Raw genomic sequence first — 63059 nt, 5'->3', positions numbered from 1 at the left:
CCGCGATTTGAGGGCCATAAGCAGAGAACATGCCATAATATTGATCCCATAAGGATACTTGCCACATATCTATCATAAAGATTCATCAAAAGCCAAAAAAAGTATAAGCACTGATCATGAAGATTATGATAAGATCAACTAAAAAAAGTAATAAACATAAATATTACCAGAGCCGGCTGACCAAACCCGAGCTCTAGATTACCTCCAAACTCCTGTGCAGCAGATTGCAAAGTGCATGTAGCTTGTAACTGCACTGGTTTTTGGCCGTTACATGAACTCTTGGAGTCACCTAAATCACTTTACAGATTGATCAAAACTTTCTACAAGATTTACGGTCTAATTTATAAACAAACCTCTTTAAAATGTAAAAGAGACTGGAATAATAATATATCTAGAAGTTGTTCCTAAACACAATTTCATCATCATGTACATATGATTACCATGAAAGATATTAAAACGAGTCATATCACCGTTTGCCACTGCAGTGGCACAAGGCGAGAGTTTAGGAGCTATATGCACAAGCTGTTCGCCACAGTTTGTCATTGATGAGTTCTTCAATAGGCCCATGGGTTCTTCAAAACCCGGCTGAGTCACAAGTCCGCTCCACCAAGGACCCGTCCCGGGTGAAAGTGAACCCACAGGATTCGAAGCAATTCCATCATCATGCATTTTGTAATACACAGAATTCATTGTCAAATTGAAGTTTCTATAAACTGACTCAATTCCTGCATATTCAAATTCGCATGAAAAAACATTAGATTTAGGGATGTTAAACGGGTCGTGTTTGTGGGTTGGCGGGTCCAACCCGACACGAACCCGAAAAATTGACAAGAACCTGAACCCAAAAATCGGTGCAAGACATGTGAACCTAACCACGACCCGCATATTTGTGGGTTGACCCGAACACTGACCCGAAACGTTTTTATTTTTTATTGCTTTCATATACCAATACTTTTAAAGTTATACTTTTACAACTAAAATACAAATTTATATATAAAAATTGCATTTTTAATGAAAATATCATATGTCAATTTCCTTTTTAATTTTAATAAAACTTAGGCATAAGGTATCCAGCCAATTTATATTATTACATACAGTACATTTTATGAAAACTAAATACTAAATAAACAATTTAAACAGGTCAACCCGCGAACCCACCAGGTTGATTCTAACCCAACCTGTTTAGCTAAACTCCAGAAACTGACCCGAACCCATTTATACCAAACCCAAACACATGAATTTTGTGTTAGGTTTGTGTCGTGCCAGATTTTCACACCCCTAATAAGATTCTGGCACAATTCATGATACTCATAAATTAATCCAATTACACCCAATTTCTTTCATTATGATTAAATCCACAAAGAGGGTTTTTTTGGTTGGGAGAACCCATTACATAATAACAAGAACCCACCCAGTTGGATTGAAGCAAAACATGCATGTATAGGTAGCAAGCAGATTCTAAGATGAAGAATGAAGAAAACATGCATGAAAGTCAAAGGTGAATATTCTGTTGGAGAGAGAGAGTACCTGTTTAATGTTTGAAGTTAATCAAAATCAAAGTGAGAAGGAGAAACAGAATCCCTAAATTCCAGGTGCCATGTTTAATGAAACAAAACAAATAATAATAATAATAATAATAATAATAATAAGATTAATATGAAAGAGAGATGAGAGACAAAGACTGGTGAAGGGAGGGAAGGAGGGAGGAAGGAAGTGAAATGAATGGGTGAAATATGTAAATAGACAACAAGAGTTGATGTAAGTGGCCACTGACATGGACTTTATCTATTCACTCTACACTATCATCATTAACCAATATCATCTTGCATGTTCTATTATTATATGTTTTTGGAATACTATTTTTGTCTTGTGGTTTCTTGTTTGTAAGGCCATGTGTAGGGGAGGGGCTATAATTGTGGACGAATTGTGACACGTGGCGCGTCGGTCAGCATGGAGTAGAAATTTGTTTTTGGGGTGTAATGGTGTAAGGGCTACAAGTTGGGCTCACAGTGTCTTTTTTTATTATTATTTTTTTTATAATTAAACTAATTAAATAAAAACCAATTTATTAAAATAATTAAATAAAAATGCATTAAAATTAAAATGAAATACAAAAAAAATACATAACTAACAAAAATACATAACTAAAAATATAAAAAAACATATAGCTCGGTTGGCGTACATGTTTAGGTTCGGGTCGGGAAATTGAAACGGATAGCTCGGTTGGTTTAGGTTCATCGGGTCCATTGTAAGTTCACGTTCGGTTGGTTTTGCGAACCATGGTATTGACCGAAAGGAGAGAATGGGTGATTCGGTTGGTTCGGGTTGTTTCTAGGATTCATTTTGCATATATATATATACACACACACAACATATATACATATACATATATATACACACACACAACACATATACATATATATCACACACACAACACATCTACATATACATATACATATATATACAATAGTAATATAATAATAATATATAATATAATAATAATAAACATCTTCTTCCAGGCGACAAGTTCATCCCGCCCCCGCCCCCGCCCCTTTTCGCCCACTTATCGCCGGGGGGCGGTGTCCGTGCCCCTTCGCGCCCAAAATTCACCCAAATCGACGCCCACTACACATAACCTAACTGATTTCTTAATTTATGGTTACAAAAATTAAAAAATCTAAGGAAATTATATCTGTGATAACTATTAACAATTTGTGGCATATGGATAAAAGAGACGACGGGTTCAGTGGTGAAGCTTTGTGTGTTTGGTTGTTAGGGTGGGGGCTAAAACTTTTTAAACGAACACAAGTAAATTAGTAAATTACGTACGCTACATATAGGGTTTGTTAGCCTATCAATCAGGTGCATCCTTAGGCATTTCATAAAAAAGAGGTGTCACCCTTTGACTTAAATGTCAAACTAATATTCTATATTTCTACATGTTGTTTTAAACAACAATTGCATTTAATAATAATAAAAAGAAATTGAGAAGTCAACTATGGCCCATAGAAATTATTCGGGTATAATGATCCACATTTGTGTAGTATTAAGCTATTATACCAGAAAAATTAGTTTTTTTTACAGCGAATTTCATTAAAAAGCTAGCAAGGTGTTAGAAACCGAACAACGAAACAAACTTACATATTAAAATTACACCAATCAGTCCAAGCCAAATTTTTAAACGATGAAGAACGATTTTTAATCCAAAGGAAACCAAAGATTTTATGTCCTCCACCGTTTTAGAAAATATAGCCGGCTTGTTTTGAAAGATGACTTCGTTGCGGGTCTTCCATATGCTCCAACAGGCCGTGAGGATGATCCCGTATAACGCCTTGTTTTTCTTGTTCACCAAATTGGTAGATTCATGAATAGTGAGCAAATCTCGGACCGAGAAGACGAAGATCGGAGGAATATTACACCAATTGCTAACAAATTGCCAAACTAAAGTAGCAAAATAACATGAGGTGAAAAGATGCTCTCTCATTTCCTCATATTCTTCACAAAGACAGCAGGTTTTCAGGCCCACGTCTACATTTCGATTTGAAAGGGCCACCCGAGTTGAGAGTCTATCCATTTTCGCTTTCCAAGCATGTATATTGACCTTGATAGGGACCCAATTATTCCATTTCATAATAAATGGGATAGAAGAATTGGAGGATTTGAATAAAAGTTGTTTCATGGCAGCCACCGTGAAGGAACCCGCTGAACCGTTTTGCCAAACCCAAGTATCTGGAGTAAGCTTAGGAGAGACAGATTGAAGCATATTTAAGCAAATCGAAAGATCATTCAACTCTTTTTGATTCAAACTTGGCCGCTTCCACCTCCATTTCCAAACTGTGTTTCCTTCAACCATCTCGAAACGAGACTGCACTAGACACGCTTTATGTTTTTCGATCAAAAACAGGTTGGGAAAGGCTTCTCTTAAGGGGACTTGCGCAACCCAAGGATCGATCCAAAATCTGATTTTATCTCCCGAGCCTAAAACACCTTTGATGAGATTGGCTAAGTTGAGGTTGGAAAAAGCAAGTTGGTTTTCCATTTTAGCAATAGCTTTCCAAGTTCCGGGAAGATTATTTGAATGAGGGAGAATAGGCAAGATCTATTAGAAGAATGTAACGACATCACCACCTTCTCCATAGAGTAAGCGGTTCGGTCTTAAATCTCCACCACCACTTAGTTAGAAGGGCTATATTAGCATCTCTAAGTGGGGTTAGACCCAAACCTCCTTCCTCTTTGGGGGAAGTAACCCGGTTCCAACTAACCCAACAAATTTTTTTATTTATCTTCATTCCCTCCCCAAAAGAAATTTCTTCTTTTCGCTTCTAATTGATCAATAATCTTACACGGAGCTTTGAAAAGGGAAAAGAAATATGTGGGAATGGTTTCCATTACCGATTTGAGAAGCGTCAATCTACCTCCAACCGATAAAATAGAAGCTTTCCAAAGAGAAAGGCGCTTATCAAAAGAATTTTGAACCGAGTTCCAATTGGCAATTTGATTCATATTCGCACCGATGGGGAGACCGAGATAAGAACAGGGAATAATACCAAGGTTGCAACCAATCAAATTTGAATAAGCCGATATCTCATCCGAGTTCACCTTTATACCCAACAGATTAGATTTGGAATAATGAAATTCTGGAGGCCGGAGACTAAATGAAAACATCTTAGCAATCGGGACAGGTTAAGCACATTATTCTTCGACCATTCCTCCACGAGAATGGCGTCATCGGCATATAGAAGATGAGAGACAGTGGGGCATTAAACGGGAGGGAAACACCGCGAAAAATATTCAAATCATTAGCTTGTTGAACATACACGAGAAGGCTTCCATCCCGATGATGAAGAGAAAAGGCGAGAGCGGGTCGCCTTGTCTAACACCTCTCTGAAACTGGAATTCAAAAGAAGGAGACCCGTTAACGAGAATCGAGGATCGGGTCGACGCTAGAATACTTCTAATCCAGCCTCACCATTTAGGTGGAAAATTCATCTGCTCGTGAATGGAATCAAGGAATGTCCAGTTGATGTGATCGAAGGCTTTTTCGAAATCTATTTTGAATATCAACAGTTTTGACTTCTTTTTTGTCCACGAAATGAGTTCGTTAATAATAAGTGGGCCATCAATTATATTCCTCCCCTTTAAGAAGCCTGATTGAGTGTCTGATATAACTGAGATAATAACAGATTTTAGCCTATTTGCGAGAACTGCAGAGATGACTTCGCTGATGCATCAAATTAGATTAATAGGTCTGAAATCTTTGAAACCGATCGGATCGTTAATTTTGGGAAAAAGCGAGATAAACGAGGAGCTGCATCCCTTAGAAATAGTTCCTGATTCATAAAAATAATGTAGTAAATTTATGAAATCAGGCCCTAGTAAACTCCAAAACCTTTTAATGAACCGAAAGTTAAAACCGTCAGGACCCGGGGCGCGATCGTCACCACAATCCCAAACCGCTTTTTTTATTTCATCAGCCGAAACCACAATCCCAAACCGCTTTTTTATTTCATCTTAGAAAAATTAGTTATAAATATAGAAAATATCATAATTTGACAAGTAATTACTATTACTGTGTCTTACTTCTGTTTTTCTAAGAATAAGCTTCTATAATTAATGTGTCTTAAGCTTCCATCTATGTCTTCTTAGTAAGAACCTTAATGACGACATAAATCAATCCAACATAATGACTTAGTTAGAAAGATGCTAATTGTTTTAGACTTTTATCTTGTTGTGTAGAATGTAATGGTTTTTGCCTTGTAGAAAGCAACTGCTACAAGATAATCAAAGAAGTCAAAGCCATCGGGTTCTGTCATTCCAGAAACAAAAAGGGCATGCGGTTCTTATGGGTTAAAAATAGAGCAAAGACTCAGGACTTAGATTGACACAATTGGTGTAATTTTAATTTCTAATAATTTTTTGTGTTATAAGCTCTACTCGTCGGTTTAGATACATTTTTTTTGTCATCATGAACTATAAAAGCGTTTACTAATTTATTTCTTTTTATTGTCGTTACTGTAACTAACATAATTGATATCGGCCGAATTCGCGTCATTGCTCCGCCACAACATGACGGGTTTTGTCACCAGTTGATTAAATCATTGATAAAAATGATTAAAATCATAACATGGTTGATGATTTGATGGTCAAACCCTCAAACACATTAAAAATTGATAATAAATTGGTATAAAACATTTAGAGTGAGTTAAAAAATTGATTAATCCCTCATTAAGAGAGCACAATAATTGATGGCTTAAACATATAAAATTTATACACACGTAATTAGAGTAAAACCACTTTTTATTTCAATCTTTTACATTTAGCTTTTAATGTAACTAATTATATACTCTTATCGTTTAAATGAACAAATTAGCCTCTCAAATCTATCCATTAATCATTATGTATTTCTCTAGTACTCAACAATTGGAAATACTATAAACATCGCAACTAAGGTTTCGAGAGATTCGGTGAATTTCCAACCTATTAATTTATCGATTAATAAGAGTATCCGAAGTAGTCGTTTCCTATAATTTGACTCTTCAAATAGTGAATATTCTATTAACGGTAATATTCAATGTAGCCATATTCTTGTTATACGACCCTTTAAATTGTAACCGGTAGAGTATAAAACATATGATAACTTTTATTAACTCTTAAGGCATCAATGGAGATATTTTACATTTTACATGTACCAACATGTATTATCAGTGTAACCACACAACTTAATTACCTTTGCCCATAATCAGAGTTTTGAGTTGAACATCTTTTTGTTACTTAACAACGGAGTTTACACATGTCATAAGAATGATAGGTAAGCCCAAAAATCATTGCTTGTGGAGATTCGAATATAACCAAATTATTGTCCACATTAAAATGGCAAAAAAAGAGCTCCAACTTTGTAGCTACCTTTCCTATTGAAGTTTTTCAATAAATTTCGATTTAATATCATATAGCTAAGAGAAACCATTACTTCATATAAAAAAATAATTTTAAAAGAAAACATCAAATATTAACACATATAAAGTACCTATGCTAGTTGTGACTTGTGTAGGGCTGTGCAACGGTTCATAACCGCGAGAACCGAACCGGAACCGAAAATGAGTGAAAAATAGAACCGGAATCGGAACCTATTATAGTAAACCGGTTCGGTTCCAGAACCGCTAAAGCCGGTTCTCGCTAATCGGTTATGGCTAGAACCGGTTCGATCATTTATTTATCAAATGAGTTATGCAAACTTTGCAAGTTGCAAAACAAGTTTATACAATTGTGTATATTCTTTCACGGTAAAACTAATTTAGATTACAACATTAACACCGGTTATACTTTTTATTAAAACCTAAGTGTTGAAGTTAAATAAATCATTAGCAACGATAGATTAATGGAAGATCATGTCATTTTATATTAAATTACCTTGATAGCTTAAATCAAAATTGATCATGATTGCGAGTTCTTGAACGTAAAGAAAGAAGATTTGAATTAAAAAATGATTGAATGGATGCCGGTTAATAAGTTACTCTATAAAAAATGGGGATTGGTAAATTTATTTAAAACGTTTTGAATATTCCGGTTCTTCGGTTCCAAGTCTAGAACCGCCGGTTTTACCCGGAACCGAACCGGGAACCGTATAATGCAAATTCTTAGAACCGAGAACCGAACCGATACACACATTAGCGATTCTGAGGCACCGGTTCGGTTCCGGTTCCTCGGTTCTGACGGTTCCGAACCGTTTTTTGCTCATCCCTAGACTTGTGATCACGTATTACATAATTATTTTAGCTTTGTCATAAGTGGTATTTAAATTTTCACCATTTAAATAAACAAAAACTTAACCAATACCTTAATATCATTAGGCCAAATGTCCTTACATTACATTTATAATACTTGAAGATCGTAAGTAAGGATTACTAGAAGATAGATGCCTTTAGCCTTTAGCAGAAAAGCAAAAGCCAAAATCCACATAAAGCAACAACATGGTCCACTTATAACCTTTTATCTCAATAATCCGATTTTTAATTGAGATATATATATTCATGATATACACAACAAATTTAAATTCATATTTTATATATATACACACACTTATACACACACATGTATCCATATATAAGGGGTGTTTGGGTGAGCTTTTAATTTTGCTTATTTGTTTGTTGAAAAGCAAAAGACACTTTTAAAAAGCTTAATTTTGAAGCTTTTGGATGAGCTTTACCAAACATTTTTTGTTTTTCAACAAAAAAATAACAAATAGGCAAGTTTTAAAAGCTTACCCAAACACCCCCATAGTAGGTGGACCCACGCACGAGCGTTGAGATGTTAAAATTTGTAAGTTTTGGTTTCAACGACTTGTGCATTAGTATTCACCTCGCGGTATGAATAAAATTTGAATCGACAACTCAATTTTGAAAAAAGTCACAACGAAATGTTGATAAAAAAGCACCTTACAACCGTAAATTAGGATTATATAAAACATTATATTTTAAAAATTATAGAAAGAAATAATTGTAAGAAAATCAAAACCATGAAGCAATTTTGACGACTTGTACATATGTGTTTTGATTACTTGTACAATATTACGCACAACTTTGTTTTAAATAAAATTTACATTGATAAATAGATAAAAATTAACACGCGTTAGTGACATATTCGAAATTTTATAAAACATCATATTCTATAAGTTATAAGCCAAACAAAATAAAAATACAAAAAAATTGTGAGTGAGGCCATATGTCAAATCTCAAAAGGTCGTTGGGTAAACAAATAAAAGTAAACATAAATGTAAAAGCATAGGGTATAACCAGGTTAAATAAAGATAAGTGTAGTTAAACTCACTGATTTAAAAACCGATATTTCATATATATTGAATCGAAATGTACCGGAAGGTTCAACCAGGTTAAATAATTTACCTTGTAATTTCATATATATATATACATATACAATTTTAACTCAAAAAATATTCCAAGAGTAAATTAGTAAACATCAAACTTGAACCAAATATCACACATGAACAATGGTTCTGAACCGTTGCAAAGCCCTAACTGTAATGTCACTTTAAAATCTTCAAAGGTATACTTTAAACTTTCTTTTTTTTAAGATTGAGTTGTTTATGAATCATAAACGATTCATGAGTAGAAGTAGAAGGATGAGACTAAAAGTATGAACTTTTAGGTCATTTTACGTATGTTTATGTTCATGAAAAACCTAACTGGAACGTTAATCACGTCACTTACTTTTGAAAGAGTTTAAAGTTAGAGTTACTTGTAAGTTGCTAAAGGCGTTGATCTGGACTGTCATTATATTGAAAAAAAAATGAAAAGGTTTTATCCTTTCTAAAGATGAAAAATATTTGTTAATGTAATTAGTTATTTAAAATAATAACTATCCAAAAAGAGGTTGTGGCGCAGCTTGTTGCCCGCTTACCTGCTACTTCATTGTAAATCGTTTGGGTGTTTCTATTAAACTAAATAATAATAATAATAATAATATGATTGAAGGGATAAATAACGATTGATTTTCCATTTATCAAAAAGTAATATATGTTGGTACGGAAATATCTATCTCAAAGTCAAAGATGTTTTATTAGCAACACACCCAATGCATGAAAGGATCAGATAATCATGAAGTTAATAGTATTGTTTAAAATCCTATCTGTTTAATTACTTTTTAAAGCGATTTAGTGTTACTTTTTATATAGAGAAAAAATACATATTTAAAATGGTGTAAGAATATTGGGTGGAGAAATTGGGACGACCACTCACTAATCACTATATGTTGTGCTATTATGCAATTAAAATCAGCAATTAATATAAATATTTTATTGAAAAGATATATAAATCGTGTATCACGTAATTCTCTCAGGTTAAAAATAATTTTAATAATATGCACATATGATGCTTGTTTTCAAACATTTTCCAGGAGTAATTAAATTACAAAGCTTTTCATGTGGTAAGTTAATGATTATAGTTTTTTCTAATAACTATATTTCATTTACTATGTTGACAATTTATGATTTTAAGTCCTATTACGGTTTGGTCCTTACTCCTTAATATAGATGTTGCACGTAAGCGAATTTAGCCAATAAATGTTTGTATGTATCAAGGATGGCAATCGAATCTAAACCGACATATATAGCCAACAACAGAAACATTTGGGATGATTATTCATGTATAGGATTAGTTCTGAAAATTCCCAGAAGTATGTGAGGGGATGATATTAGGTGATATCTAGCCTAATACCCGAAGCATTCGTAACGATTTACCTGAAACACTTGCTACTTTACTGAACCAAAACTGTTAACATTCTCTTTTTCTGTTTCTATTTCTTTGGGTAATACAAAAATCTATCAATTTACTAACTTTTACCTTTTATAATTCTAACTTCATTGGATTATAAAATTATATAAAAGTTAAGATAGTAAAATATGTATTTGAAAATTTCATTGGGTAGCTTTTAACAAAATAGAAAGGATATCCGATACATGTATTAGCCTAGCTAGTACGAGACAAGATTTTACAATCGGTTATAGAAAAAAGAGTACTAACCGAAGTACTAACATTGTACAACCTGACTTATTGTCAACACCAACATGTTGGAGTCTGATGGACCGGTGTAGCTAACCGACCACAATACACATTTCAAGAGCTGAGGTTTTCCTTCATTGGTCAAAACCTTCCAAAATCTAATCGTTTCATCAGCCCAACTACTAGTAATTCATGTCTCAAACAACCATTTTTACTTTTGATGAGCCAATCCCCTATAGCTCTTCTAGTTCTACAACCGACATCACTTCACCTTCAACCATAAAGCCTCGATGACTCGAGCACTTTAGCTCCTCTACCACCAACACAATCTAACTAAATTAGAGTTTATTAGACCCTGAATGTATTCGGCAATTAGAAGGTATAATATGAGCTTTGCTATTATTTTTGTTTTATTGGATTGTGAATAAACTTTCTATAAATTAGCTATATGATTTTTAATAAATTAATATGTTAAATTCTAAAGTTTTTAAATTATGCTTTGATTTTGAATGTTTGTTTGGTTGAATAAGATTTTACAAAATAAGAAATTTAAGAGAACGTTGTTGATTATTGTCGATGAAGATAAAGAAATATGGTAGAATCAATAATGATTATAGTACCTATGTTAGTTAAGATTTTATGATAATGAAACGAATATCATAATGTGTAAAGAAAGCTCAAAAGTAAACAGAAACCTTACGACAAATGAAACGCGGTGTTGATGTGGACGAACATAAACATTTGTTTTCTAACATGAATGCGTAATTCTTAGACAAAATATTATACTTCTTATTTTACCTTTCTACAAGTAAAATACTTAAAATAATTTTATACAATAGTAATCAAGTTTATCAAATGTCTTATTAAAGTCACTTGAGGTTGTTTTCCCTTTAAAGTAACTCAAAGTTCATTAAGTTATTCCGATATTGGAAATTTTGTTATCTAGGGAATAACCTGTATCAGCTCGCTTGGGTGAAAGGAAAGAATAGTATTAGGGTTGACAAATGGTTCTTGTTACAATTCTTTTGGGAAAGCGCTATGTAGAAGAGGAAGGAATAAGATTAGGGTTGACAACCCGATAGTATAACCAAAACCTAAAACATCTAGGTACGAGTATACAGTCTGGTAATCGGATATGAGACCGTGTATGAGATTATTTGTTTGCCAATAACTTATTTTAATTTACTCGATTATATATCCGACATGATTTTCTTTCTTTCTTTCTTTATTTATTTATTTTAAGTATACATGGCATATAATATACCCCAATCATATTCCTAGTTCATACCAACCCGGTTAATTTTAAATATATATGGTATATAATGCACTCGATTTATTCCAAGCATGTACAGTATATAATATACCCAAAACCGACGAGTATGCCTGATACTAGACGGGTAATTACACAATTATACCCAACGTGTTTTGGCTTGAGCATAGAACAAGCATTTTTAATTCGGTATGGAGTTGGGATTGCCTAAACCTGACTCATTGTCATTCCTAAATTTAGAACACACGCGACTACGCGATACTAAGGACGTTTCAAACATTCGAGTTGTTCACGTCAATTGCTATAGTACCATAGTGTGCTTTTGGGGTTTTGTTGTTGTTTACGTGGCAATAGGAGAACGAAACGGTTCCATAAACATAGAGATAAACATCTGAAACCGGAATCCATCTACCATCGTCGAATTTCTGATGTCAGATGCTACGAATTTATGTGTAAATTATGATAAACAAAGAAGTATCATTAACTTTTGATTTCTTAAAAAGTCTCACAATCAAAATTAAAAACCAACATGAAATTATTACAATATACGAAAAAAATGGAATGATATACCTTGGCTAGTCACTAGTGGGGAGAGCAAGTGGATTAGTTCTTAATTACTTTGGGTTAATTATTGTGATTATAATTTATTAGCAATAACATGAGCATGGGTGGGTATAACTTAACACACAATGCCGACTAGATACATAATAACCATCACAAGGGTAGATTGGTAATTTCCTACCACATGAATTTAGTATCAAACAATGATTTGTAAACGTTATTAGGGTTAAACACGTAGCATTTTTCATTTATTAACTATATTGTGTGGATGGATCGAGACAAATTCGTTGATTTACATATCCAAATCCGACTCAATATTTAGTCTTGAGTGTGAGTGAGATCCGTCTATTGAGCTTCATTCGAATTACAAGCTATCTTATATAAGATCCAAAACCCCATTTTAAGATGCTCCCTTCAATTTCTTTCCTCTTTTAATATATGTACCGCATATCTATAGTGTACTAACTTCATCATCAGATGATGGTCTTCGAGACTACATCTCTATACCCCTTGTAAATCCAGGTTGCACCTACATCTTACACATGGAAATGCTAAATTCGATTCACGTAACTCCAAAGCCTGGCACTGAAACAATCTTTGTAGCAAATATATTACAGTAATCATATCTTAAATTATTATTGTATTTATCTTAGATACCTCACTCTAATTAATACATCGATTAACAATATTTGGTTTGATACACCGCTTAAAAATAAACTTTATTTATTTTATTAAAAACTGTTGCATTTTGAAGCCATGCTATAATCTATATCATAATTATCAATATAGATTTTGTTTAGATTAAAAATTTATTTTTAAATTATTTATTAGATTGTGTCTTTTAAGAGTTGTTGATAAGTTATAACAACATATGTGGGACTTAAAAACCTAGTTGAAACAAGAAACAATATCTTATTTTTGCCAATTAGACCTCTAATTGTGTCCAAAGGTAGAATCAAAGGTTATTGAAATAAGGCAAACTATTTGATAGTGTTTTAAGGTTGTTTTAGGCAAACCATTTGATAGTGTTTTAAGGTTGTTTTAGGCAAACCATTTGATAGTGTTTTAAGGTTGTTTTAAACAAACCATTTGATAGTGTTTTAAGGTTCTTGATTTAAAGCAAACAATTTGATAGTGTTTTAAAGTTGTTTTAAGGTTTTGTTAGGTTGATAAAGTTACTCAAAAAGTTAATAATGTGATCTCTGAATTCGATCTATATAGATTGAGTGGAGACCTAGTTTTCATGTGCAACACCAGTATGTAGACTAAAAAAATCATAATACGTTGACACTTGGCAAATCTTAAATAATAACTCTTTAAATAAAAGGAAAAAAAAGAAAAAGAAAAAGAAAAAGAAAGAAAGAAGAGTGAACTACGATTTTTTGTCATTGTGGTTTGTTTAAATATGCGGTTTTTGTACAATAAATTCAAATTTGCGATTTTCATCATTGTGGTTTCATTTCACTTGCAATCAAACCCAATTCATTAATTCCATTAAGCATAGTCGTTAAACCCATCAGTGTGCCCTTCACATGAGGGGTAGTTTTGTCCTTTTTGTTTCTTCCAAAATACACCCCAACCTCTCACGTGAGGGGGCTTATGAATTAGGACTATGGTTTATCTGGAGAGAAAAAGGACAAAATTGACCCTCACGTGAGGGACACATTGATAGGTTTAACGACCAGACTTAATGTAATTAGTGAATTCGGGTTTAATTGCAAGACAAATGAAACCACAGAGACAAAAATTGCAATTTGAAACTATTGGACTAAAACCACATATTTGAACAAACCACAATGACGAAAACTGCAGTTTACTCAAGAAACAAAAATTAAATATATTCGGTAGACAAAGACAGGACTTAACGCCCCGGGTCAGTTTACGTTCGGTGCGACGCTCCGATTTAGTTCGCGTCTATTCGACGCTTTTGCTTTGGTTCAACACTCCGGGTTAGTTCGCATTCGGTTCAGGGCTCCACGACAAAGTGCCTTTGGTTCGATGATCCAGGTCAGTTCGGTTCGACGCTCCGGGTTAGTTCAAGTCCGGTTCGACACTTTCATTTCGTTCAACTCTCTGGGTCAGTTCGCATTCAGTTCAACTCTCTGCGTCAGAGTGCGTCCTGATCGAAGATTCGGGTCATTTTGCTTTGACACTCCGGGTCAGTTCGCGTTCAGTTTAACGTTCCAGATGAGTTCGCGTTCAACATTCCGGGTCAGTTCACGTTCGGTTCAACGCTACGGGTCAATTCACTTTGGTTCGAAAATATGTGTCAGTTCACGTTCGGTTCGACGCTCCTGTTCAGTTCGCGTTCGGTTCGAATGTTGATCCACATGCGACCCATACCGTTGACGCGAGCACGACTGGACCGTTGATCCTGGACGTCTTCCTGAACGCGACACAGAATGTAGACCCGGACCGTAGACCCGGTAGGCCGACTCGAACGTTGACCCGAACGCGACTCGGGTTCTTGACCTGAACGTGGGGGGGTTGGCCGGAGATGCGGTGGTATTCGTGGTGATAGATTAAAATTCATTTGTCAAACGAACACATCAAGAATATAATTGGATTCCAATTTCAATTCCTATTGAAATGTTCATATTTCAAATCCAATTCTTTACAATTCCAAATCCTATGCAATTCTAATTCTATTCAATTATGTGAAACAAACATGACAAAAGTCAAAATAGACCAATAGTTTAACACCTTCGTAGCAGAAAATAGGTTCCAATCTTCTTTTTATTTAGGCATCTCCTATGTACATTCTACCCCAAAAACTCGATTACCACCATCCAACTTGATACACGACCCAAATATGAAGACAAATAAAACAACAATTATACTTGTCAATTGAGTTATCATGACCCAACAAGACATGATATTTTACCACACAAACGCATTAAAAACTCATTAGCGTGCTGGTTTGGGCGTGAAAAAAAGAGGTTGAGCATAAAGCACTCCCGGCTCAGCATAGGGTACTCCGTTGGGCATTCGGTACTTCCAAACCAACATACCTTAATTTTGGATGAATTCTAATACATATACAACAATTACTCATGTTACATACTCAATAAATACATAATGCGACAAAAAACCTCAAATTCAACAAATGGGTCACACAACAACTTTGAATCGTTCGTTAAACATTATAACAAGAATATACCACTAGAAAAAGTTTAGTTTCTAATCAACTCCATGATCCTTTTCCTTCCTCTTTACTTATCCGCATATCCAATTAGGACTTCACATTTAATACGCATATGTAGGGCTGTAAAGAAAGCAAATGTTTAGTGAACTGGTCGCGAGTTGTATGGCGGAGAGTTCATTTACGCTCGTTTAATAAACGAACACGAATAAAACATACGTCACATTCGTTCAATTGTGTTCATGAGCGTTAGGTAATTTGTTCGTATATGTTTAGTTATTTATTTGAACAAACAAACGTATATGTTCATTTAAACAAGACATCCTAGTCCTCACATCATTTATTTGCCGATCCCCCCTCTCCTTCCACACCTAGATATTATATGATTATTACCCTTATATGTTTGTTTGTGTTCGTTTATAAAAGTAACGAACAAACACGAACAAAATCATTTTTTTAATGAATGAATACGGACACAAAGTTTCGTTTTGTTATGTGTTTGTGAGTCGTTTGCTTGTTCGATACAAGCTTAATGGAACATATATGAACAATCGTTTGGTTATGTGTTCGTGAATCATTCGTTTTGTTTAGTGACGTGTTACATTCGTGTAACCCTTTGGACCAAACCTATAAGTTCTCATACTTAAGGACCCGATCTATAATACTTTTATATCATAAGGACATTCCGTGTAATCTATTCTAAATTATAAAAAAGTAGCGAAGCTACTAATCTTCATTAATACCACATAAAGTTCAAGGGCCAGCTGAAATGCCTGGTCTCTCGAGAGACTCATTATCTGTTAAAAAATTCTATATATTTTATATAATTTTGTTTTAAAAAGCCTACAATTTGGTTGATATCAAGTTACAACACCCAAAATAACACAAAAAAATAAATTCGTCAACACCAAATACAAAAAACTAACACAAATTTTGAAAAGGAAAAAAAACGTGGGAAAAAAAATAAATCATTATCAACATTATTATCTATAGTATAATTAACATTATTAATCTTGCATAATTAACCCATGATTAATCTATAGTATAATTAGCAATCAGGTTGTCATGACACCAGCCTACGATTATTTATCTGTAGTATAATTAGCATTATCAATCTTGCATAATTAACACAGTTTATTCAATTTACTAATAAGAAAGTGCCATATAATTGATTTTAACAAGTTATTATACGTTATATGATTCCGTAACAAAGAGAGTATTTATTTGTTATACATGTGTTAGTTATTTATAATAGGTTTATAGCCTTTGTGAAAAACCATACTTCTTATTTGCACTATATAGCTTTTGAAATCGATTCTATAATACATGTATAATAGAAAAAATTTCGAAGTTCAAACTTTGGACCTCATATGACCAAAAACATCAACCATTATATTTTACAATTCAATCCAGACTAGAGTCGCAACAAACGGGTCTGCATACCTGTCCCTTTGGTGGGTTTGAGAAAGGCCCAAATCTGAGGTTTTTATTCCAAACTTTGGACTCAAATGACCAAAAACATCAACCATTATAACATGCGGTGAATAATGACATAATGTTGCCCATTGCCCCCCCCCCCCCCCCACACCCACACCCACACCCACATCAAAACACCCCAAGACGCTCTGAAAGGTGGGGGGTGTGCCGGCGCATTGGAGGCGTTTTGGGTGGGGAAAGCGCCCCAGTACGAATGGTCTAATTCATTTTGTTTCTTATTTCTAGATACGAGATTACATTTATACACCTATAAAAGTAATTTTTTTCACAATTTCCTTATAAATACATGTCTCTAAATAACGAAACAACAATTTTATAGTTTTAACACACATTTGACCACTTAATAGCATATTAGGGTAAAACTATCTATTCGTGTGAAACTGTTACGCATAAGTAAAATTACTAGTAATTTGGTTTACTTCATTTCTATAATGTAAGTTTTTTGGGTCGAGATCGATTTTATAACCTTCTGCTACAAATTATTGATGTACTAATCATCTCTTATCCTTTGTACTGTGATTCCTAACAAAGTCATGATGGATTTAATTAGGTAAAGCTCGATTTTACTCACCTTTCTTGGTTACCTTCTATGAAAATGATTACTTATCATACCACACTTTTGATGGATGCTCTTAACTTTCTAAGATAACGTACACATGAATTCACATGCATCATTGGCATCAAAAGTTACATCTTACATCATATTTCAACTTATACTTTATAAAAGCTTAAAACAATATGGCCTTTCTAATAACTTTTATACTTTTGTAAGCTTTTAGTGCACTTTTAGCAACTCTTACACGCGTAATGTATCCTAATTGAATTCATAGCAGGATTCGAACCTCAACTAAATGTAAGCTTGTATAACACGGGCGAATATCATTATATATCACTAAGCTAAATATAAACGTTACCTTTAATAGCGTCAGGGACGTAGGATGAGATGTGAATGCTCGGTTGAATATTCAAAAACTCCAAAGTTATAATACTCATACCCAAATAATAAACACAATAACCAATCCTCAGTAAATACAATCATAACAAAGAAAACAATATACCACTGGTAACGTCGAACAAACAAAATGTGATGCGAATGCAAATCCGAATCCAAATCCTACGCTGGGGGAGGTGGCGCTAACGCCGCAGGCGTAGGATTATTGTTACCACTCCCACCACCGCCACCGCCACCACCGCTTCCATTATCCCAAGGCCGAAGCGAAAGAACTATAATAAGAATCACAACCAACAACAAACTAATCCCAAAACACGCCCACTTCCTCGTATTCTTCTGATGCTTCCTAGCCACCTGCAGCTGCGTAGTCCCACGGTTCACAAACGAGCTCGCCCGGTTCACCTGGTTCTCAATATCATCCAGCTGCTCACCCTGACTCTCAACCAACACAGCCATATCCATAAACACCTGATGCAGCTCCTTTAAATTCCGTTCAATCTCCTTAACCGCATCGTGCCGTTCCTGAATCTCGAGTATCGTATCCATCACTTGTCCTCTTCCTTGCTCCTGAATCGCCTTTTGCAAAAACGTCTCGCTTTGACCGGTCGAAATCAACTTATCCACCGTTGACTCGTCCGGATTCTCACCGGTCACGGTGAAGTACCGCCGTTGAACCGTCTCACGGTACTCCGACGCCATTCTGTTACGTAAATCGTTAAACGAGTTCATCGAATCGGATAGCTTCTTACGTAAGCCGTTAACGACAGACGTACGTGTCCGATCTGACGAACTGCCAGGTCCGCAGCCAGGTAAGCTCCGGTTCGCTGCGTTTGACCGGTCTAGGGCTTCTAGTTTGACTTTAACGAACTTAGCTTTTTTTAACGAGAGTGCGACGTCGTTATCCATTTTAGATCTTAAGTCCTTGACGGACTTGGCGTTGTGGAGAGTTTTGCTGTGGTCGTGTGATGATTGGAGTTGGTTGTGTAATGTTTCGAGTGCTCTTAGCTCGTCCTTGATAGCTTCCACGTCTTCGAAGAATTTGTCGAGGTTGACGCCGCCGGTGGACGGTGGATTGCCGGTCATCTCGATGCTATTGTTGTGGTGGTGACGTGGCGGTGGTGAGTTCTCCTCGCTGCGGAAGCGAGAGAATGAGCCGGAGAATAGATCGTTCATGTTGTGAAATATTATTATTATTATTTTTTTTGTTCGGATTTGAGTAGGAAAATAGTTACGGATTATTATGGAGATGAGGTAGGTGTATAGATAGAGGAATTGGAGGAAATGATCAAGTTGAAGAAAAAGTCAACGAGGTTGATGGTGGACCAAACACAGAAGCTTTCTTGACCGCGTAAAAGGAGAGAGAGAGATGAGCTGAAACGGCAAAGAGACTGCCATTCTAGACCTACGCGTCTATTCGGTTGTAAGAATCTACTATTATTTTTATATTTTAACTTTTGATCATCAAAAGATATTTTTAAAACGGAATGTCAGTTTTTTATACTATTTTTTAACACTTTGGACTATAGGTTTAAAATTTAAAATCGGATTGGGTTAAAACCGGTTTGATTTTGTTAACAAAAGTCAAACCCGGTTTATGATCGGTTCCGGTTTGGGTTGAAGCCAGTTTCTTACCATGTTACGATCGGTTTTTGTTCGAGTTTTATCTGGTTTCGGTTCAGTTAACCGGCCTGGAACCGGCTTTGATGGAGAAAATTACAAAGCGAATCGGTTCCAAAACCAGTTTCTATATAATCAATTTCAAATCGGATCGGTTTTTTCGGTCGGTTCGGTTAACCGGTTATTTGCCCACCTCTACTTTGGACCTTACTTACCCAAGAACATCGTTAAAGAGGAAGCCTATCACTGTGAAAAAACATTCTTGAGTCAGGATTCGAGCTTAAGACGTTAATATCTCAAGGTTTAACCATCATCCTTATATCATTGAACCAAAAGGACAACTGCATTAACTTTTTGTGTATATTACGTAAATTTTAAATTAATTTTATATAATTGATTTAGATTGAGTTAATAAATGATAATAATTGTATGTAGATAAGAGAAATAAATTTCTTTTTTTATGAACCACAGTTAGAGGTGCACAAATCGGTTTTTTTAAAAAAACCGGTTCGGTTAATAACCGGACCGGTTTTTCTTGGCCTGGAAAAAAACCGGTTTTTAAATAACCGGACCGGTTTATTAACCGGTTTTTTTGGTGCAAAACTCGGACCGGTCTAACCGGTTAGGACCGGTTTAGAAACCGGTTAGAACCGGTTAATAACCGGTTTTTTTAATTAACCGGTTTTTTTTTTAAAATAACCGGTTAATAACCGGTTTTTTTCATAATAACCGGTTTTAAAATTAACCGGTTTTTTCCATAACCGGTTTTTTCTCTAGAACTTGTAACCGATATACGAACCGGCGGTTACTAAACCGGTCAAACCGGTTTTTAAATAACCGGTTTTTGTAAAAACCGGTTTTCGGTTTAAACCGTTGAACCGGTTCACCAACCGGTTTTTTTGCCCATCTCTAACCACAGTCTTATCTACCCATAATAATACGATGTTAATGTGATATACAGGATTCGAACCCTATATAAGGGAATGCTCTTTGGCAGTTTAAGAGAATTGAATATTCTCTAATCTTTTAAGGGTTAGAAATATCTCCACTGAAGTGGGCAAGAGACCGTTAAATGTTCTCTACTATAAGTTATTGTTATCGGCATGACGGGTCTTTTTATCAAGCTTTTAACAACTGATAACATGTAATAGCCGAAGGCTAAAGCTATTAGGTGTAAGACGATGATGTTCTAGATGCGAGATATGGTCTCTGTTACGATCTTCCACATTTAGTTCTTAGCAAGTTACCATTTAGGTCCGCCATATATGAAGTTATGAACCTCTAGATGCAAGACATGGTCTCTTTTAAGATCTTCCGCATTTAGTTCTTAGCAAATTACCATTTAGGTCTGCCATATATGAACCTCATGCTATCGACGCTTCCATTGGTTGTCATGCTGGGTCATTAAACGTTGTCGCCTCAGCCAGCCCCACCTTGGGCATCCATGGTCGTTTTAATGTCTTCTTTGGCTGTTATTGGATGCATTGCTGTTGTGTATTGGTCACTGACTGGGCCACTGGACCCTGGGTTATCTCACTCTCACTCTTAAATAGAAAATGAACTATAGCTGCCCATAAGAACAATTGGCTGCTATATATCTTAATAAGTATTTTTTTAAAACTGTTTAAAGCAAAATAAATGAAATTTAAGGGAAAACTTACTTGCACAAATTCCCATTTAAAAAGAACTCTATCTGTAATTCCAATCCAGACCTATAACTTACCAAAATATTCCAAACTTCATAATATAATATATACACAAAACGATAACAATGAGGTACAATAACAATCAAAACACATCCACAACATCAATGATAATCACTATGCTTAAACTTCCAAAACGGCGAATTTCTCACCGGCAAGGAAGAATCACAACACACCTCCAACCGCTCCATAAACCGCTTCTCACTAGACCGCAACATTGCAGGCAATGGCAAACATACCCCTTTTTCAACACACCGAAGGTGCCTCCGTTTAATCCGATCCTCAAGACTAAACGAAAAATATTGTGGAAACTCGACCAACTCCTTCAAATCCCGCCCCATTTCCACCACGAAGTAGTTAAACTTCGGTTCTAGATTGTTTTTTATACTGTAACAGAACAAAGACGGGAACCGTCTGAAAATCAGGATTGTGTCGTCATACGATATTCCTATGTTGTCGTTAAAGTATTCGATTCGTGGGATGAGTTTGTCTTCAACCGAGCAAGATAAGAGGTGTGCGTGTTTGTTAATTTCTGAAATACCAATAGTGCCCTGGAGAAAGTATAGGGTGGGACGAAGGCGGGTTTTGACGTCAGAGGTGAGGAGGCGTGGGCGGCGGTGGATGACGTGGCGGAGTTGGTGCGTGCTAACATGACACTCACGATGGAGGAATGTGACAGTGGCAATGATGGATGAGAGTGGGAGGGTAAGGATTTCCGGGGTTAGGTTGATAAGGCGGTTGAGGGCGGGCGGGGAAAGGTTGATGGTGGTGGAGAGGAAGGCGATGGTGGATTTAATGTGGGGTAGAGGGGTGGTGATGAGGGGTGGATGGGTGGTGAGGAGGGGGACGAGGTCGATACCGAAGGAGTCGAGGTAGAGGAGCTTTTCTTGCAGGTCGATGGTAGCAGTTGTGGCGGATATGGGCGGTGGTGGTGAGGGTTTTTGGGAGATTAAGGTGGTTTTGGTGGGTGGAGGGTTGTATGCAAATCCTTTGGTCTTGAACTCTTCCACCTGTAATAAAAACGGGTCAATATTTCATCATTTGTGTGATATATATATATATATAGAGGGGAAAGTTAACGTACACATTAAATTAACGTGCTAACTGTGCGAATCAAGTAGTGTAATTATATATACAAATAGTGTAATTATTATGTAATTACATCGTAGTGTAATTACACTATGTTGTATATATAATTACACTATTTGATTGTCACAGTTAGCACGTTAATTTCATTTGTATTTGATCTGAACCCTATATTATATGTATACCTAAATAAATGAACTATCATGTTTTACATTATGATTTTGAGCTGGTGATAATATGCAGAATGCTCTGCTCAAAATTGGACAAAATGTCCAGAAACTGGGGACGAATTAACGCATAATAACTATTCTAACATCTAATCAATTAATCTAACTTAATAGGTGAGAACTGTCAAAGCAAAATTAGGGTTTCATATGCATACGGATTATGTAAAATTAGAGCTAAAAAGCTAATAGAATCATAATTTAGTAACTTCCAGCACGCAATTTCTAATTCAGAACATAATCAATTCGTTTTTATAATTAGGGCAAAATTGAGGTAAATTAATAAAATAATTGGTGAAAACTAACCTTATTGAGGTGAACTGCGGGTCTATTGGGCGGTAGAGTTGGGGTTGAGGCGGCGGACGGTCGTTTGGCCCTGGTGGCTTGTTTTGGGAGGGCGGCGGAGGAGGAAGAAGAAGAACAGTAGCGTATGATAGTAATGGGGATGATGTTGTATGGTTTGGAAGAAGTTGAATCGAATAAGTGGCTAATAAGAGATAAAGATGACGGTACCTCCATTAGCTTCTTACTCGAGCTGTTAGCCAGAAACATCATCAAGAGGTCTAGAACTGAAAAGGGTAAATTTGTAATTTTAGTATTACTTCTACTCAATTGCATAAATGATCCCTTAGAAATTTATTTTTAATATTGACTCGATAAAAGATAGTATATAATAATTTCTTCACGTACTATATTCATTATTCATGAATTACATCCATGAAATCATATCGTATGACCATGATTCGTTAATATACATCCAATTAATCATCGGTTCACCGGAAAAACATATTTCGATAGTTAATCAATTATTTTTTTTGTTGTTCTTACGAAATACGTTTTATGAGTGTATATGGATATTTGAGCGAATTTATGTAATCTGATCTGAATTTGAGTGTATTGGATTTTAACATTTAGTTTTGCGAAATGGTTTGAGCGTGGTTCGCGTATCTATTTTACGCTAAGCGATTACTGTACGATAACTTTACCCTTCATTTAATACCCTAATTTCATCTAAACAAATCCAGACTTCTCTTGTGGGGTGGTGACAATTGTAGAGTAAATGGGCCGTGGTGGCGGTGGGACACACTTGTGGTGGAATGTGGCAGTGCCGTAGTGGTAGCGGTGGGAGTGCTAACTCATTTGGACCTTTTTTAAGTTAACGACCTTTCTAGTAGTTCTACATTTTGACCAATTGGATAACTTGTTATGATCCAAATTAACTTGTTAACTAATTTGAGGTAACAACTAATATACAATTTATTTTGTCAAAGTCAACCTATTTTTTGAATAATGGGTCATGATTGTTGCTTAGGCTATGCGTAATGAGTTCAAGCTCCTTGCTTTACTTCACCCACCAAGGGAGTGGAACACCGCCCCACTAGGGCGTGATTGGCGTTTTGTGTAATTTTGTGAAAGTTACCGCAAACATTGGACTTGTTTGTATGTTGAATTAGTTTTATCACCTAATAATATCCACCTCACTATACTTAAAAAAAATAACTTTATTGAGATCATTACCACTTTAGTGAATATAACACTCTAGGCTATGTGACGGTGACATGACAACATTCTTAACACTTTAAATAACAATGCATGAAAAAAGACAGTTCATTATTTTTGTTTAAATTTGTTCACCGAAGTCAGTTTTGTAGTTAAGGTGGAGACCTTCCAATTAATGAGGATTCACTAAGATAAAAATAATACTTTCTTGTTTGATTTCATCAAGTATCTCACCAAATTGTGTATACCCGTGGCATGCGCGAATAAATTTTGTGTATCCACCATATTTTAATGTATCAAAAATATCTTGAAATATATAAATCTAACTAAATTGTTTGAAAATGACAGATACATGAAAAGTTAAGTGCAAAAGAAATTCAGTGTGTAAACATAAAAATGTTAATTTTTAAGATACAAACTACTTTTTCTTCTAATGGTTATAACTTAAGGCACCCCAAACTACCTAAACTACCCAAATCAACCAATCAATCATCGAGCGACACCTCATTGCAAATTAAAAGTATCCAAATGGACCCGAAAGTAAGGGGTGGTGCTTCCGATTTACCCAAACCCAATTTCCAACCCTTATCATTCGGCTTCTTCGTTGGGTTCACGGACTCAATTTTGCAACACAGTTCTCTACTCAATGTGTATGTGGCGGTGTTTCAGACGTTCCCGATTGCTCTACCTGAAGGTACTTCTAAAATTTATTAACGGTTATATCTTAGAAAATATATTTTTAAACTAATGAAAACTTTCAGGGAAATCAAATTTAATTCAATGATTCTGTATGGGTGGTTTAATATTAGTCGATTCTCTAGCCACCGAGTATGCAGCCAAAAACAGTTGAAAGTGAATATTTATTTTTATAATGTAGATGCCCTCAAGTTTGTGTATTTTATTATAGAAGGAGCCATTTGAAAATATATATTATTATGAGAGGAATAAGACTTTATATTCTTGTAGTTAGTTGTGGGTTAATAAGAGAATTTTTGTTTTTTTTTTCAATTCAAGTATATCTTGTTCCATTATTTGGATGGATTTAAATACCATGATAGGATATATGAAAGGTTTGTTATGAATTAAGTTAATTCAACATTTAGTACTAGGGTATGCCCTAGTTTTCCTTAAATGTATAGAGTTTGCGGAGGAAGTGTCAAATATTTCACAATTTTTTTAATACATAACACTTTGTATAAAATAGCAAAGAAATAGAAAGACAAGCCAACATAACTTATCAAAGTCTAGAACAAACTAAGACTATGATTAGCGATTACAGACTTTGTCGTAAATATTTAAGCACATTGGATCAATACCTTACTAGTAAACCTCAAAGACCTCTACTCATCTCTTTCGTATAGACACTTATTTAAGAACACTTGTTATAGCCATGCGATATTATTTCAAAGGCATGTGTGTAGAACTTTATCAGTAAACATGTGTCGGAGCCTTTTTAAATGGGTCCTTGTCATTTGGTTATCAAATTCTCTTTGAATTGTCGTGGTAGTTAACAATGAATAGTCCTAAAGCTTGAAAGTGAATATAATTTGTGGGATTTCATTTAATTCATCTTCATAAGAATCTACATTTTAAACTGTTTTGATGTTTTTAAAACATTTTTCAAATTTCACAAACACAACAATTTTATGTTCCTCGCGTTAGCTTAGTCAACTTATTATTTCCCAATGATGATTGTCCTTCATTGAACTACATAAAACTTGTTTCAAGTAAACTTGGTAAGTTGCTTGAGTAAACCTACAAAAGTGAGCTTTTACAAACTTAACAATTTATATGCTCACACAATTAAATCAACTAAGAATGATGTTTTCAGGAAAGTTGACTAGCTATTTCCCTTATTTGACAATGAGATGGCGTTATAACCTTTTTCGGTTTGGAACAAAACATCGATGCTAGCTTATTTACAAAGTAATCTAAATGTAAATTCTACATCATGAAATCAATTAAAGTTGTTTTCTTGGATAGAACACATCTATTTGCTCCGAGATTGTGGTTTATTCCCCCTGTTTGATAATAGCATAACATGCTTCTCCAACATATACCTTACAAAATATATATATTTATACAAGAGAAAAAAAATATATCAACTTAATACCATAGCAAGTTAGCGAACCTAAAATAATCTACGAGTATTGTTGATGCAAGCAAAGCACAGGCCTAATTACAACGAAACTCTTGCCTGAAAGAAAGTAAGCAAAAGTATTTGACCAGGTACTACACCAATGTTTAAGAAACTAACTTGTGCAACATCATTTACCGACAACGAATGCAGCTTAGGAGGAACATACATTTATCTATGGTCATTTTGCTAGCAACAAGCAGATTTTAATTTAAAAAAAAAAATGAAAAAAGAAATACAAATAAACTATGAATCATCATCCCATTGTTCTTATTAACTTGTGAACAAAAATTAATCTCCATTTTCCATCAATCTCCCCTATTGTTCTATAATCACATTTGTAACAACAAAATTTACAACTTAACCCCTACACGAAATCCCGCTTAATTTCACAAAACAAAAAACCTCATTCCTCACGCAATATGGTCAAATAAAACGGACGCCCGTAACACACCCCTTCTTTCTCCCAAGAGTCATCCGAGTCCAAAAAATTCCAATTTAACGTATAGTTAGAAAGATCATACGTACCGGGAGCAAAAGTCGTTACCAAAAGAGAGATTTCAGTGCTGGCATTCGGTTCAAGTTTGACCCGGGTTGTACTTGAGCCGGACCAAATGAAAGGCGGGACCGACTCCAGTGTAACGGGTTTTCTGGTACCGGTTGTTTCGTCCGTAACAGGTGGAGTTGACATATCGTGCCAACCGAGTTTGTTCCCTGATGGGGAACCGCCAGGTGGCGAGTCAAATGTGTTGATACGAACCGAAGCAACAAAACATGAAGAGTTATGAATTGTCATTTTGAGCTTCGTTTCACAGAAGGAGTTGGAGAAGTTATCGTGGTTGACCCGTGGCCCGTCCAGTAACCACCATATTGGTCTTTTTGTTGAAACACTGCAAAACGGGATAGTTAGGTATAACAATTTCGTATCATTTATGTTTTATCTTTGGTTTACATAGTAAAAACACGTGGGTCAACAGATTAAATGTCACACAAAGCCCATTTTTAATGCATACGGCGTTTCCTAAACTGTTTAAAGGTTAAATTAGGGTGACCATCAGTCGGTATTGGATTAAATCTGAACCAAACGGAAAACCGAAAAATTCGGTTTTGGGTTTTTGAAAACCACTTTTTTAGTTTTACCATCTGGACATGCATTTTTTAGGCCAAAAAAATTGTCAAAAATAATGAATTTGGGCCGAAATCTTTTTGTTAGGTAATAATAACTAATTGATTATTATACATTTGGGCTAAATTGAAAACACTAATAATAATATTCTTATAAATAACTTAAAATTCAAAATAAAAAAGGAAAATCCATAAATTCAGTTCGGTTCGATTTTAATTAACCAAAACAGGATTTCGGTTATTACAAAAAAAAAAAAACCAAACCTGGTTTTTGTTTGGGTTCCGTTATTTAGGTTCAGTTTTTTGGTTATGGAATGGTTGTTTCCGAATTATCTTAACGAAAGCTTTCTTTTTGGCCCTCGTGTGAGGGTAGGCCTTGGGCTTTTTGAGCCTTGGGCTTTAGAAAAAATAAGCAATGTGGTAGATATAAGTAGACTTGCCTGCAATGGCATGCATGGTGAGAAAAGATTTGTGGAGGGGTAGGAACGTCAGAAGGGACCTTTTCACTTTCCTCCATTCGGGATATCAACATGAAGTCAACCGTGCTTTGACTTTCCTGGCCAAAGGTGAAAAGGGTATTTCCATCAGATGATAATAAGAACCAAGCAAAAACTTAATTCCCTTTTGTAACATATTAATATTGTAAAATATTATAATTCAACCTGATGTGATGACTTCTGATGCAACCGTTCATAATGATGAAAATTAGCAAGTGGTGCGCGTTGTGTATCAAAAAGTGCTTCACTGCGGCCACTACCCAACCAAACATCGGTTTCGGTTTCTGTTGTCTTCACATTCTGCATTGAGTAATAATATTTATTAGTCATAGAAAATAATTAGGAAATAGATATTTAGCTTCTTGTGGGACCCACCTTGAGTTTAAGAAAGCAGGAAAGAGCTTGACCAGGTACTAAGTTTCCCGTAGGGAAAATGTGATCAATCGACTCAATTAAAGATATTTGCCACTCTTTCCCAACAGATGACAGTTGGTGAAGTTTAAAATTTCTCAAACTTGTTCGGTTAATAACATCCATTCGCACAACATATTCTTGTAACTTAGAAGAACACGGATTGATGTAAAATGACACATCTAATGATGGTAACACCTGTAAACCATTTTGTTTTTCAAATACATATAAATACACATATTAATTTTTCAAAAATATTTCTTAAATATATTTACCTCTAACATATGATGTGTACGTAAAGTGCGATATCGCATGGCAGTAGATTGGTCATCAATTTCATAATATATTGTGAGGTACAATGACATGGTGCCAGGTGTCGCAGCTCGAAACCAAAGTGGCAAAACAAAGGGGGCTTCCTTATGGATTATTGTGTCCTGCAAACGAAGGGAGAATAAAATAAGTGGTTATCATTAAAACTATATTATGTGAAAATCAACAGTTGACTTTTGCTGACATTGGGGAAATGGAATACGGTTTCTGATTGTCTAGTGGCGTCAAGATCTGCATCTTTATGTGCACGAGATTCTTTCTTTTCCAGACAAGATGGAAAATCCACATCTGTTACTTCAGGACTTCCTATGTTTAAAAACCTAGGATGACTAATCTTCATCTTTAAATTCTGTTGAGAAGCATAAACCATTGAAAAATTATAATGGTAAGATTAACATATAAACCGGGTAAACATGGTTGCTAATATTCAAGCATACCTTCACAGAAATCTCTGATGTGTTTTTCAGTTCAAGTGATAAACGGTGTAAATTTCCAGCATAAACAGTACTAGGCAGGTTACTAATAACACCCTCAAGTCTGGGTAGGCTCTGAAAGAAAACACATAATTAGAAAAAAGTTACAAATGATTTAAGAAAAGAAAATTACAAAAAAAAAACTATCAAAGGACTGAACCTTGATAACCACAAACTCGAGTTTATTGGTGTTCTGCTTAGCTTTCCTTTGTTGTTTAGAAATTCGTTTCGTTATCAAGTCAGATTCGAACGTGTAAAAGCCGGCCATTGAATCAGACAGTTTCCAACACACACCAGTTACTCTCAGAAGGCCTTCTTTTCTAGGAATAACACTTAACTGAGCCTGAAATCAAAATAGCAAATATTACAAAATACATATAAGCTATCAACCATATATAACCAAAGGATTGAACAAAATGTCAACTGTTGTTGCATGCATAATCTATAAACAATAAATAAGTGACCATTGACCAATGAATTTAAAATAACAGACTGTAAAACTCTCAACTCACCACTGTCGTTGCACCACCTTCCAACGTCATGTCAACTTCAGATAATGTAAAAAGAGATGTGTCATCAATTTTTGAAGTGTTTGCATCTGACCAATGAAACAATTTTTGAAGAGTGTGCATTATAGCAAGGGATAAAAAAGATCATTCTATAGTGTGGGTCAAAACAATCCGGGCCAAGTTGGGTTGAGCTGCAAACACTTTATCTCCATATAACTTTTCAATAAAATTACAAACACATTAAATATTATTAAAAAAACAGTGTCAATATGACAATATCTAAACCTTGTATACAAAATCAGAAGATTGTATGCTTAAAAAGGGACTTTTGTTGACTTTCAACCTGTTTGACCCATTTGACCCACTCCCAGTTTAGTCAAAACTTTTTTGGTTTTATAACATACCAGGCGGTGCCTCATTTTCCGAATACTCGCACATTAGGGTGACTTTATAAATGGGAATAGATAATTGAAGAGGGTTTCTGAATGAAATTTCCACCTTAAGTGCCTCTGCAAATAAAAGTAAAATAAATGTTAGAAAACGTTGCATTTTGTTCAGATTCAAAACAGAGATTATTACCAGTGGCTTATTTCAATGGATTATATATGAATCATTATTTATTGTATATTAGACGAGATTTTTTAACCATATTTTACAACAGCTAAGTGCAGTCCACCATCATACCTCCTGCCACACAGACATTTGATTGTTTAAGCTTAGCTGGTAGAAGCTTTGACTGTACATCCAACCATGTAGTCTTGGCATTAGATAAAGATGGAACCATCTCTTCTTCCAAAGACTGCCAAACACTTTCTTTAACGCTGACCTGGCATGAACAACAGCAGAACATAAACAACTCCACTCAAATCCAAAAAAAAAAACAAATATACAAACTAAACTGCCAAACACTTTCTTTGATGTATATTGACTATTGACTATAGTTTTATATTCCATGAAACAAACAAGCTATTGGTTTTGATGAAATTTGAGTATAATTTAATTCCAAAAAAACCATTATTTTAATCATTATGCTTTGATCTTTATCAATGTATTTCTTAAAATAACTTCCATTTTGTTATTTCTTATATACTACCAAACAGTACAATACTTCAAATTACTTCAATAATAATTTATCAAATGGGAACCTTAAAAAACTTGTGCAATCAAATTTGATGCCTTTTAGAACTTCTATTTAGAACCAAGTACCAAATTTTCATTAGTCATTATAACTATCTCATCAGCAAGTTGAATAACATGCATTAACACGGCTCTTTAAGTTATGCAAAAAAAAAAGTTATTTTTTCAAGTACGACAATGTTTCTGCAAGGGCAACGGTTATTCCAAAAATATCTCTATATTATATCCTTAATAATTATATAAATTATGCAATTCATTCATCCACAAACAGATAAACAAAATACCATATTGAAATGATAACATGGTTATGTAAGGTATATATAGAGTGTGATTTCACTTACAGCAGCAGGTGATCCATAAGTTCGATGATCTTCAGAAACAATACTAAGGGAAGATATATTGACAATCGGCAACTGAAGTCGGGAAATATTGTATGTTTTTCCTGTTTTCTACATCAAATATAACAATAAAACAAAAAAAATATTAAGCTGTGGATAAACTGCTAAATGGTAAAAACTAAGAACACAAATCAATCAACAATGCTAACCTGTAAAATCAGGAAAAAATCCTTCATAAATAACTCCTGCATTGCCATCGATTGATGGCTACAAGCCAAAATTTCCAACATATGTTTCATGGCCACATCAAACCTTCCAAGAAAAGCATACCACCTGTAAAGGTGTTATTAAAAACTTTAGCTTATTTTACCTAAATTTTAATAAGCACATCGTAATACATCTTTGCAGATCCTTTAGAACTCACTTTCCTATCTGGAAATGAACATGATCATGAATATGGCTCCATGTTGTTCCTTTGAACACAGACAGCGCATTTCTGTATGCACGAATCGCATGTTTTATCTGATTTAAGAAGGTGTTTGTTAGAAAAAACGAAGAATGAAACTTATGCTTATGTGGTCTTACCAAGTGTGCTACGCATAATAAAAACATTATACAGTATATGAAAATAAACTATTAACTAAGAATTGTAATTCATTGAAATAAATTACCTGATCACACTTCTTGTACAGGTCACCAGAAAGAATGAGATGAAATCCATACTTCCTTAACATGGATGGTTTGGCTAGAAGGTAGCAGTAAGATGCTTGCTCAAGCATTACAGCTGTATGAAGCGGTTCCTGAACAAAAATGCCCCTTTTACTGTAAAAAATACCACGTATATAACATGTATCCATAAAAGAGAAGTGACCATTACCTCACCAGAGATACGAAAGTAAACACCAGCAGCATCTTTATACTGACCACTAGTCTTCAACATTTCAACCCACCAAAGACCACAACGAGTGGCATTTCCCTTGCCTGATGTCCCAATTCTCTGAATAAGAGTACACTTTGTAAATATTTAATAAATGCATCTAAATAAGTGATGCAACAACAAATTAACAAAATATGTTTGTAAAGAAGTCATAGACGCACTAAATACGTGCTAAACGCATTTTCCATGCAATACTCGGCATCTTTTTTTGACTGATTCAACATGAAGTATGTCAATCCCATCATTTCCTGCAAGAAACGAAGGATTAAGGCATGCAAACAACTGTAGTCTAATGTTAATGCATGAACGTTTGCTTAACAGTTACCTGTACACCAGCATATCGTTTCCATGCTTTGTCAAGCTTGTAATCAGTAGATAACAGGCGGTAATTTGATAAAGCGAGTTCATAATCTCGTAACATGAATGCATAATCACCCAAAACCCTTATTTGAGATTCAATGGAATTAAAAGTGTACCTTCAAACATCATTAGAAAAGGTATATTAGAACAGGAGTTTTAGACTGTTTAAGGAAAAAGGTAGAACACACGCCAAACATACATGCCAACACTTTGAACCTCTGGAGTATCCTCTTTCCCTTTTCTCCACCATAAATTTTTTATTTGGTTTCTAAAACCTTTTCTTGTTGCAGAGACCTATAACAACAGCATACAAAGTAAGATGATCTGATATTCAAAGTTAAGAATGAAACTAATTGTGTGTAGAAATACATATAACCTGCTGATTTAAAACACGAATTCTTTGCTCCATGTTAGGAATTATATCTTTGGATGATAGATCACGAACAAAAACCTTCAACTGGTGCAGTTGATATGAAGTTAGAGAGAGTTCATATAACAATTAAAAATAGTAATAAACCATAAACGAAACAGGTAGTATTTAAAAATAAAAAAACCTCATCCATATCCTCGTTGTTAAGTAGACAACCAAGATGTTGACCAGGTAAAGTATTTGACACCTGCCAAAGAACGCAACACATTCATAATCCCTAATAATTCCAAACTCATCTATGAGAACATGTAAACAAATTGCATGATTAGAAATGCTCTTACATAAGGATCCCATGGATTTGGTTTATGGTCAACTAATTGACCTTGGGAGGAGTTAATGCAAAGTAAACGGCACTCGTTTGACCCAAATGTATTTCTCATTTCCGCCAATATCTTAGTTGCTCTGAATCACATGCAATTTAAAAAAAAACAGCAAATCTTATGATTTGATAGATGCATTAGTAAACATGCAACCCAATACTGGCATTAGAGACTGAGGATACCTCTCTGGGGATCCATCTTGGTTATCATGGACCAAAATATAATATTTTGGAATCTTTGGATCCATTGCACCATCATTAAAAAGTGGGGGCAACTGGTTTGTGTTAAAAAGATCCCTGAACTTGCTGATAGGGTCCTCATCATTTGATGAAACAACCAAAAGGCCTGTGCATTCATTATAAGTTAAGCCATATTAAGTATAAACTAAGCTCAAAATTGCATTCTTAAAACTTACCTGCAACAGGATGATCAAAAGCTTCATGATCTGAGAAGGATACACTGCGTACAAGCTCTTTATTGAAATATTGAAACCATGTTGGTACAAACTCAGGTTCAGAAGCTGCAAAGATAAGTAAATAAATAATTCAACAAAAAATAACAAGTACAACCTCTTAACTAAAGTTGTTCAACGTGACAATCTAGTTTAGTTCCTTGCATTTTAGCATTAATAAGCATTTTTTTGCCTTTTAGCAAATTTTCCTTCTTGTATGTAACAACAATTACCAACTCTAAAAGATTTCCTGTTTCTTACATATTATAAACAAGTTCATAAGACTAATTTTAATATGCAACAACTGAACAGAAGAATCACTTTTGAAAAAAAAATAGGAGCTCAGTACAATTTCACATGGTTTAATTAGAACAGTGAAAGAACTTACAGGTGGACATAGTTTCAATAGGTGATGGATCTAAGTACAAATCAGAATCTTCATTGTTTCCTGCATCAGCAATAACCTGTTCTAACCGCTCCTTTGTAACCTACTTGAATTAAAAAAAAATCTAAGGGAGGGCTGTTTGAAGGTTAACCAAATAAGCTACAAATGCGATGCATTTAAATATCAACATTTGCAAACATACAAAGGATATATCTTTCAAACCATTATGCATTAATTTAGCTTTCTGCAGCTCCATGTGAGCGTGCGCATATATGTTAAAAGAACTAGATCGGTGTGGTATTACTATTTTGAAGTTTTCAAGAGTTGGTGTATTTGGTTGTGGATCCTAGCTCTTTAAATTATAGCATGTTGTACCACTATTAAACCTAAAGTTGAGGTTACAATGCTTTGACTTATTTCCCCAACCACAGCCATAGGAAATATAATGATTTATATCTAGTCTAGAGGTGTAAAACTGTATATATGATGACACCAACATTCTATGAGTTTTGAGCCACTTATTGATCTCCCTTGATTTCATCACTGGTTTACCAAAATCCAAAGGGTATGAGGTGGTTCTAGCATTGATAAAGAAAGTGACACTGATCCCTTAATGGACCAATCAACAGGCCTAAAAAAATGAAATGTATACACTGTAAAGAGATATTAAGAATGTGAGGAAGTTATTATGATTCAGGATAGAGAAGGAATAATATATGTAAATATGTGTAACCTTTACATATAACCTTACAAACTTCTTCAGTCCATTAAAAATGAAAGTTGGTCAGTATAATTTCTCCATACTGAAGACATCATAATTTTGTTAACCTTTTGGATTGTTTCTCTTAACTGTGATATTTACTATCAACATTGGATGCACTGTGCACTGTGACTTCATAATTATGGATTGTAAACCTTGTGTTCTAATTTGTGATATTCGCTATCAACATTGGCTGCCTTGTGCATGGGAACTAGCCACTAAAACCTAAGCATATACTCAGTAATCATAAGATGATCTAACAATCGTAATCGATAGAATTAAACCTCTTTTCTTGGCATGTAAGAGCATTGCTCCTAGAATATGATATTATGATGCAACGTTGCAGCATAATACAATACTATTAATATAATCTACCAAAGTCCCTGAGGTTGATGAAGAGTGAGCAAACATGCATGTTAGGTCATTTCATAGCTTTTGTGACTAACAAAAATATCATTCATTAACAATATTAAATAAATTTGATGGAAAAATAAGCTACACCAATGCAAACTTGATAGGTACCATTAATTACTATTTAACAATATTAAATTTGAAGAAACAATAAGCTGCGCATACTTTCCAAGTAGCTATGGGTGTTAGATGGAAGCTTATTTAGACATCACCAAACAAGATTTTACACTTGTTTGATTAGTAGAAGCCGCTTTCAGTTGTCTTGGTAAAATCGTAGTGTAAAAATAATGGTCTGAATCAGAACTAGACTGATTATTTTTATACTATATACTATCATTAGGAACGATATCTACAAACTTCGATTTAAAAAAAAGTACTGTAAATAGGATAGCATTTTTTTAAGACGGATTAGGAGTATTAGCATAATCACATTTCTCATGGTACTACGATGTTTCCTTTGCAGGTTTAATATCAGACAACTAATGATTATTCATGCTTAACTCATCTAAAATATACGTCACTCTAGAAGAGCATTGTAATTTGTAAGTTTGTACCACGGGGTAGGTGAATATTCTGAAAATGCAAACAGATAAATTTATACCTCGATGTTTTGTTGTCGAATATCGGATGCATAGAACATTCGTAACTTGAACTTCTGGAGCCTGTAGGGTTGATCACTCGCTGTACGAACAGGGACTGCAGAAATAAAAAGTATACACTTAGGACACATTATCACCTAGGAGTTGGATCAAATACAAATGAAATTAACATGCTAATTGTGAGAATCAACTAATAAAGTAGAGTAATTATATATACAAGTAGAGTAATGATGTAAATACGTTATAGAGTAATTACGTAATTACTCTACTTTATTCTCACGTTTAGCACGTTAATTTCATTTGTACGTTAACTTTCCCCCTATCACTTAACCTGTTTAATAACAGCTCCTCACAATCACTTGTAAAAACCTAATAAACTAAATTTGTGTAAGTGTGTAACAATAATCACATCAAAACGGATATTCAAGTGAAGTATTAAGATCAATTGAGCTACCTAATTTTAACCTAAGTCCTTAGTTAAGTGGCAAACCCTAGAATTCAACAGAAATGACAGGAAACAATGGATCATTGACGCTCTATGTAACATATCACACTTGATACACAACAAACAATAGATTGAAATTAAAGTGTGAGTGAATGTTATTACCGTCGATATTGTTGAATGCGCAGAACGGAGTGAGCATTTGGACGAAGGAGAGTCCGTTTTTGAGGCAACGTTGTTCGACTAGAGGCGTAGGGAGAACCATGACCACCGGCGTGATCTCGTCCAGTAGCATTTTTTTGAGGGAATAAGACGCCGGATCCGCCATGGAACGAGTCAACTCAGTTACCAGATTCCGGCTGGTGGATAGTGTGATTTTAGTCGTTGAGATTGAGATCGATCGATTGTGGCCAGAGCTCTTTGGCAACGGTGCAGTGCTTCCGCTGTTAGCTAACGATTACATCTCATGGCCCAATTCAATTGTTTTAGCCCATTCACATTTTGTATCACTTATTTCCAAAAGCCCAAACCGGTTCCTTTCTCTTTTTTAACGGTCAACAAACATAGAACGTTTATGTATTTCATACGGGGTGACCCAGTGGCTTAAAAACCACCGTCAGCTATCTCCAGTTCCGGTAAAAACTCACCCACCCGAAGGACCACTATTGGTAAAACCCGGATACCCTCATAATCGAATTGGATATTACAAATACCCCAGTCTTCCTTCATTGAGCGACCAACGCCCCCCCCCCCTTCCAAAGTGTTGTAAGTGAGAATTGAACTTGGGTCTCCACTAAGAACTCAAACACCCAAACCAGTTCCTAACCATGAGTTTCAATATGTTACTATTTTTTTTGTTAACGGCCAACGAATCCTTTAAATGAGTTACTGGCTAAATTCACCACATCGAGATACATTCATTTTTCGATCCGGGGAAACCCTCACCTAAAGCCAACACCCGTGAACACTTGTCAGAAAACACGACAGTACGGTGAGATAGAACTCGTTCAAGTTTTTATTGTACCGGAACGGTTTTGATTTCATTTAGATTAAGTGATTAGGATTTGCGCACCTTTATGTCCAACTATCCAATAGGGGTTAAAATAGGGTGCTTGAGGGACTGAAATAATCGAACCGTATATTGGAATAAGCGATGTAACCGAACTCAATAAATTTAATTGTTTGGTTTTATGTTTTTAATAAAACGTTTTTCCTGAACCAAATTTTGAAGGAAAAAAAAGAACCGAATAGGTTGGAATTGAACCAAATCGAAAAACAGATTTTAAGTCATTAACAAGAAATTGATAAATGGTGTAGCCTAAAAAAAATAAATCCAATCGTGTAATATCAACTAACTATTGATTAACATAAATATACTAGCTTTTAGCCCGCGTGTCACGCGGGCTTATTTAAGTTTTTGTTTTTAATCATTTTGCAATTCTGTCTTCACGGTTCACCGAATGTTCGGTTCTTTGAATGAATAGAAAAACATCTATCTATCTATTTTAAAAACTATAAAACTTAATAGTTATACGTGTTAAACGAACTTGAACTTAAACAGAAGAACAAATTTTAAATCAAACGAACTAAAAATTTAGTTAATGTTTGCTCACTTATTAAATAAACATAAACAAACTTTCTGCTGAAAGGTTCACCAAACATTCTATTCTTTTGCCGGCCATTAGTTCAAAATCTGAATAAAAAAACAATTTCTAAAAACTCATCGTGTTCGTTCATTTATTTAAATGAACAAAATATTTGTTCGTTCATTTATCAAATTAGTATTGATAGTATTGGTAATTTCAGTTGAAACAGTTTAAGTCCGGATACTATCATGCTATCAATAAAGGTTTGATCACGACCCGAACTTTTAAAGTGGAGGCCGAGATAATATCTGGAGTTAACTATTAATCTGAATGTTATCTGGACTGGTATAGCCTCCTGACATTCAAACAACTTATGAAAAAAACCTAATGAATTCCTTACATAAGCATATAATCAAAATGTTTAAGCCAAAAACACCAATAAATTAGATACCGAATAATCATACCTTAAGTAGTAAGCCGACAGGTGATTCGATTCTTCAACCGTACTAAATTAACTGGGTAGTAGTCAAGTAAGCAGCGAATGATGAAAGGAATTCAAGAACACGAATGAAAAGAAAAGTAGGTACCCAGAAAAAAAAACATAGCTTAAAGACTAAGCCGACATTCAAATCAACTCTTTAGCCCATATTCGATTGGTCTCAAAGCATCTGCAACTATGACCATTAATATTTGATGAGGATCAACTAATCAACCACTACAAAAAAACTAAGATTGAAACAACCCAAATCCAAATACCATCAAGAACTTGATTGTAATACAAATAATTAAAATTACTACAAAATACTCACAAAAGCAAGTTGGAACCTGCTTCAAGGTGCAACATCTAAATAAGTGTGAATGTGATATTAACACCAGCTACAAGGATATTCTTACATGAACCTATCACCTTCCTGATATCTAAAAATATCTTGAAATGATTTATGTATCAAAAATAAAAATTAACACCAAATAAATATATCAAAAGCCATTACATGTACTGAAATACAATAAGTTCTCCAGTGTTATAAACCCACCAGCACTGTTATAACAGACCTCCACGTCATCGGAACATAAATAATCAATGCTAAATCTTAAAAAACAAAACATGAAATTTACTGAAACTCATTAGACGGATCTTTTCCTTAACTTTCCATGAAATCATCTTCTCAACTCTGAGCATAAACACACGAAAGGCCTCTACCAAGCCATGCAGCTGAACCTGCTACAACCTCGGCTGTAATTAAAGAAAATCTATATTTCATGTACAATCAAAAGAAGCATTATGTACAACCAAAGAAGCATTACGACATAAAAAGTTTTACACTGTTATTGTAATAATTTAGCTTTGCAGTCGTATTTAACAAGTTGATAATTAAAAAATTCATAAAAAACAAAAAAAAATGAGATTTTACGGGAATTTTGGTGGGAAAACGGGCAGATTTTTGTTTTTGTTTTATGTCTAACAGGTCAAATGGGATATACTAAATGATTTAATCAAAAAGAAAACGGGTCAACCGATTAATTGCTTTATACATAAAAGTTTTAGACTGTTATTGTAATAATATAGCTTTGCAAGCGTATTTAATAAGTTGATTATTTATAATATTCAAAAAAAACAAATAAAAAGTGTTTGTTGGTTGGCCCGACCCAGCCCATTTGACCTGCATGAGAAAATTTTAGCTTTTGAAGTTTTATTGAGACCAAGTCAAATCTTAATTTTTCTTTTTATTTGTAGCTTTGATTTTAACTCATTTTTGTGTCATGGGATCGTATGGCAAAGCATGTATTTAGATTTCAAAGTTTGACTTTGACCCATGTTGACTTTAATGAACAACAAATGTATTTATATTTCAAAGTTTGACTTATGTAGACTTCACTTATGTAGACTTTAATGAATAACAGGTTGCAATCTACCTCACAAAAAAAAGGGTTAATAACTCTTACAAAATGTAACTTCAAATTGTAAATAAATCTTTAACAAGCATGTCCAGGGTCTGAGACGTTTGACTGAAGGTGATCATCTTCAAGTTTCTCGTCTTCAAGGTTATATGAGCTATATTATAAACAAACTACAAATCAAGCAGATGTATCAATTAATAACCTTTATTTCCCGTTTTAATATAATATTTATATCTCAAACAATCATACCTTCCTAATTTTTAATTAATCCATTTAAGCAAACGCTTAGCGGTTCTTCCATCATCAATAGGGCGAACGTCACTTTTTTCATCTTTTCCATCCCATCCACCACCAACGAACTTAGAAGGTGGACCCAATATAGTGCCTGGTAGAAACTAACAGAGAACTGATCGCAGAGCTTAGTATTTACCTGTGTTGCCAAACATGATTAAAAGATGAATTGGTTGCTAACCCATAAAACAATAAGAATGTCACATTCAATTCGCACAATCTACTCGTGTCATAAATATAGTCCCCACTGGCTCCATTAAAAAGCCTAGCAACCTTTTCATACCGAGGCTGCAAAAATAAAGCTAAAACGATAAGCGGCTCAATAAATACATGTTGCCCTTGTGAATGAAAAATACAGGTACCTTATAATTTCTGCACGATGGACACATGCAAAGTGTAATAATAACTAAAATTAGAGTTATACATATGGACATTTGAGAACCCAAAATGAGCTAAAGTGTGTTGTATCCACATATCCAAAAAATAGAAGCTTTTAGCCATATAAAGTAAGATGCATTTCCATTTAAGGTGTAGACGACAGCCTACAGATCTCTACAACTATATGGTCCTTCATCATTGTTCTTGAATCCCATACACATGCAATCAAGTTACGGGTGTCCATAAAGCCATAAAAATCCATCCGTAACCAAAATAAAAATTGACGGTTTGGTTTAATGTTTTTGTAGAAACCGCACTTACGGTTCGGTTTTGGTTTTGCATGTAATATAAACCGAAAAAACCAAACTGAATGTACGCATTTTTTTTATTCTGAAGTAATTTATAAGAATTTATGGCGGAAAACCAACATGCGTGTTGCGGAAGAAACGAAAGAGCGGGGAGCTAAGGAATTCGTTTGACGACCGAAAAGGCGGAATAGTGGGGTGCTATTGTCTTTGTTGGTGGTTGAAATTAGTGTGTGCATATCAAGGAAGAGTGTGACATGGTGGTAAAAGTACGATCAAATAAGGGTTGCATTTATTTAGTAGAGATTTGCGGATAGGCAGACGGAAGAAGATTCGTCAAAGTAGGAGGCTTTGAATCTTGTCATGTCTAGCAAAGGGAAGAAGAAAACGGTAGAAGCGGGGAGCTTGTTTTTCTTTGTTTTTTTTATATAAATAATCGAAGTTTTATATAATTTACTATAAAACGATTACAATAAAGTGGCAGGCAAACGGGCAACAAGCTGCGCCGCAACCCCCTTTTGAACAGCAAAGCCAATCCTGCTAAAAACGAAGCTTTGAGACCTAGAAGCTGAAGAGGTTCCGTGTACGACGCGCTGAACCCTACTCAAAAATTTCACAGCCTCTGGAGCCAGAAAACCAAATGTATCAAAGGCAAATGGTAGAAAGACAAGAACGGTGTAGTTCTAGGACAGGAAAGAGGGATTGAGTTTGTCGATCATGGTATGGATGTGAAGAAACGGGTCCAACTCAAGATTAAGTGGGAGAATGAAGACGTTAATCTTGAATTTTAAAAGATAAAGATTAAAGGAGTTATAATTCTTGGTGAATTATTTATTGAGTTTTTATATTTAATTAGGAATACTATTAGGTTTATTTTTGTTAATGTATTTGGTTTCCTAGTTGGAGTCTAATTAGGAGTCTTGGTGAACAAGTTAAAGTTTTAGTATAAATAGATGGTTAGGGGTATTGTAATTTGTGTGCTTTATTTTATAATAATAAAAAGAGTCTGAACAAGTTGTTCAATCTTATGTGTTGTGTGTTCGATCAAGGGGCCTGATTTCCAACATAATATTACTACGTAAAAGTTTATTATAAGTTATATCAATTTACCCCCCTACGTTAAACAACAAGTTTTATGTGATCATATCAAGATTAAAGGCAAGCCGAAACCAGAAAAAAAATAAAAATAAAATAAAAACATTAAAAAGAAATACTACATAAGTTCGCCCCTGGAGCCACGCCTTCTCTTTGAAGATAAATATGTCTTCTTTCGGTTGATATAGAAAACGTGAAAAATGAAACAACGAATCAAAGAATTAAAGTCAAAAAAGAAACAGTGTTATGCTTTTCTTTGTTTTAACTTTTTATTTATTTAATTATTATTATTATTATTATTATTATTATTACTATTATTATTTTTATTAGTATTATTATTATAAAACAAGATCAAATACATTTTATTCTTAACAAGAAAACGGTGAGAACCAATTTGTTGTTATGATTATGTTTATTTTTATAGGTGTTTGCTGCTATTTTTTGTTCGTATTTGCTAATTTTCGATTATGAGACGTTATAAGTATTCTTATTTATATTTTATTGTTATTATTAGATAAATTATTTTGCTGTTATAAGTATTTGCTGGTATATGCTGTTATTATTTTGTTCTTGATTTTGATTCTTTTGATGTAGTTTTTAGGTTCTTTTCTTTGTTATTATAAGTCATTTTTTATGTAGATTGGTATTGTAGTTGGTATTGTTTCTTACGTTTGTATTTTTAAATAAATTGACATTATTTCCTACGTACTAATGTTAAGATCAAAATGTACATGAACCTTCCCCTTATTATTATTAGACTACTATTATGTATGATTATCATAATTGTTGTTGTTATCATAATTATTTATATAATAATATTTTTAATACTAAAACTGATATTATTATTATTATTGTTAATGATATTGTTAATAATACTTTTTGTGTTGCTAAAATTATTATAGTTATTAATTAATGTATAGTTATTTACCATTAATAGATATTTCCTAAATAATAGTTATCATACAAGTCAATGTTTTCGGACCTGGCTCGAATGTCAACCCAGACGCCTTACCGGGTCAAAGGTCGAACCGGTGGTGACCTGGATGACGTCATAAATAAATAATATATATATATATATGAAAATTTTAAATATATTTATATATATAAAAAATAAAATACATTTAAATTTAAAAAAACAACACAATGGATAAAATACGTATTGGAACTTCAAAGTTAAAGTATTCTATTACATTTTTATTAAATAATTCAATTTCGTGAACAGTTGTTTATTGTGTGTACTTGGGCGAGGAAATGGACGACAAGTGGGGGGGAAAGTCTCGTCACTATCACTAGAGCGAGGACGTTTCTTGGATAAAGACTCAAGCACCTCAGAACAAATCTTCTCATCAAGCCCAGCCGGTTTTAAACCCTGCAAAACATAAATGGGTTTACCAAAACAAGAAGAAACTTCACCCACGTAGGGGTAAGTAAGCCTCTCCATTGCATGAACAGAATCCGAAAAAAGCCTGGAAGCTTCAGAGTTGAACATAGGTGATTGCTCCAAGGTTTGACCAGACTCATGAAGTTTGAAACCATCAACTAAACCCAAGTGTTTTCCATAGTTCAGCAACTTCGTGTAAACACCACCCAACACGGAGTTAAATACGGATGAGTGAAGTAGATAAGTCACAACTTGATGAAACCCATGCTCGATCAGCCATCAGTTATCATTGGTAGCTAGGGTGACTGAAGCCTTCAAACCATCCTTCTCCATAGCAAAGGCTTTCTTCTGAACCTCCAAAGCTTCCCTGTCGGCTTCCAGCTGAACTCTATTAGCTTTCATCTTCTTCTTCAACTCTACAATCTCAACCTCATGATTACGCGAAAGTTCATCAATCTTCTTCACCCAATCCTCCTCATTCTTAGAAAAACCATCAACATCCTTCTTCATCGCTGCCATGGAAGCCTTCATCATTTCCTTTTTCTTGGAGAATTCCTCATACTCATGAAGTTTGACCAGACTCATGAAGTTTGAAACCAGCAACTAAACCCAAGTGTTTTCCATAGTTCAGCAACTTCGTGTAAACACCACCCAACACGGAGTTAAATTCGGATGAGTGAAGTAGGTAAGTCACAACTTGATAAACCCATGCTCGATCAGCCATCGGTTATCATTGGTAGCTAGGGTGACTGAAGCCTTCAAACCATCCTTTTCCATAGCAAAGGCTTTCTTCTGAACCTCCAAAGCTTCCCTGTCGGCTTCCAGCTGAACTCTATTAGCTTCCATCTTCTTCTTCAACTCTACAATCTCAACCTCATGATTACGCGAAAGTTCATCAATCTTCTTCACCCAATCCTCCTCATTCTTATAAAAACCATCAACATCCTTCTTCATCGCTGCTATGGAAGCCTTCATTCTTTCCTTTTTCTTGGAGAATTCCTCATACTCTTGCATCCCTTTCCGAAAGCGAGTGACACCCTCAGCTAAAAGGGCAGAAATGTTGCAACAGCTAAGAATCAACCTTGAAAGCATGGAATCACCCTCCATCTCAGATATGGTATTACGAACTCCAGGGGGAGCAAAGTTAGCCAAAACTTCAGAACAAGCCTCCGGATCCTTAAAGCTATCACCAACCTTAACATTCCAGTCAGGAACATAAACCTCGCCTCCACCCAACCCTCGAATAGTGGATGTTGCAACTTTTTACCAACTGATTTCTTCTTCTTAGCCACAATGTAAGAGCATGTTACCGGTGCCCTACTTTGGACGTTGGATTTACTCATAAACACAATTCTAAATATCAGAGTTAATTAAAACTTTCGCGGAATATAAAACTTTCATTAAACATTACATATAACTTCATAAACATGTCTTAACAACCATTCTTGTCTTTCAGATTAAACATAAGTAAACATAAAACATCTTGAGTCTTCAGATGTCAGACTCTTATTCTTCTGCCATGTGTCCCCACTCAAGCCAGCTGTCTCATTCTACTCACCTGCGTGCATACTAAAAGTCAGCTACGCTGAGTGAGTTCTAGTTAATCATACATCATACAATCATATACTTACATTTAATTATGCATCCGAAGATACATAATAATTACTTACAAATTTACTTCCATTACATAATTTCATACATACGTTCATACTTTATTATTTTCATACTATATAATTATGGTCCATTCTATCTCATATATTATTAGGGTCTGATCCCTTATTTTTCTATCTCAGATATTATTAGGGTCTGATCCCTTTTTTGTCTATCTCAGATATTATTAGGGTTTGATCCCTCTTTACTTCTCTATCTCAGATATTATTAGGGTCTGATGCATTTCTTCTCTATCTCAGATATTATTAGGGTCAGATCTCTTACTTCTTCATCTTCGTACATTCTGTCCTTACATACTCGTAACATACATATACATTCTTTATTCATTCATACATGTTCATATGTTGCACATATATCTATCATACACATTCATCTACTTTATACATGCCTCCTTTGTCAATACGTGCAATATCCGAAGATCGTTCACGTACCGGCAAGCTTTCGTTCGCATTCAAGATATACATAATTAACATATAAATCATACATGGCATACACTTACCATTTAAGGTAAGTGTATTAACTATCACATCGAGTATGCACACAACCCCAAAAACATAACAAGGAATGGGGCTAGAAACTCACCTGAACTCGGTTACGTTCACCGTTAATCGTTATTCCCTTCTTGAGCTGTGCACGACTAACTATATAACAATTACACGTATCAATTAACTATCACTACACATATCGTCTTTCTAGTTTAATTATTACTCTCAACGAGCGGGGGTCCGGGGGGAACGCCCCTGGCAGCAGGGTTCTAGGGGCGGAAGCCCCTAGTGGGGTCCAAGGGGCAGAGCCCCTGGCTGGGGTTAACACATTTTCCATTGGGATTTTAAATTATCTTCCAATTCCCTAACTCAATCTCCATAACGAATTATGCCTAATTTGTTAACTGATTCGTTAACTGAACATAACCTGATTCGTGGTCTAATTCGTTATCTAATCTTAGCGAATTGGTGGGTAACGAATCACCTGATTCGTTATCTGATTCGCTAGATTAATTCGTTATCTTTCTGATTCGCCAACTGCTTCGTTATTCTGATTCGTTGTCTTAACATAACGAATTGGGTGAATAACGAATCACTTGATTCGTTATCTGATCATAACGAACTAGGGAACTGATTCGTTATCTCAACACGGGTGAACTAATTCGTTATCTAAACATAACGAATGGCATCAGTCTTATCCAACTTTGACTCGCTGGTCAAAGTCAAAATTGCCAAGAACACCCACAGTCAACATATCTTAGATCTGCAATTAAACCTTCATTTCTTAACCAAATAACATGATTTAGGTATCAATGGATTTGGAATCCAAGCGCCTACAAACCCAAACCCTTTGTTCGTCCAATTATTCATGTTTATGGGGTGCGATTTAGGCATATATGTTACGGGTTCTTTAGGTTAGCAATTAACCTATCAATCGTTAATGGTTTTGAGCAAGAATCATCACGTTTAGTTCTTTTTTACCATATGTATACAGATATAAGATTATCCAAATGAATCCGGACCTAAATGAACGATTCCTAATTATATACGTACCTTAAACGAGCTGAACTACGTACACGGTTAAGCCTTGATGTTGTTTTGGTTCTTCACGACGATCTAGCACCAACGGGTTCGGGTTTCCACCTTCGAATCTTGGCTATGGTTATAGGATGGTGTTTGTGTGGGTTTTTAATGGTGTAGGCTATGGTGTAGAGATAGATAAAAATGGAAAGGATTAGGGTTTAAGGAGTATTTATACTCCCTTAAGCCCATGGACCTAAGGCTCATTCCATTTTCTTATTTCATCTTCTAAAGTCTAAGCCCACCTTCTATTAGTTTATTTATTTAAACCGCACACGACACTTTATCGAATAAACAAAATTTCATTTATTTATTATAATCAAAAGTAGGATGTTACACACAACCAAACCTTGCTCTTTCTCCGCCTCAACACTCGGACCCTGATCCACAGCAATCCGAACATCATCACTAACGTCCACAGGCTCATGTGAAGATGATGGACCAGAGGACTTCAACAAACGCCGATTGGAACGGCGGGTGGAAACCTTGGGAGCAGCGGACTTGGTGAAACCTTGTACATTCGGAACACCCACATAACCGGAACCTTCAAACCTATGCTCCGCCCCTCGAACAACAACATTCTCACCAACGGTAGCCGCAACATCTCCAAACACAACATCAGAAGTGTCATCACTCTTCACAAAATCCAAGGCAGACATGGCTACAAAAACAAAGAAAATTTGTCAATAAGCATATGATGGAAACAAAACAATGCAAGATAAGCGAATGCATACCCTTATTCTTATAAGCACGAGATCACGATTAGGCTTATCCCACAACTTGCTAAGTCCTAACAAAACGAGAAGATGTTCGGGAAAGGGACGAAGCCGTGAAGGACACTTCCTAATAGACTTTAAAAACAGATCGCCCAACTCCGAATCAGAAGGCTCCGGCTCATTCAAAACGGCCTCGGGCTGTCTCCAAACAAGTTTGAAAGGAACAATAGAATTGGAAACGAAGAAAAAACGATCCTTCCAGGTACCAAGGGTCGTAACCGTGGAAGAGATTAGACAAGTATCAACCTGAGTATGCTCAAAGGTATACCAATCGCCGTTCTTCGCTAGACGGAATAAACGGCGAAAACACAACAGCGACGGATCAAACCCTAAAGCCCTACATAAAACTTCAAAATGCAAAACCCTAGCAAGCCCTAACGGGTGAATCTGACCAAAGGATATACGATAATATTCTAACACATTCAAAACAAATATCGAAAAAGGGTGACGAAGGTTATAGAACTCGAAATGGCGACAATAAAGAGCAATCGACCCTGCCGGACAACGATCGATCGAAGCGTCAGCCGGCGGAGCCACTGGTTTAAACTCTAAACCACCCCAATCGAGGCAAAACGACTGAACTTCCTCTTGGGTTAAACGAGAATAACTCACCGTTAAATCCTTACGGGCACCTATAATTTCGAAAGAAAAGGGGAACATTTGAACTAACCTGGTGAAAGATCGAAGGAAACTTGATAAATATGTTTGGAGAATAATGAGGAAATTTAAAAGAAAAACTAAAGGAAATGAGCAGTTGGTGATATTAATAAGCAGTTATTAGGAATTGCTATTTGCAGAAACCACCCAATCAATCACATCAATTGTCTCAAAAATTCAAAATATAACCAAACCCTCCAAAGCCTCGAAGCCTTTAAGCAATAAAAAATGTGTGCAAAAGTTAGACGCCTTTGAGCCTACTTCCCAAAAACCTCTGACTTGGGGGCTGATGACGGGGGTAGCCCAAAACCCAATAAAATGGCTTTCACACATTAACGCTAAAAAGGTTAGAAGGTTAAAATGTTCGTTTGCCGCCCAAATAAGGAGAACAAGTACGTGAACAGTAAAAGCATGTAACGATAACACGTCACATCACTATTTACATTATCCCTCAGCCGTAAAAAAGGGGATATGATTAGAAAATATATTATTATATATTATTAACCACATGTCAATAACCTCCCGCGCATAAAAGGGTCAGACCTCTACCACAAATAAGAGATTCACTAGTTTACCCATCGGACAAAAGACTTACATTCCTTTCTTTATAAAAGGAAGATAACTCAGTCAAGCCAAACACACCAGATCTGGGAGTTAACACACACTCTCTGATCTTCTCTTCTTCCTTAAGAAGCTTGCACTTTGCATGCTTCTTTCTTACTCCAAAAACTACATAGCTTCACTAAGAACTTGCATCCAAAAATCGGTTCCAACATCTCGGTCTTGGATCCTTAGTGAATCATAACAAATAACAACTAAACTAGTGAACCTCTCTCTACGTTTTGCAAATGTAAAGGGACACGACGACCTGCGTTAGGTTAATCGGAACCCTTGAAGCCTGTTAGCCTAACCAGTTTATTCACTATCATTGGTCTTATAATTGTTGTAGCAACACGTGTAAATCCAATTGCCAAAAATGACATTGATAGCACTATGTGTAAATGCAAATTCTGTAGGCTTGAAGCATTTCTTGAAATTTAAATAATGTATTTAAGATTTAAGATTAAATAATAAGAAAACACATGACCGTCGGCCCTAGCGATAACCAACAAAGCTTTCCCGTGCATCCTACCCGTAGCCAGTTATGAGAGTGTATCTGAATATACCCTTGATCTTATTTACAGCTCCAGCGGTATTGAAATAACGAGCAATGGTTTTATTTATTCATTATTTTTTTAACAACACAAGTTTCATTTTAATCTATGTCGTACGCGAGACTTGAATCAAAGACCTCTTTCTTCCAAACCCAGATGTTTAAAGACTTTGCCTCTGTCAATGAGCCAACTACCCGAATTCCCCATTGATACGAAACTAAAATGCCTTTTTAACGACCATTTTATTAATTCATGTCGTTTGCGAGACTTAAACTTAAGACATCCTTCTATCAAACTCATGTGTTTAAAGACTTTGTATATGTCAATAGACCACCTATGGGTATGAACCACCCATCCAATACCCCAGTGATATGAAGCTAAAATGCCAACGGTGAATATCACGTGGATTCTATTTTGAGCTATTTAAGCTTCACTTAATGTCCAAATTCCATTAAATAATATTGTCGGCAGGAAGAAAAATAATCCATATACGTAACTTATTTGATGATGTTTCTTCTATAAGCCAGGCCCTTCATGTGTTTCTTTTGACTTCTATGACATGACTAGGTTAAATTAACCTAACATCAACTATTCTACTCGTTACATTTATCACTTTCAAATTGCATATGAAACACATGCATGACGAAGACAAGATGTGACATTTTATAAAAATGACACTTCCAACTCTAAGATGTGCGTTGGCGCAGGGCCGTTTCTAAGATTTTGAGTGCCCTAAACAGGTACAAAAAATCGGCCACAAATAAAACTATTTTTTTTTTTTTTTACCAAAATGGCCTATTTTAGGTAGTTAAAATGATCACGTGACTCTCCTAAACATTTTTCAAAGTAAAAGTAGCGCTCAAATTCAATAATCAAAATTCAAAAATAGCATTCGTTCATTCAAGACTAAATTAACTAACTATGTTGCAATAAAGCAAACACATGACTGGCTTTCGGTCTTATTCAAAAAATAAAAATAAAGAAAACACAAGTCTTTAAGACAACCTTCGATTTACAAATAAAAAAAATTGAGGAATAAAAGGATTTGAACTTGCGTCAAAATGGGTAGCAACACACTAGTTTTGAAAAGTCTGTTTCAACCAGTTGCACTAAAACAATACTATTGTTTTGTTTGGTTTTGCATATTATAATATATAATAACGTATATACTTTTTTAAAAACAATTCCGTGCCCCCTTGTCAAGACCGTGGCCTAGACGGCGGCCGAGCCCCGTATGAGGTGTAAGCCGGCCCTGCATTGGCGTCCAAGCCGAATGCTTGATCTTTCACTTTGTGGTTCCAAGTTTGAACCTTCACTTATCGTTTGAAATTTTAAACCATAATTGTTCTTTTATGCGTTCGTGCATCCCGAGCACTTGTCTCTTCACGAATTCTTTACTTATGAATACCTACTTAATACAAATCTAACTATTATCATTAACCATCTAACAATAATATACAAATCTCGTAACAACTCGCGCAAAATCCAGTTACATTAAGTAGTAATTAATGTATATACGAAACCCAGTTATATATAAAAAATCTTTATATTATTTTATATCATTATTAAAATCGTTAATATATGAAATACATTTTTCACCTGTAAGATGTACATATATATTAAACAAATATATGTACTGTTAATTTTCACCCTGTGTAATACATGAGTTATAAGCTAGTATCATAAAGCATAACAAATAACAAGAGGGAAAAATAAACTTTAGTTATACAAATCTAGGTGGTGAGACAAAAATATGCATCCGTATTATTATTTTTTTTTTGTCATTTGTATTTAGTTGACAATACATGAAAAGTAAGTATGTGCGTAATTCTGATTGTCTGACAAAACGCCTTATCAAAAAGAGGTTCTGATTCTTCTGAATTCGGATGGGATAATGTGCTTCAATTTTGATTAACATGAGACCGAAGTTATTATACACTTATCTTTTCGACGTTTCATCAAAATGCTAGATTAGTTACCAACAAATTATAAATATGCAACTTGGAGGTTGGAAGTAAACACATATAATGGAGCATACATATATTGGGCCTCATGCGGTGCATACTTGGAAATTTAATACAACAAAAACAAGCCCAATATCATGTACACTACTTTTGAAATTGGGTTTTTCCCCAAAGCCTTATCCTTGATATTTCTCTGTTGGGCCGGCTCATGTTTACATTTATATATTGGACAGTTACTTTTTATGATTAGAGCCTGAGGTTCATAAAAAAAAAATTCTAGGTCCAAACCGGTTTGGTTTGAAACCGCTTGATTTCGGTCAAAGAAGGTCAAAATCGTTTACGGGGAGGAAAATTCGAACCTATCCAAACCGATTTGGGTAGGTTTGGGACTTGTTCGTTTTGTAACGATTTGTAAACCGATTTAAAGATAGAGAATAAGATATGGTATAATAAAAACAAAATTTAGAGATAAATGCTGAGAATCAGTAAAAATCCAGTATGAAAATTACACGACTTAACAAAATAACAAATAAAGTTTTAGAAACCCCATCCCATCCAATCCATTCGTACAGACACCCAAAACGCCTCAGCTAAACCGTCAACAATTCGACATAAGTCAATAATGTGACACCTATACTTCAAAACGGATGCTTTGATCATAAAATGATAATCATAAATTTCTTATCATTAACTAAAAAAAACACCTCATTTAAAACTGTCAATAATTCGACGTCCGTCAATAATGTGACACCTATACTTCAAAATGGATGATTTGATCATAAAATGATAATCCTAAAATTTTTATAAATTATTAAAATGATTTAAGGAATTATAAGTATTTTATTTATAAAAGCACTCTCATAACTCAAGGGGTGTTTGGCCTAGCTTTTTGAGCAAAGCTTATAGCTTTTTTAGCTTTTTTTTTTATAAAATAAGCTTCATTTGGTGTTTGTTTTAGTTTTTTTAGCTTAGGCTTATAAGCTTATATAAGCTAATTTGTAGAAGCTTATTTGAAAATGGTTATTTAGCTTATTTGAATAAGCTTGTTTGTTTAAGTGGGTAAATTATTCATTTGCCTTCAAATAGTGATGGATTAATAATACTGAAGTAACTTATTACTATAACAAATTAAAAATGATGGATTTAACAACTTATTAAGATGTATAATCAACTTGTAGAATATAAGTTAATCCAAACACTTAAAAAACACTTTTCAAATAATATAAAATAAGCGATAAACTTCAAAAAGATATAATTCTAACCACAAAAATATAAGCTAGGCCAAACACCCCCTCTTTGTCATTGGGGAGTTGAGTTAATGGCGACCCGTACCCGAAGATGATTCATCTTAACTTAACATTCTCTGACCTCTGAATCTTAATCTCCAGGATGACTGACGGAAGACTAATAACATTCAAGGTAAATCTAAGCATTGCTTGATACGAATCTGTATCAATTACATGTTTTCCAATTAAGTAAATTGGGTCTGCCTTCAATTCATCCTACAATCTATCTATCACTTATTATTAATTAAAATTCCCCTTTGTGCTAAATTCTTTTTGATGGTTAGAGAAACAAATAAGTGAACTTTTTTGGTCGGATTGAACAGGAAAGTAAATCTGGTTAATTGGGAAATTAGTGATCCAAGTAGACTTTGATGCACAGAAGGTGTTTGTTAAAATGCCTGAAAGAAATCCTAACCTAAATAGAATATTCTATACATTAGAGGCAGTGTTAATATTGTATCCAAAAGGGGGTTGCGGCGCAGCTTGTTGCCCGCTTACCTGCCACTTCATTGTAAATCGTTTGGATGTTTTTATCGAAAAATTTCATTTAGTGAAAAAAAAAATGTTAAATTGGTGGGTTCATCATGGTAATGTTGAACTGATTAATAAAATTATTCATCCAGAACATTAGGGGTGTCAAGGATAGTTCTTGATGTAATATGTATGTTAACAATGTATGAAATTTCCAGGAATGTGAATGTAACAATAATAATTGAAGACTATAAGCAAGTAGGAATCTGTTTCATGCTTTCGGGTTGATATGGTAAGTATTTAATTTATCACCTTTTTCTGAAAATTTATTTATTTTTTATTAATAATTTTCGCAACTCAGGGTACAATGATTGGTGACCGATCCACAAGTGATGTTGTTGCAAGATTAAGAACACCCGAAGGCCGTGACGAATGGATATACTGTCACTCCCACATTCTTATAAACAAAAGCAAATATTTTGCAGACCGTTTATCCGAGAACTGGCCCACGTGTCAAATTCTCGATTCCCGAAACTGTGTCGAGGTTTACTGCCAAGAATATGACTTTGACCACCATATCACAGTCTTACGTCTCTTTTATGTTAACACCGGGTGTTCTATAAGTGAGACGTGTCACGGTGTCAAAAACACACTTGGCATCCTCCAAGTGGCAGTCAACCTTGGATGCCAGGGTATTATTGCCACGTGTGTGGACTTTCTAGAAGCTTCTCCTTGGGAGGAGGCCGAGGAGGAAGAGATTTTGAAAATTATTCCGGGCTTGGGTTTGCTAGCAGAACCGATTCTTGGACGTCTTCAACCTGTAAAACAAACTACAATAGTCAAGATTTTTCTCTCTGCCACCATGTTGGCCACGTCAGTGTTACCACCGACAATGGTGGATTTGAAAACATCTGCTCAAGAACAGATTGAGTACATGCTTACAGAAGACGATGATGCTCCATTGTTAACAGCTGATGAAGATCTAAAGTCAAAAGTGAGACAATCTTTTAAGGGTTTATTATCAAGATTCAATAATACAGTTAAATCAGTTGGTGAAATAAGTGAAATGCATAAATTTAAAACCTTTTTGGTAGATATGTCATGGGCTTGCCAAATCTTGGCGAAGTTGGAATTATTAAAGGATTTTGTTGAGAACTGGATAGATGCATCTGAGAACATAGTCAAAGCTGTTGACCAGATAAGTCAAAATGAACAAGAAGACAGTCTTGAGACAAGGATTAAGGTTATTGAGATAACTTCCAAGGTTTTAGAAGCAATAGGATATGGAAATGTGATTTTACCGACTGTAAAACGGCTTCACGGGGTGAAAATTTGGCTTCCATTTGTAAGGATTGTAAAGTCATCTGTTGACTCTTTGACTACTGACGAGAATGACTGTTCAGTAGTTAAAATCGATGGTGAAATATGGCAGTCTTTGGAGTCTGCATTTGTTTCAATAATTCTCGCGTTGCCATCTGGCGAACAGGCGGGAATAATAAGTGAATGGTTAGCAAATAAGCATATTCGGTATCCGGATCTTACGGAAGTATTTGAAGTTTGGTGTTATCGGTCCAAAGTTGCTAATAGAAGAGTTGCAGATATTACAAGCTCCAATGGTATGATCAAAATGCTATAAACAACCTTTTAATTTACTATTTACTTTGTTGTATTAATATCGTACATTGTTCAAATTAGGATTTATGTGTACATGAAATATTCAAATATCATTATACTTATCGTTGAAATTGTTCTAGATATTTGCAGTTTTAGTCTAAAATGTGATGCCATGGCTGGCTTCAGTGTTAATGTGGGACCTGAATTATTATTTTCTTAGATAAGGTTAGGGAGAATCTCACAAAGAAAAGTTTAGCAAATTATTGTTGCCTTGTGAGGTTAAATCCTATCCTATATTACAGATAAGTTTAAGGGAGTTCATTAGATTGACGGCACTTATCGTAGTTTAAATTATGAAATTGGTCTTTAGTTAGAAATTACGGTTTCGGTCTCAATCTTTACCATAGCATAACATGTTGGATCCCTGAAACCAGTTGTTAAGCTGACATGGATTGACCATTTTATTCTTCCTATATAAGTTTCCCTTTACAATATTGCGTAATTTTTGCACGCTGGTGGTATTTAAGGCCAGTCATTTCTTATGACCCAATGTCTGTTACGTGAGCCCGACGATGTGGGATTTACTAGTGTCACATCACCAACGAGTTCTTTTAGAGTATCCATAATAGGCTGTTTAAAAAACGCCCGCCACATCACTGATCACCCCTGTCCAACCTCCCTGGGCTTTGTCTCTCTCATAACAAAAAAAAGTCCAAAAACACGCCCTTTCTCTCATCCACTTTTCACATAATCCGTTTTTAGACGTTTTTACACAAGAACGTCCATTATCTCTCTCTAATCAACATTACGTCCACTCTCGTCCATGTGAGGTTAAAAACGCGCTATTATGGACACAATTATTCGGATAAGTAAAGTTATCTTGTGTGTTAATGATTGTGGTGACAGGTAGAAATGGCCACTTTGAAGTTTCAATACATTGAATGCATTAAAACCATACAACAATGATCCCTATTGAGAAAGTAACCTAAAACGACTTTTCTTTGAACCACTCATTGGTCTTCATATTAATGACCAGTACCATGGAACTTGTCCACGTCATATCTACCAGCTTTTGTCATCAAGTCAGTAACTTTACTATAGTTCCTAACAAAAAGATCTTTTTTTTTCTTTGGATTTTGAAACGGGGGAATCATCAGTTGCAGAAACATATACAAGATTCAAGAAATATGTTAAAAGATAATGATCATATGATATGATATGATAATAAATATTGTTTATGGTATACCCCCCAATCCAAATATATAGAACTAGTTTTACATACATACATCCATCCAAAATAATATACAGTCATTGAATCATTCATCATGATATGATGATTCATGAAATACCTAAGTTCTATCTATATTGAACTATAATGAACTCTAATGGTTCTTGTTCTTTAATCTTCATCCAAGTATCGAATCGAATCTGTTCTAAGGTGAATCTTGGGTTTATTTTTCGATTTTTCGATTCTGTTTAAGCAACAAAATCTGGTAAAGGTTGTGCAGCAAACCGCTTGCGGTTTTGGATATTCATAGACTCATACAATGCCGCGGTGTGTGAAGAGGATGGCGGATTCATGGCGGTGTAGTCGTGCCCTTCCTCTAATTCTGCTCCTCTTCGGAGTTGGATGTTTTGGTTCGGGAGGAAGCTCCGGTGGGTCCCGGAAATTGATAAGTTTTCACAGTCTGGTAGACCTAAAGTCAAGGAGACACCGTTACCGGAGTACTGCTGTTGGAATTGACCGATTGGGTAACCACCGAGTCCATTCATGAAGTCGGTCGGGTTGCCGCCGGTGATGGTGAAACCGACGTCTTGGTTCGGTTGGTCCCTCTCGTTGGTTCGAGGTTTTTTGGAGGTGAATTGTGTGATTCCGTCCATTTCTAATGATCCCATGAGACTGAAACCCGACGGGTGGTTTTGGAATTGGATTCCCGTGGCGGTGGGGGATGTCGAGATGGTGGCAGAAGCCGCCAGTGATGGTGGTGGATGGAATGAAGTCTCTTGTTTAGTGGCTCGGAATCCTCGGGTTGAGCTTTCTGGTGACTGACTTTTCTCGTGTCTGGACGATGAGTTATCTTCGTGTTCTTCATTCCCGCTCGTTTTATTAGGGCCATCCTTTTCGTTTTGTTCTTGTTCCTTAATTTCCTCGAGGTACATCTCTTCCACCATTGGCTTCCATAACCGAACACGCGCATTTATGAACCAATTTGAAACCTAGGATTCGTAAAACAGAACAAGCGTACTGAGTAAAATCTCACTTAAAAGTTGGACCTGTGAAAAGGCTGCTAACAAAGAGAAGATAAATATTAAATAATTACCTGGCTTCTGGTAAGCCCGGTTTGTTTGGCAAGCATATGTTTGTCCGAATCCTTCGGGTAACTGAAATCAAAACCGTGTAAGCGAATCACAAACTTATAAAATTAAGTAAATTTAATAATTATTTGCGGGATCTTGATTCTTACGGGTGAAGAAAGTGTTCGAAAAGCCAAGCACGAAGAACCGAAACCGAACGCTCTGGCAATCCCCTTTGTGGTCTCCAAGCATTATGTTGGATCATACCCAATTGCTGCAAAGCTCTCTGTTGCCTGAGTTGATTATCCACAAATTTCAGCCTCGAACCTCCGCCTTCTGCCTTACCGCCGCCTAAACTGTCATCTTCTCCTAAGCTCCGGCTGGCAGCCTTAATCTGTCCCGTGATTGCGTCTTTTAGGCACCGGAATTGCTTAGAGATCGTCTGCAACGCGAGTGCGGTGTATGTTTTCGCAGACCCGGGCCCGGCTGCTTGCTCAAACCATGAGTTTACTATTATCATCTGGTGATGATATTGTCTGTATCTCTGCTCCACCTCATCAAGCATGTTAATAAGCTTTGCTTTCTTCATCTGGATTTCCTGTCTTTCCGCTGTCGTAAGCTCAGCAGCACCGCCAGATTTGGCGGTATCCGCGGCTTCTCCAGTAGTCGGTGGCGGTGATCCATCACCGCCACCGACACCAAGAATGTTGAGATTCTTAATGGACTGATCAGAGCTCTTCATTGCAACTTTCCCAACATTCACCACTTCTTCAAGGATTTCTTGGGTTGCTTTCAAATACTTGGAATTCAACAACATATTATTCGAAATCCCGGACGCCGAGGATGTCGACCCACCCACGATGGCAGATCTAGACCCGTCATCGCCGGTGGGGGAAACAGGTACGGGTCTGTGAGACCCGTACCTACTCTGCTGAGACGACAGGCTTAAAGACAAGCCTTGTTGAAACGGTGTGGCCTCACGGGGCGACACCATCTCCACCGGGTTGTACATGTACTGGGCCCGTGGGATGTAGGCGGATGACGGTGGCGATGCCGATAGCGGTATGCCAACAAACTGCTGAGTCTGCGCAGACGGTGGTGGTGGCGCTGCCATGTGCGAGTGCTGGTGGTGGTTGACCGGAGTATTATTTCCGGGATGATTGGATTCGAGAAACATAAAATTACCGGGCTGCGTTTGTTGACCAGATTGTTGTTGACCATCCGGGTAATAAACGTAACCCGGGTTCATTAGAACAAGGGTTTGCAACCCATCTCCTCCTTGAATATCTGAGCTTCCATTGTAGTAAGTAGCCATAGATGCTTTTAATATCTTTTTGGTATGACTTTCTTTCTTCAACCTACAAAGCAATAATATTATACTCTCTTATTATTATTTAGTAAAAAAAGAAGCCATATTAATTTACTATTGTGTTATCAATTACTGCATGTTTTGTCTTAAGATATTAATGGTAAATATGATTGGATTGATGATGTACCTCAAGAGAGAGTAGTGATGGAGATACTATGATTGTGCACGTGTTGCTTCATCATCAACATATACTCCTCATTCAACAGCTGCAGACAGACAAAGATTAATGTTTTTTTACATTGACATCTTATGACAACATAGTACTCAAATCCCAAATACGATTTTCATTCCCAGACACTTGCAAACTTCAAGAGAGAGAAAGAGAGTATAAGTTATAGATAGATACATAGATAGCCACATGTATATATAAGATTATAAACTAATAGTTTATTAGCAAAATATAATATTATCTTTAAAAACAGGAAGGTAGAATGAAGTGTCTGAACTTTTGAAGCACATAAGAGGAGTCATATCATCAAATTATAAAAATAAAGCTTCACTTTGATTTCAATATTCATGAGATAGAGATAGATAGAGAGATATTAGATATAAGTATATATATATATACCTGTTTGTTGTATATATATATATATGTTCTTGAATATATATGAGGTTTCTCTCTCTAAAAACAAGTGAAGTACTTGAGATTTGAGTTTTAAGTGAAGGTTGATTTGACTCTCCTTTTCAAATCATTTGATGCAGAAGCTTTTGATGATCATAGCCTCTTCAGTAGTAGTCTTGAAACAAAGACAACTTTTAGAGAGAGAGAGAGAGAGAGAGATGTAGATGTGTGTGTGTTTTGAGGTGTGAGAGAGTAGATGAGTAGGAGTAGAGCAGGAATATATATAAATATATATTTATTTATAAAAGAAAAGTAAAGTAAAGAAAAGAGGAAAAACAAAAGGGATTACTGCTATTGTTATCTCAAAGTTGTGTCAGAAGGTTCGAGCACCATGCCAAATACGTACGAAGAAGAAGAAGAAGAGCAAAGCAAATGAAGCATGTCCAAAAGTAAACCAACCCCTTGGACTGTCACGAAAAACACCATCAGATTTCAAAGTAGCACGATCTAATTCAAAAATTTCCCCCAATTGAGCGTGTCTAGCATATTTTTTGACAGTAACAGGATCACTATAACTGACTCCATTGAGTTCACCACCGTAGAACTCAACAGTTACACCAACTTGTTCGACACTATACTTAGATTCTGCCCTTCGAAACGGAACATCGGCCCCAACAATCCCGTCTCCGTCTACCAAAACGACCGGAAATGTTTCAAAAAATGTAGGCATACGACGTACAAAAAGTGCACCATTACAAACTTTGCACCATTACAACACATCTTTCTTGTACTGGATTTTACTATAAACTTTTTTAACTCACATGTTCATGTTCAGTATAAGTTGTAGTTTTTCAGGTCTCGTTTATTAACGAAAAATTTATAAAATATCGTGAATTTTCTAGTAGAGAGTTATAATTGTTGAATAAGTATTTACCTATAGATTATTTGGCTCTTGATACTTAACTAAGAAATAGTGTAATTATGAAACAAAACTATTATCTAAGAGAACTAAAATGTTATTTGAAAAACTCTAATAAAAGAGAACAAAAATTGTTAAAAAGTGTGGCAGCTGGTCTTTTTCAGCACTGATCTTATTTTCGGTCGGAATTTGAGTTTTTGACATGTTGCCAAAATACTAGCAAACCTATTTATGGAGTGTTTCTTTGGCTCTAAGTTTTAGATTACTAAAACCCAATATGTTTTAACTTATAAATACAGTAATACACCCATACTTGATTGTAATTCTCATCAACTACAAGGTAATCAATTGTCTCACTAGTTTTAGCCGTGGTGTAAGCTAGGTTAAAATAAACCACGTAAATTTCTCGTGTTTCTTTATGATCAGTGATCATGGCATAAGACTGGGAAGACCAAGGCAGAAAAGTTTAATAGGCACAATTCGCTTAATCAGTGATCATGGCAGGTTGACAACGTACTAGCCAGCCTAACTTTAGAGTGTACGTTGACCTAAGTTTTAAATTATTTAAGGGTGTTGTTAAACGCACTCCTCTCTCATTTGTTTTTACTAAACGTACTCTCTCTCAAGTTTTACATTAATACAATCTAAACGTTTTTTGTTTTTTCTTTGCCATTTTGATATCTTTTATTATTATTATTATTATTATTATTTAAATTCTGTTTTTTAAGTTATTTTTTTCTTTTATTGTATATTATAAAACATTTTTTTTATTTTTAAAATAACCAAAAATATATTATGTAAAGAAAAGGTTTTTTCCTCGTTTTAAAAGAAATGTTTTTTTTTTAATTTTACAGTGTATTTTTGAGATAGCTTACCTTTAAAAAAAATCTTATTGCTTATTAATAAATAAAAAAATTTGAATAACATACGAGTTGATTAACAAATTTGTTCTAATCTCACATAACATTAATCTCATGCATTTGAACTTAACAAAAAATATTCAGATAAACTTTTTTTTTTGTTGGGCGGAAGATATATGATAAGATAAAAATATACAAAACTTTTATCGTTTTTATAAAAACGTCATATCATTATTTCTTAAATTACATTTCTTAATGTATGTAATAACAAATATTATTACTATGACCAAGAAAATACACACAAAAGGAGAGAAAAACCAAAAAGAAAAAGAAATTTTGTAATTTTTGTTTTGATATTTTAAAGAGACTCTGAAATGACCCAAAAAAAATTGTTAGAGAAAAGCTAGCAACATGGCAAATAGAAAGTTCAGGAGAGAGCGTATGACAAGTATAGAAGGGGTACGTTTAGCTTAATTCTTATATAAACTATAATTGTTTGGCCTATAAATACATCTCTATGTAATTATAATTCTCTTTAAGTAATAAGATTCTCTTTAAGTAATAAAAATATACAAAACTTTTATCGTTTTTATAAAAACGTCATATCATTATTTCTTAAATTACATTTCTTAATGTATGTAATAACAAATATTATTACTATGACCAAGAAAATACACACAAAAGGAGAGAAAAACCAAAAAGAAAAAGAAATTTTGTAATTTTTGTTTTGATATTTTAAAGAGACTCTGAAATGACCCAAAAAAAATTGTTAGAGAAAAGCTAGCAACATGGCAAATAGAAAGTTCAGGAGAGAGCGTATGACAAGTATAGAAGGTGTACGTTTAGCTTAATTCTTATATAAACTATGATTGTTTGGCCTATAAATACATCTCTTTAGCTTAATTCTTATATAAACTATAATTGTTTGGCCTATAAATACATCTCTATGTAATTATAATTCTCTTTAAGTAATAAGATTCTCTCCCTATATGTAGATATGGATTAGCTCAATTATAATTAAAACTATTTGCATTATAAAATTAATAATGCAAACAGAACAATAACAATAACAGTTAATTAGCCCTATCCCTAACATACACATATCCTACCTTTAGCAATTAAGCTAACGTCTTTACACATTATGTAGCCATATACTTTACCGTTACTGAGCTTGCTTGAGTGACACATGGCTATCTTGAATTGACATCTTCTTCTTTTCTTACTTAAATCCCATTCTTTTTTGTTCGAGTCTAAGCATGTAGGATGCTTAAATCTCTCGAACTTTTCTCTGATACCAACTTATAAGGCCCCCTTCCCGGTAGCCCTACTTTAGCGTCGGATTTACTCATAAACACAGTTCTTACAAATCAGAGTTAATTAAAACTTTTCGCGAAATATAAAACATCGACCATTCGTTACAAAACATTAAATCTTTTCTTTGATACCATAACACAAAACATCATATTTAAAACATCTTTAATTCTATCTTCAGATGTCAGCCGTTTAATCCATGCAATGTGCCGTCCTCATGCTAACTCTATAATCAGCTTACCTGCGTGCATACTAAAAGTCAGCTACGCTGAGTGAGTTCTAGTTAATCAAGCAACTTATCATACAACCACTACATGCAATATATACGTATCCGAAGACACGTAGTCCACTATTCGACCTGCTCACCTTACCACTTAACCTCTTATTTATCCCTACCACTTAACCACTTTAATAACGAGTTAACGTTACGCCACTTTGCCACTTTAATAACGTATAACGTTATGCCACTTTGCCACTTTAATAACGAAGTCACGTAGAGGCTTACCCTACCACGTACTACCGTCATGCCACTAACACTCTTACTAGACTCTTGCCACTTCTAACACACTCTACCTCTACTTGTCTACAACACACTTCATATCATTACATCATTTACATAATAAACAAGTCACATTATAGCATTTATACACACTAACAACCTCTTGGAAATCACTATCCTTGGCGATACGTGCAATATCCGAAGACCGTTCACGCACCGACAAGCATTATATAATAACTACCTCGTATGACTTATATAGCATACACTTACCACTTAAGGTAAGTGTATTCACACTTCACATCGAGTATGCACACAGCCCCGAAAACATAACAAGGATATGAGGCTAGAAACTCACCTGAACTCGGTTACTTCTTCTGCTAATGGTTGTCCTTCTCTTCAGCTGTGCGCGACTAACTGTATACAATTATACATATCAATTAACTATCACTACTCATATCGTCCTTCTACTTTAATTATTACCCACAACGAACGGGGGTCCGGGGGCAACGCCCCTGGCAGCGGGGTTCTAGGGGCGGCAGCCCCTAGCAGGGTCCAAGGGGCAGAGTCCCTGGCTGGGGTCGAGCTTATCCCTATTTATTCAACATGTAGTTAAATATTAGGTACTAATACTTAATTAGTTATGATTGATGGCTCTTATTTATGAGAATGATATCTATTTCTGATCAAAGCCTAGGTATGATTAAATACCTAATTCGCTAAGATCGATGGCTCTGATACCAACCTGTCAGACCCCGGCTTAGGGCCTAGGCGTATGACCAATAGTAGGTACCTGTTTTGTAAATACATCAGAGTTGCGGTTTATTTTAGCGGAAGACTTTGGTTATAATATTAATTTATTTGAAAGCTTGTCGGATAATAAATACCCGAGTGTTTGATTTATAAATCATGTTTCAATCTTGTTTATAATATTTTGATAATTTAAAACTGAGCCATCTCTACCTTGCGAGCGTCTATCTTCATGAATGACTATGTTCCTTGCTACCTGTGCTAATATGTTTCCCTGAAATGTGGGGAA

The 63059-nt window shown here is 35.1% G+C and overlaps 4 protein-coding genes and 1 pseudogene across 4 annotated transcripts; 1 reads left to right on the top strand and 4 right to left on the bottom strand.

The window, feature by feature from the left end:
• Positions 1 to 17922: 17922 nt before the first annotated feature.
• LOC143609967 (syntaxin-121 pseudogene) lies at positions 17923 to 19175 on the bottom strand (annotated as a pseudogene).
• A 2103-nt stretch (positions 19176 to 21278) lies between these two features.
• LOC143609968 (protein SEEDLING LETHAL 1, chloroplastic-like) lies at positions 21279 to 23082 on the bottom strand. Its single transcript, XM_077084573.1, has 2 exons — positions 22870 to 23082; positions 21279 to 22263 (listed from the first exon to the last, which is right to left on the bottom strand). Exons 1-2 carry the CDS (start codon positions 23080 to 23082, stop codon positions 21358 to 21360), a joined length of 1119 nt encoding a protein of 372 aa, XP_076940688.1. The 3' UTR covers positions 21279 to 21357.
• A 3354-nt stretch (positions 23083 to 26436) lies between these two features.
• Positions 26437 to 36523, bottom strand: LOC143609970 (uncharacterized). Its single transcript, XM_077084575.1, has 27 exons — positions 36281 to 36523; positions 35676 to 35770; positions 33907 to 34006; positions 33483 to 33587; positions 33250 to 33412; positions 33029 to 33149; positions 32872 to 32934; positions 32694 to 32774; positions 32517 to 32611; positions 32283 to 32433; positions 32119 to 32205; positions 31898 to 32017; positions 31692 to 31820; positions 31445 to 31542; positions 31230 to 31353; positions 31024 to 31131; positions 30230 to 30371; positions 29950 to 30054; positions 29549 to 29634; positions 29197 to 29379; positions 29001 to 29111; positions 28748 to 28912; positions 28509 to 28667; positions 28198 to 28431; positions 27988 to 28122; positions 27766 to 27881; positions 26437 to 27090 (listed from the first exon to the last, which is right to left on the bottom strand). Exons 1-27 carry the CDS (start codon positions 36441 to 36443, stop codon positions 26607 to 26609), a joined length of 3723 nt encoding a protein of 1240 aa, XP_076940690.1. The 5' UTR covers positions 36444 to 36523; the 3' UTR covers positions 26437 to 26606.
• A 16421-nt stretch (positions 36524 to 52944) lies between these two features.
• Positions 52945 to 54629, top strand: LOC143609966 (BTB/POZ domain-containing protein At3g05675-like). Its single transcript, XM_077084572.1, has one exon. It carries the CDS (start codon positions 52962 to 52964, stop codon positions 54228 to 54230), a length of 1269 nt encoding a protein of 422 aa, XP_076940687.1. The 5' UTR covers positions 52945 to 52961; the 3' UTR covers positions 54231 to 54629.
• A 767-nt stretch (positions 54630 to 55396) lies between these two features.
• On the bottom strand, positions 55397 to 58716 carry LOC143609969 (BEL1-like homeodomain protein 1). The gene is made up of 5 exons (XM_077084574.1): positions 58467 to 58716; positions 58000 to 58081; positions 56674 to 57861; positions 56530 to 56590; positions 55397 to 56425 (listed from the first exon to the last, which is right to left on the bottom strand). The coding sequence occupies exons 3-5, from the start codon at positions 57816 to 57818 to the stop codon at positions 55685 to 55687; spliced, it is 1947 nt and encodes a 648-aa protein (XP_076940689.1). The 5' UTR covers positions 57819 to 57861; positions 58000 to 58081; positions 58467 to 58716; the 3' UTR covers positions 55397 to 55684.
• Between the last annotated feature and the right edge of the window lie 4343 nt (positions 58717 to 63059).

Source organism: Bidens hawaiensis, unplaced genomic scaffold, assembly GCF_021521415.1.
Source record: "Bidens hawaiensis isolate Kalapana, Puna unplaced genomic scaffold, B.hawaiensis_p1.1 tig00022542_1, whole genome shotgun sequence".
In the NCBI taxonomy this organism is placed as follows: domain Eukaryota; kingdom Viridiplantae; phylum Streptophyta; class Magnoliopsida; order Asterales; family Asteraceae; genus Bidens; species Bidens hawaiensis.
This window is presented reverse-complemented; position numbering and strand designations above follow the sequence as displayed.

Excerpts from the sequence above, each read along its gene's own strand:
- LOC143609968 (XM_077084573.1), bottom strand. The coding sequence starts at position 23,082 with ATGGAGGTACCGTCATCTTTATCTCTTATTAGCCACTTATTCGATTCA. Across the intron at positions 22,264-22,869 it reads CCGCAGTTCACCTCAATAAG|GTGGAAGAGTTCAAGACCAA; the intron begins GTTAGTTTTCAC and ends TTTTTATTACAG.
- LOC143609970 (XM_077084575.1), bottom strand. The coding sequence starts at position 36,443 with ATGGCGGATCCGGCGTCTTATTCCCTCAAAAAAATGCTACTGGACGAG. Across the intron at positions 32,206-32,282 it reads AACGATATGCTGGTGTACAG|GAAATGATGGGATTGACATA; the intron begins GTAACTGTTAAG and ends CGTTTCTTGCAG. Across the intron at positions 28,668-28,747 it reads CCGTATTCCATTTCCCCAAT|GACACAATAATCCATAAGGA; the intron begins GTCAGCAAAAGT and ends CTTCGTTTGCAG.
- LOC143609966 (XM_077084572.1), top strand. The coding sequence starts at position 52,962 with ATGATTGGTGACCGATCCACAAGTGATGTTGTTGCAAGATTAAGAACA.
- LOC143609969 (XM_077084574.1), bottom strand. The coding sequence starts at position 57,818 with ATGGCTACTTACTACAATGGAAGCTCAGATATTCAAGGAGGAGATGGG. Across the intron at positions 56,591-56,673 it reads TTCGAACACTTTCTTCACCC|TTACCCGAAGGATTCGGACA; the intron begins GTAAGAATCAAG and ends TTTTGATTTCAG. Across the intron at positions 56,426-56,529 it reads CCGGGCTTACCAGAAGCCAG|GTTTCAAATTGGTTCATAAA; the intron begins GTAATTATTTAA and ends TACGAATCCTAG.